Source organism: Neodiprion lecontei, chromosome 3 (genome assembly GCF_021901455.1).
Source record: "Neodiprion lecontei isolate iyNeoLeco1 chromosome 3, iyNeoLeco1.1, whole genome shotgun sequence".
Classification (NCBI taxonomy): domain Eukaryota; kingdom Metazoa; phylum Arthropoda; class Insecta; order Hymenoptera; family Diprionidae; genus Neodiprion; species Neodiprion lecontei.
In genome coordinates this window covers 4156892-4226348 of record NC_060262.1, presented here as the reverse complement: position 1 = coordinate 4226348, position 69457 = coordinate 4156892, and the positions used below count along the sequence as shown (strand labels likewise).

Genomic DNA, 69457 nt, shown 5'->3' with positions numbered 1-69457 from the left:
ACGCGTGTTGCGCGATATAAGACAAAAAGAACTCCGTTAGGGTAACCAATTTTATCAATCAGTCACCGGTCAACGGCTTTTAGCATCAAGCATTACTTTTCGATAATTACCGCAGGAATCGTAAGAGATAGAAAAAATAAAACTTTTCGGTGAACAAACAAGGAAAACAAAACGAGGAAAATATCTTGATCGGTAGAATCTAGAGAACACGCACGCGACACAACGAATTTGATATCATGCTCGTTGTTAAAATTGCAGCTGAATTGAATCAACATTTGACTCAATTGTCGACTGTCTACACAAGGAAGGAACTTTTTAAACATATTATGTCACTGATGAATAAGAATTCTCAACCTTGTATGTAATCTATTATAGAATCTTGGTGATCGGTCAATTAAGAAAACGTATTTTTAGTTAACGTTCCGACCCGGATATGGGCCCTCCTCAGAACGATTTATTTTTCAACTGTCAAGAATAACAAAAAGATTTTTTATAAAATAAATAATAGTACTAGAAGTAATCAGACTTAAATATTGTAGATGTAATACTCTTAGAGCTATTATATATTGTTGATTAGTAAGAACCTTATGATTAATTGATTATTAGTTGGAAGTCATTAATTAAAAAGATTAAAGAACTATGTTTCTTCACAGTCAGTATGTCATTGTGTTAAAAGGTTATTAAAGAAGGTCTTTTTAGCAATTAAATTAATTCACAGGTGTCGAAAGAAGTGGAGGTAGGCTCTTTTATAATTAAGTTCCACATGTCTAACGAAATATTGTTGGTTGAACCAATTGAGTCAACAGGTGAATAACGACTGATGGGAGAAAACAATGTAATCCAGAGTGAAGGTGAACCTATCATAAACAATTATACAGAAAAACAATAAATATTTTGTAAGAAAAGTTATGTAGAAAGGACTGTATAATGGGGACAAAAAAATTTTTTGTATGTAGTTAAGGTAAAACGATATTTGTTGTGTGGGCGGAGATTACGAGGTTTTTAAATATTACTTAAATGTTCAACATCTTGTCTAAGACTAACGGAATTGGTGTGACCTACAATGTTGCACATTTCTAGTAATAGTCTTTTATAATAATTGTGCTCTTCACAAAGGATGTTTGTATTGTCGTAATTAAAAGTATGTTTTTTATCGATACTATGTTTCGTTAGAGCCGTGTGACGTTCTTCAATCTCATGTACGTTGCGTTGGTATTCCCTGATTCTAGTGTTAATGTGGCGGCCAGTTTGACCTATATAAACTTGGTTGCAATCATTGCAAGGTATTTTATAGACAACGTTGGATCGTTTGCCAATGGGGATCTTATCTTTTCCCGTATCAAAAACTAATTGTAAATCTTTTGAATTTTTTCCAACAAACTTGACATCATGTTTGGCAAATAGGCGGTTTAGTGACTCAAAGAGACCAGATACATATGGGATGGGGATATATGTAGTAGCGGGTCTATTGTTATCGTCTGCGGGGGCAGAGTCAATATTATTGTCAGGTAAGTTGTTGATGTAGGTGCGTCTCTTATTTATATGTTTATGTAATAGGCCATGAGGATAATCATTCCATCTCAGTATATCGTATATGAGCGACAGGTTTTTTTCCTGGAACTCTGTACTAGAAAGTTTGATGGCTCGGTCAACTAGGTTAATGATGGTGCCTATTTTGTAGGAAATTGGATGGTGAGAATTAAAATTCGGATATCTTTGAGACCAGGTTTTTTTGTAGAACCAATCTGTTTTGATATTATTGTTGTTGTGTATCAGCAATACATCTAAGAAATTGATGGCGTTATTTTCCTCTGTTTCGATAGTAAATTGTAATCGTGGATGATATCGGTTAAAAGTATTAAGAGTGTGATCTATTTTTTCGTTTGGAACGGCAGTAAGAATATCATCAACGTATCGAAAATAGAACGGTAAATCAAAATCAAGATCGTTAATGCAAGACGTTTCCAAGTCTTCCATGACAAGGTCTGACAAGATTGGGGAGAGATGAGATCCGATGGGCAACCCGAATTGTTGTGCATACGTATCGTTGTTAAATTTGAATATTGCAGAATCAGAACATATTTTTAAAGCTTTATCTAGTTCAATAAGGGGAATTGGGATCTTATTTTCAAGAGAAGCCCAACGGTTGTTTACTGCGCGCAATGCGAGATCTGTCGGAACGTTGGTAAAGAGTGATATTACATCTAACGATATTAAAGTATAGTTGTCTGGGATAATCAATGTTTTTATTGTGTCAACTAAGGAAAAGCTATCTTTAACTCTAGAGGTGGGAGGTGTGATATTAGTGGTGAGCCATGAATTAATTTTCTTGGCTAAGGCATCATAGGTCGGGCTATTGACAAATGAGACGATAATTCTTAATGGGACTTCCTCTTTGTGAATTTTAGGTAGCCCATGTGCGCGTGGAGGAACACTGTTGTAAGTAGAAATGCTTCTATGTAGGTTTTTGTTTATTAGTTTAGAGGTAAACCAATTGAACGTGAGTTTATTCACCCTAGTTTGTGGGGAGTCACACAGATCATATTTAGCAATTCTGTACGTGTTGGTGTCAGAAAGCTGCTGCCTCATTTTGTTGTTATCAGAGTCTCTATGCATAGCAACCGACGTATTGCCTTTGTCAGCTTTTAAAAACGTAATGTTGGGGTTGTTTTTTTTTTAAAAGTCATGGTGTCACAAATTTTTTTGTCAGTGACTGAATTATTGATGTTGTTTCTGGGGTACTTTGGGAAAACAAGAACTCGGTTAGTGAAATCGGATCTAACTTGATTTCTTGACTCGGTAGGAAAACTCGTAATTTTTTCTTCAAAATTGGAAACGAGGTTGAAGACCGGCAGATCGCGATTGTTGTATGGACGTCCGAATTTGTGACAAAGTTGTACTATTTCAGTAACATTTTCAGGAATAGGAGTGTCAGTTAGATTTATTAACCAATTATTTTTTCCAATTGAATACGAATCTTTGCGTTTGTTAGAAGATTTTTTTTTGAGCAAGTGAATTGGTGAATTTATTGATATTACGATTTTTGATAGCAATGAATTTATTGTTTAGCATCCGATGTTGGGATTCAAAGAATTTACTTCCTGAAGTACTCCCTAGTTTAAGCTTGATTTGTTCTCCTAGGTTAATCAATATCTTTTCAGAGTTGATAATATGTGTATGGACATCATTGATTTCTAAATTCAGTAGCGATATTTGGAAATAAGTTGTAAGTTGTTTAGCTTTGGTTTTTGTTCTTGACAGTTAAATAAATAAATCGTTCTGAGGAGGGCCCATATCCGGGTCGAAACGTTAACTAAAAATACGTTCACCTAATTGACCGATCAGCAAGATTCTATAATAGAAATACAAAGGGTCTTATAGTAAATCTGAGAATGTGAAAATTGGTGTTCCGCAAGGAACTATACTGGGTCCGCTATTATTCTTAATGTACATGAATGACATTTTTAGAGTTGTAGACAAAAAATACTTATCATCATACGCAGACGACACTGCTGTTCGGTGTTCAGGAGACAAATGGGACGAAGTGCAAAAGGACATGAATAACATGTTAAAGATAGTCAGCAACTGGTTAAATAATAACCAGTTGACACTAAATGTTGATAAAACTGTTTGTCTAACTTTTTCCTGTTATAGTGATCCTACTCCAAAGACTATAATTAGTATAAATAATAAAACAATTAAGGCAGTAAATAGCTGTAAGTATCTTGGTATTTACATTGACAGATGTTTGAAGTGGGATATACATATACAGGAGTTGATTAAAAAAGTCAGATACTTCCAATTTCTCGTGTATAAATTAAGTTATTTCATGGAAAAAAATGTTCTGAGAATTCTCTACCATACACTTTTCGAAAGTACAATTAACTATGGTATCATAGCGTGGGGTGGAGCATACAATAAATCAATTGAGCCACTTTTTAGCTTACAAAAAAGAATATTAAAGAAAATAAGAGTAGATGATAAAATAATACTGAACGTCAAACAACATTTCGTCTTGAGTAGTTTAACAAAATACTTTAATTTTTGTAAGCAAAAATACAATAACTACGACGGTAGATCCGGACTTAAGTTAATACAATGACCCAAAGTCACTAAAACTAAGTTCTGCAGCAGTCCTTTACATGCTGCAATTAAATTTTTCAATCTGTTACCAAACGATATAAAGAATTTACCTATATTGAACAAGTCGATTACATATAAATTGAAAAAATGGTTAATCGGCCACACTGAGCATCTATCAACGCTTTAGTAGAATATATCCGTCTTTCACTTTATTTGTAAAATTTAATACTCGAATTATTTAAAAATCTTATAAAACATGAACTAATGGCACTTCCATGCTTTTCGCTCAATTACATGTACAAACTGTACGATGTTTCTTAATTTTGAAATTAAATTTAAAATTGTTGAACTGGCATTGTTAGATTATATGCCTTTTCACTCTTCCCGAGCCTATGCGCAGGAAACTTTAGGTTACCTCAATAGGACTATAAATGTACTTATGTATATTACTTCTGTATATTATGTATATTTATATTTTCTTGGGAATAAATAAATAAATAAATAAATTTCGTGAAAAACTTCAAGTTAATTGGTATCTCTAGATTCATATCTCTAATGTTATCGGTAAATCGTCATAAATATATTTTAGACATCGCTCTTTGAAAGTCAGTTTTAATTTTCATATGATATTTGCCCTCGTTGAACCGCACGACTTGGGCCAAGGCATTATCACGATTTCAGCTTAAATACATATTTGTCAACTATCGCATGTCAATCGTACCGAGCAAAATTCATACACCAACATTTTTCGCTGGCAGCTATATTTTTATTTATTGATTGATTTTCTTCAATTCATACTATTTTTACTCGCACCGTCAAAATCACCGTAGCTTTTACGTTGACGAAAGAATTCAAAAACGGTTAGCGCTGGGAAAATTTTCTGTGATCATTACTCGGCCGGTAGATGAGTCTGTCTTTGAGAACGCGTGTTGCGCGATATAAGACAAAAAGAACTCCGTTAGGGTAACCAATTTTATCAATCAGTCATAGGTCAACGGCTTTCAGCATCAAGCATTACTTTTCGATAATTACCGCAGGAACCGTGAGAGATAGAAAAAATAAAACTTTTCAGTGAACAAACAAGGAAAACAAAACGAGGAAAACATCTTGATCGGTAGAATCTAGAGAACACGCACGCGACAGAACGAATTTGATATCATGCTCGTTGTTAAAATTACAGCTGAATTGACTCAACATTTGACTCAATTGTCGACTGTCCACACAAGGAAGGAACTTTTTGAACGTATCATGTCACTATTTGCACGCTCTTGTTTACAAGAATTTGAAAACCTATTTTTAACGGTTGGGGAAAATCCTATGGAGGATTACGACAGGAATTATTCTTGTACAAGTTTTTAGTTTACTTAAAAATGGTCAAAATTCTAGGAATTTTTTTATAATAGTCTTCGCTGCCCGATAACAATGATCAAAACCTTACAAAAATTGTATAAATTCCTTGAAAATCACCGAAACCCGGTGGAATATGAATTTATTTGAACAGCCTAGAATCGCATATACAAACAGTGTTTATGGATATCAAATCGCAAGTGGGAATTACCAATGTCTCGTGTTTTTTTTTTTTTTTTTCTCTTCACGAAGTTACGTAAAGTGCAGGAAATTTCTGTGACGTAAATTGGATGTGAAAATAAGGAATAAATTACCAACTATCTGCAGATTTGCGCTCTAAAAAGATTGCCCGTTTATCGTCAAGGTATGACCCCTGTCCCCTTGAGCGATGAAGTTTTTTCCCGTATGTGAGAAATTCCAAGAATGATCGTCGTCGCAGAGATGAGGAGCTGATAACTCGTACTTATATCAGAGCCACGGAACGAGCGAACATCTCAATATCCGAGGGATTTTGTCGTGGTACGATGTACAAATCTGCAGTGATTCTCGTTGCGCTGATTGGAACGGCATGCGCATTTCCACCCGCCGACATCCTGCGAAAATCGGTAGCCGAGGATAACGTCGATGAAAAGGCTCCGGAAATCCCGTCGCAAGGATCGGAAGTCGAAAATCAGAGGGAAGATGATGGCGTCCGGGAGTCCGACAAGAAATCGACCTCCGAATATCGTCTTTTTACCGCTACTATGAAGATTCCGGAATTCACGACGGTGACAGCAATACGATCCGATCAAAGTGCCGAGGTGAGACCAAATCTCGAATCAGAGTTGACAGCGTTTAGGATTCAAATTTGCCGATTAATTTTTAAGCAAAATTCTGAATCGTCGTGCTTTTGACGGGTCCGAAAATCGATAGTTTGAATTTCAAAATGGTCGAGACGATCGCGAATTATCAAGGTTTAGAATATACGGTTCAAATTGCCGATAATAACTTGAATATGGAATAATCTTCAACGATTACGGAAAAATTCGAGAATACTCCCAAAAATGAAAAATCTTCAGCATTTCGACCGTTCTAGAACTCGACCGTTTGCAATTTCTATTCAACCAAAAAGATAATCAATTCCAATTTGTATCCGCATGCACTGAACAAGAACTGAACTACAGTTTAGGAAATATGTAATTATTTCGTTCGCATGATGCAAAAGCTACGACAATTTTCAAAGAATTAACGGAAGCATGACGTTTAAAACGTGGAAAAATTTATTTCATTTTATCAATCTTGGAAAAAGGAAATGACAATTCAAATCGCGAGCTCGTTCCATACGATAAATATTTTTCTGGTGTAGTCGACGTTAAGTTAGGAAAATACATAATTGGACCAGAGAAATTTTATTCTTGAAACGTTATTTTTTATACTCTGAAAAAATAATGCATCTTCTCTGATAATTATTAAAATCCAGATCCGAATATTTGTTACTACGGTGTCTGAAGCATTTCCACAATAATCGCTCGTTTTAAATTTCCGATCCGATATTTCGACGAAAGTTTGAAACGAAATATGGAACCCCACAATAAGAGTATGGCGAATGTGAGATCAATACGCCTCGATAAGTAGATTCCACCACAATTGATAGAATTCATTATTTCGTTAGTCAATGATAAAGGTTTTGCTACAAACATTTTTTCACTCAGTTTAGACGTTCGTTTAGTGTCGGCGCGTTTTTATTTTCATTAAAATAACGTTGAAAATAAATGAGAAACTTTATAAAAGTTGCTAAATTTTTTGGAAACAGGAGAATGAAGAGCCAAAAACGTCATGCGCCGAGGGTGACGCGTCCTGCGATTCTCTTCATGAAAATAGACCACGTCAGAAAAGATGTATCGAATTGTTACAGTTGTTTTCGACACTAAGTAATGGGATGATCAACGTGGGAGATGTTGAAAATAACATTATAATTAATATCTCGAATCGCTCCAATCGACGGACAATATATCAGCGAAATGTCGTATACTTATAACGGCGAGTTCCACCCCTCCTGGCAAAAGTCACGTTGAGACCAACAATGATCCCTAGTATAAGGTTCAAAATTGTTTCTTATAACTGGTACCAAGAACTGAGATAGGAGACTGCTGAATTAGCATCAGTAGCGCTCAGACTGGAAATATCCCTCTCTTTAAGTTAAAACTATAATCAATAACTAGGATAAACCACTACCTTTAGAACCACCAAATTAAAATAGATTACTTATTGGAATGTATGAATGAATGTGTGAACATTGCATGCAAATAACTTTTGTTCATATTTTCAATGTGTCACCGACGAGATTGAGAGTCGTCGGAACACCGTCGAAGAGCGAGAAGTAACGCTGACCATGTGGATTTGGGCACCGGGAGGTCGCCCTCGCACCTCATTGGCTAATTACCGTTGTAACTTATTACAACTGCAGCTCCTTGGACCCTCGGGCCCAAGAAGCCGCGTCTTTCGTCTGTCAAGTCGCGAAGTGCGTGGACGTAAACCCGGATTAGCCCTCTCGAGCAATAGTAGCGTTCGGAAAATCTTAGTTGTGACCGGCCTAAAGTCTCGCGCTAATTCGTCAAATTTGAGCATTCAGTTATTCTGTTAGCTGCAAGAGACTCACTTTCTTCTGCGTTTTCATCTTTTCTGTGCTTTACTAAATCTCATCATTTCGCGAATAGACATTTTTATGCCATTCCATTTTCCATAATTAAATTGAGTTTTTAATAAATAAATCGTTGCAATCAATTTTAACATACGTCAAAATCAGAAAATTGACACTTTCAACTATAACTTCCGTTAACAAGATATCATTCCAAATCTAAAAAGAATAAGTGACCGACGTTCGGCATCGTTCGATTGATCAACTCTTCGAAACTTGAGGTGAGGCCCCTGGTCCAGAATTCTACCGAAGCAGACCGACACGATCCGACGGCTCTCAATCTCGTCGACCGATTCACCTAAAGCTAAGACAATCCGAGTGTTAATCTTCGAAATTGAACGAATTCTTGTTTCACCTTTTTAATCAAAATCTACTTCAGTAATTTTCGTTCAAAACCAAGTCTAGAATTGATGGGTAGCTTCACTACCCCCAATTCAATCGTACTTATTGTTTCCAACAATTAACAAATAAGACTTAACAATAGTATATATAATTGATTTAAGATAATCTAAAAAGAGAGATACAATGCAATAATCACGACCAGCTAGTCGACCATCGTTCAGAGTAGATGTTCCTGGTGCAAATAATAATATCCTTTAGAATAGAACAACACACGATTTTTATAAAATTGAACACTTTGTGAATTATTACTTTCGGCTCATATATCATTATCACCATTGATTGTTTACCAGATATTTCAATCACCAAATCGAAACAGAATATACTTCAACTTTTACCAGTTAAATCATATTAAACATTTATTTTGAACGACCTTCTTCCAATTTTTATTATTGTAAAATTGCCTCAACAATTTAAACAAACCTCACAGACCTGTACAGGACTATAGCAACACGATCCTACAAATTACCGGCTTATCGAAAGGTAGGTCTTCTCTTAGTTTTGATTATTATTCATTGTCGTTACGTGGGAGCTTGATTATTCAATTAATCATTAACTACCACCGCTCAGTACACCCTCACCCCCACGTAACAATAATATGCCGAATTTCGAAGGATTTAATATACCCGATTTAAGTCGTTTCGATTTCACAAATATTCCGTGTAGCGACAAAGAGAAAAAAGAGCAAGAATATAAGGCGCTGCAGGAAAAACATGATGCAGAGGTCAAGGTCTTCACGGAAAAACTAGATGGCTTGAAAAAAGAGTTAGAACAACAATCCAGAAAATCCAACGAGACGCTAAATGAAGTAAAGAAAAGCTGCGAGCAGACATTAAAGGATGACCAAGGGAGAGAAGAACGGCAACGTGAGACGCTGCAGGAGGCACATGATACAGAAGTCAAGATCTTGAAGGAAAAATTAGTCGATTTGAGAGAAGAGTTAGATCAGCGATCCGGGAATTTCCCAACAACGGTAGATTAAGGAAAGAAAATCTGTGAGACGCTGCAGACCGAACATGCCGCTGAAATTGAATTAATGAAGAAAATGATGATGAAGGAAAAGCGAGTTTCAATCGGCTTGGAGGAAAAATTCATAACGCAAACCACTGAATGTGATCAGAATCTGGAGACAGAGAAGGAGCGCTGGGACAACAGACTAATCGAACAAACGGAACGGTCGAAGAAAGAACTCGCAGAAATTACAGAACTACACGAGGATTGCGTTTCCGGTAAGGAGCTGGACGACAGGCTAATAAAGACACAACAATCATTGATACAGACTTTACTGACTGCATTCCACAATTGCTTATCAGATACAGTATAGATGTATGCACGTATTATATAAATGTTTAAAAATTTCAAATTCACGAGTAAATTAACGATGAGATAAATCCGAAAATAAAATTTGTCCATCGCGTATAAAGATGATAGAAACGACAGAAAAATCGTACAGGCTGGTCAATTTTACAGTACCTCGTATCACGCGAGATTTTCGAATATTTGCAGTATGGAAAAACTGACAAAAATAATATACACAATACGTTATTTACGCATATTTAAAGCATATATACAACATACCGTCAATATAAATTATAATATTGTAATTCTTGACTGAAATTGAAACTTGTATTTTCAATCATACTAAATGTACCGTAAACTTACTTATTTTTCTCTGAGTTTTTTCTCGTTGTTTAATTTTCGATCGGAACCTATTAGAAAATTTGAAAAATTGTTTCAATTTCGTGAAAAACTTCAAGTTAATTGGTATCTCTAGATTCATATCTCTAATGTTATCGGTAAATCGCCATAAATATATTTTAGACATCGCTCTTTGAAAGTCAGTTTTAATTTTCATATGATATTTGCCCTCGTTGAACCGCACGACTTGGGCCAAGGCATTATCACAATTTCAGCTTATACATATTTGTCAACTGTCGCATGTCAATCGTACCGACCAAAATTCCCAAAATTCATACATTGACATTTTTCGCTGGCAGCTACATTTTTATTTATTGATTGATTTTCTTCAATTCATACTATTTTTACTCGCACCGTCAAAATCACCGTAGCTTTTACGTTGACGAAGGAATTCAAAAACGGTTAGCGCTGGGAAAATTTTCTGTGATCAGTACTCGGCCGGTAGATGAGCCTGTCTTTGAGAACGCGTGTTGCGCGATATAAGACAAAAAGAACTCCGTTAGGGTAACCAATTTTATCAATCAGTCACCGGTCAACGGCTTTTAGCATCAAGCATTACTTTTCGATAATTACCGCAGGAATCGTAAGAGATAGAAAAAATAAAACTTTTCGGTGAACAAACAAGGAAAACAAAACGAGGAAAATATCTTGATCGGTAGAATCTAGAGAACACGCACGCGACACAACGAATTTGATATCATGCTCGTTGTTAAAATTGCAGCTGAATTGAATCAACATTTGACTCAATTGTCGACTGTCTACACAAGGAAGGAACTTTTTAAACATATTATGTCACTGATGAATAAGAATTCTCAACCTTGTATGTAATCTATTATAGAATCTTGGTGATCGGTCAATTAAGAAAACGTATTTTTAGTTAACGTTCCGACCCGGATATGGGCCCTCCTCAGAACGATTTATTTTTCAACTGTCAAGAATAACAAAAAGATTTTTTATAAAATAAATAATAGTACTAGAAGTAATCAGACTTAAATATTGTAGATGTAATACTCTTAGAGCTATTATATATTGTTGATTAGTAAGAACCTTATGATTAATTGATTATTAGTTGGAAGTCATTAATTAAAAAGATTAAAGAACTATGTTTCTTCACAGTCAGTATGTCATTGTGTTAAAAGGTTATTAAAGAAGGTCTTTTTAGCAATTAAATTAATTCACAGGTGTCGAAAGAAGTGGAGGTAGGCTCTTTTATAATTAAGTTCCACATGTCTAACGAAATATTGTTGGTTGAACCAATTGAGTCAACAGGTGAATAACGACTGATGGGAGAAAACAATGTAATCCAGAGTGAAGGTGAACCTATCATAAACAATTATACAGAAAAACAATAAATATTTTGTAAGAAAAGTTATGTAGAAAGGACTGTATAATGGGGACAAAAAAATTTTTTGTATGCAGTTGAGGTTAAACAATATTTGTTGTGTGGGCGGAGATTACGAGGTTTTTAAATATTACTTAAATGTTCAACATCTTGTCTAAGACTAACGGAATTGGTGTGACCTACAATGTTGCACATTTCTAGTAATAGTCTTTTATAATAATTGTGCTCTTCACAAAGGATGTTTGTATTGTCGTAATTAAAAGTGTGTTGTTTATCGATACTATGTTTCGTTAGAGCCGTGTGACGTTCTTCAATCTCATGTACGTTGCGTTGGTATTCCCTGATTCTAGTGTTAATGTGGCGGCCAGTTTGACCTATATAAACTTGGTTGCAATCATTGCAAGGTATTTTATAGACAACGTTGGATCGTTTGCCAATGGGGATCTTATCTTTTCCCGTATCAAAAACTAATTGTAAATCTTTTGAATTTTTTCCAACAAACTTGACATCATGTTTGGCGAATAAGCGGTCAAGTGACTCAAAGAGACCGTATACATATGGGATAGGGATATATGTAGTAGCGGGTCTATTGTTATCGTCTGCGGGGGCAGAGTCAATATTATTGTCAGGTATGTTGTTGATGTAGGTGCGTCTCTTATTAATTTGTTGGTGTAATAGGCCATGAGGGTAGTCATTCCATCTTAGTATATTGTATATGAGCGACAGGTTTTTTTCCTGGAACTCTGTACTAGCTAGTTTGATAGCTCGGTCAACTAGGTTGAAGATGGTGCCTCTTTTGAGGGACAAAGGATGGTGAGAATTAAAATTCAGGTATCTTCGTGACCAGGTTTTTCTGTGAAACCAATCTGTCTTGATATTATTATTGTTGTGTATCAACAATACTTCTAAGAAACTGATGGCGTTATTTTCTTCTGTTACGATAGTGAATTGTAATCTTGGATGGTACCGGTTGAAAATATTAAGAGTGTGATGTATTTTTTCGTTCGGAACGGCAGTAAGAATATCATCCACGTATCGAAAATAGAACGGTAAATCAAAACCAAGATCGTTAATGCGAGACGTTTCCAAGTCTTCCATGACCAGGTCTGACAGGATTGGGGAGAGAGGAGATCCCATAGGCAAACCAAACTGTTGTGCATAAGTATCGTTATTAAATTTAAATATTGCGGAGTCAAAACATATTTTTAAGGCTTCATCAAGTTCAATGAGGGGAATTGGGATCTTATTTTCCAAAGAAGCCCACCGGTTGTTTACTGCACGCAATGCGAGATCTGTAGGAACGTTGGTAAAGAGTGAAATTACATCTAGCGATATTAACGTATAATTGTCCGTATAATTAATAACGTATAATTTTCTCCCATCAGGCGTTATTCACCTGTTGACTCAATTGGTTCAACCAACAATATTTCGTTAGACATGTGGAACTTAATTATCAAAGAGCCTACCTCCACTTCTTTGACACCTGTGAATTAATTTTATTGCTAAAAAGACCTTCCTAAATAATCTTTTAACACAATGACATACTGACTGTGAAGAAACATAGTTCTTTAATCTTTTTGATTAATGACTTCCAACTATTAACTCCCACATATAAAATAACTTGAAGATTGACATTGTCTACCGTCACTCGAAAGAACACTGTCTCCACCAATTGTAATTGTGAATTCGACTACATCTTAGTCCACTTACTTAATTCAAAAGGTAAATAACACTTAAAGACATCCTTATTTCAATTAATCATAAGGTTCTTACTAATCAACAATATATAATAGCTCTAAGAGTATCACATCTACAATATTTAAGTCTGATTACTTCTAGTACTATTATTTATTTTATAAAAAATCTTTTTGTTATTTTTGACAGTTGAAAGATAAATCGTTCTGAGGAGGGCCCATATCCGGGTCGAAACGTTAACTAAAAATACGTTTTCTTAATTGACCGATCACCAAGATTCTATAATAGGTTACATACGAGGTCGAGAATTCTTATTCATCAGTGACATGATATGTTTAAAAAGTTCCTTCCTTGTGTAGACAGTCGACAATTGAGTCAAATGTTGAGTCAATTCAGCTGCAATTTTAACAACGAGCATGATATCAAATTCGTTCTGTCGCGTGCGTGTTCTCTAGATTCTACCGATCAAGATATTTTCCTCGTTTTGTTTTCCTTGTTTGTTCACTGAAAAGTTTTATTTTTTCTATCTCTTACGATTCCTGCGGTAATTATCGAAAAGTAATGCTTGATGCTAAAAGCCGTTGACCGATGACTGATTGATAAAATTGGTTACCCTAACGGAGTTCTTTTTGTCTTATATCGCGCAACACGCGTTCTCAAAGACAGGCTCATCTACCGGCCGAGTACTGATCACAGAAAATTTTCCCAGCGCTAACCGTTTTTGAATTCTTTCGTCAACGTAAAAGCTACGGTGATTTTGACGGTGCGAGTAAAAATAGTATGAATTGAAGAAAATCAATCAATAAATAAAAATATAGCTGCCAGCGAAAAATGTTGGTGTATGAATTTTGGGAATTTTGGTCGGTACGATTGACATGCGACAGTTGACAAATATGAATAAGCTGAAATTGTGATAATGCCTTGGCCCAAGTCGTGCGGTTCAACGAGGGCAAATATCATATGAAAATTAAAACTGACTTTCAAAGAGCGATGTCTAAAATATATTTATGACGATTTACCGATAACATTAGAGATATGAATCTAGAGATACCAATTAACTTGAAGTTTTTCACGAAATTTATTCATTTATTTATTTATTCCCAAGAAAATATAAATATACATAATATTTATTTATTTATTTATTCCCAAGAAAATATAAATATACATAATGTACACAAGTAATGTACAAAAGTACATTTATAGTCCTATAGAGGTAACTTAAAGTTTCCTGTGCATAGGCTCGGGAAGAGTGAAAAGGCATATAATCTAACAATGCCAGTTCAACAATTTTAAATTTAATTTCAATATTAAGAAACATCGTACAGTTTGTACATGTAATTGAGCGAAAAGCATGGAAGTGCCATTAGTTCATGTTTTATAAGATTTTTAAATAATTCGAGTATTAAATTTTACAAATAAAGTGAAAGACGGATATATTCTACTAAAGCGTTGATAGATGCTCAGGGTGGCCGATTAACCATTTTTTCAATTTATATGCAATCGACTTGGTCAATATAGGTAAATTCTTTATTTCGTTTGGTAACAGATTGAAAAATTCAATTGCAGTATGTAAAGGACTGCTGCAGAACTTAGTTTTAGTGACTTTGGGTCCTTGTATTAACTTGCGTCTGGATCTACCGTCGTAGTCATTGTATTTTTGCTTACAGATACTTACTGAATCGACGGAATTGGGAAAAGGTTTCATGATTTCGTTTTTTTTTTTTTCTATTTATTTTTCTTGAGACTGGAAGAATAGTTTCATGCCTTAAAGTCCAATTCGTTTTGCTCACGATGTCTGACAGACAATAATAATAAAAAAAAAAAAATAAATTAAAAAAAGATGGGGAATGGAACAGTCGTGTTATAAATCCCTGATGATCGAATTGCCATAGAACGCACTGTATGTATATTGTGTGTGTATATATATATATATATATATACACACACACATCAGAACGCGTTCAAAGTTTCAAGCGTAAATTACACCTAGATGTAGATTCGTGCAACTGTCGTAAAATGGAATTAGGTAAAACTTTTTTCTTCTTTTTTAATCCCTTGTTTTTCCTAGTTTTTTTTTTTTTTTTACCTCTCATTTCGTTTTCTTTTTTCTTTTGCTTTTGCTTTTACTCCGCATCTCTGACGCGGAAAAACGTTCGCCTCATAGACCATAGCGCATACCGTATAATGATAAAAGTTTTCGTCCTAATTAGCAAAGTACGGTAAACTCTGTCCGGCGAGCTGAAGAGCCGCGGAATCCACAAATGGCAAAATGCTTGGGCGGCTCTTTTTCCTTCGAATATTTCCCCAGAGACGATCACCTTCTCGAATAAAGCTGCATCCGACTGTTTCTATGTAACCGCTTTCCGTTAAACGTATTACGTGTACCTTCATACCTAAATTATAAATCTTATTCATACATCACGCATCTAACGAATTGGGATTCGGAGATATAATTTTCAGTTTATTGCTTATTGAGATGCAGGGAAAGAACGAAGACAAAAGAAGGTGGAAACAAAAGATGAATGAAAGAGTAATGGCTCGAAGGAATTCTTATCGTGATTCATGAATCCTATTTTGAAAAGGTTGATGAGACAAAGAAGAGGGATGAAACACTTTATTTGGTCGGTGTTTAATGATCCTCGTGTAATTCTTTTTTAACCATTTTTCGTAACTTAGAACAGTTTCGAAGTGCTAATTGCACCAATGTGGGAAAGTATTATTTTACAAAACAAAAATGTTTCAATTCTTTTTTATGACACGATCTCAAGTTTTTTACTCTTAACACAATGGGTACCTGATTAAAAAAAAAATCTTATATTTGTGGTTTATATTTACATTTTACGGCTGTCGATAATCTCGTAAATTCGGTGCTCCTGCTGGCGGCACACAAAAAAAAAATTTCCGGCAGCCTCACAGCTCATTGCCCGAATGACTGGGTGACTAACGTACCGATTGTCGGTTTAGCACAGGTGCTATGGTCACACCGAAATCAAGGCACAGAATTACCTTCAAATTGAAACATCTATTTCTAAGTTACCACGTTCATGTATGAATGTATTTTAGACAGTCCGAAACGTTTGTTAGTAGCTGAAAAATGCAAAATGTTTGCTTGTCGTTTGGATTGTGAAGTTTGAGATTCAATTTTACGCCTGAGAGTGCGAAGAATGGCAATCTGACGTACACAATTCGCGCATGCGCAGTCCAAACGCGGTGTCGGGCGGCTGGGGGGGGGTAACTGAAGCAAGCATGACGTCATTAACGCATGACGAGCGGCCAGCGAACGCGGTCGAACGTCGCGCGCAGTTTGATCGTGTTATCTTACGTGTAACACGCTCAGACAGTTGGAGTAGATCTAAAATTACCCAGTGAAACTTGTGCCGTGTGATTGTGAACTGAGGACATTAGTAAAATTGGAGAAATTTTGTTTATTTATTTTCTTTTCTTCCACGCTGTATAAACATACTGTCAATACCGGACATCGACGAATTGGCAAAAACTGTCTACGTTATAATATTACAAAATTTATATTACACAGTAAGTTATTTCTCGGATATTTGACAAGAAATGAAAGTAACGACCGATTAGTGATATTCAGGAAATCATTCCACGTCTCGAAGGGTTTGATGCGCGTATTTCTATTGTATCACAGGGATGCTAATTTTACGTCCGAATGATTGTAGTTTCTTTATTTGCTTGTCCTTCTTCTCCTTATCGGCAACGCAAATCTCGTGTAGTTCTGTAATTTCTGCGAGTTCTTTCTTCGACCGTTCCGTTTGTTCGGTTAGTCTGGTGTCCCAGCGCTCCTTCTCTGTCTCCAGATTCTGAACACATTCGGTGGTTTGCGTAATCATTTTTTCCACCAAGCCGATTGAAACTTGCTTTTCCTTCATCAACATTTCGTTCAATGATTCAATTTCAGCGGCATGTTCGGTCTGCAGCGTCTCACGTTCCCGGTCTTCTCTTTCCTTGTTTTCTTTCAATGTCTTCTCGCAGATTTTCTTTCCTTCCTCTACCGTTGTTGTGAAATTCCCGGATCGCTGATCTAACTCTTCTCTCAAATCGACTAATTTTTCCTTCAAGATCTTGACTTCTGTATTATGTGCCTCCTGCAGCGTCTCGCGCTCCCGTTCTTCTCTCCCTTGGTTATCCTTTAATGTCTTCTCGCAGCTTTTCTTTCCTTCCTCTACCGTTGTTGTGAAATTCCTGGATCGCTGATCTAACTCTTCTCTTAAATCGACTAATTGTTCCTTCAAGATCTTGACTTCTGTATTATGTGCCTCCTGCAGCGTCTCACGTTGCCGTTCTTCTCTCCCTTGGTTATCCTTTAATGTCTTGTCGCAGCTTTTCTTTACTTCATGTAGCGTCTCATTGGATTTTCTGGATTGTTGTTCTAACTCTTCTTTCAAGCCATCTAATTTTTCCGTGAAGACCTTGACCTCTGCATCATGTTTCTCTTGCAGCGCCTTATATTCTTGCTCTTTTTTTTCTTTGTTCTCCTTGATTGCAAGGTCCTTAAGCGCAAGATTTTTCTCCGCCTCCTGCAATTTTTTCGTCAACGCCTGAACCTCTTTTTGAAGCTTTTCTAGTGCTTCGTCGTTTGTTTTACCGACTTCACCGTGACCGGAGCATGAACCCGGTAGTCCATTGGTAGCTTCCCCTCCATTAATTATTATTCCCACCAGCCCATTTCCATCAAAAAAATCGTTTGGCATTTGAAAGTTGTGGAGACCAGGAACATCGACAGTTTTTATTTGAACATTCGCGAGATTTGATAAATCGATCTGCGAAAGGTTTGGTATCTGAATATCAGGGATATTTCCTATTTGAATCCCTGCCTCATCCGGCATCTCAAAAATTCTCACGTCGCTACCCGGAATATTTGTGAAATCGAAATCACTTAAATCCGGTATATTAAATCCTTTGAAATTCGGTATATTATCCATGTCTAAAACTTTCACGTTGTCCATCGAAAAATTTGGTATCTGATCCCACGGGAACATTTCGATAGTTCTTTTCTGACGTGGTTTATTTTCATCACGAGAATCGCAGGACGCGTCACCCTCGGCGCATGACGTTTTTGTCTCTTCATTCTCCTGTTTCCAAAAAATTTAGCAACTTTTATGAAGTTTCTCATTCATTTTCGACGTTATTTTAATGAAAATAAAAACGCGCCGACACTGAACGAACGTCTAAACTGAGAGAAAAAATGTCTGTAGCAAAACCTTTATCATTGACTAACGAAATAATGAATTCTATCAATTGTGGTGGAATCTACTTATCGAGGCGTATTGATCTCACATTCGCCATACTCTTATTGTGGGGTTCCATATTTCGTTTCAAACTTCCGTCGAAATATCGGATCGGAAATTTAAAACGAGCGATTATTGTGGAAATGCTTCAGACACCGTAGTAACAAATATTCGCATCTGGATTTTAATAATTATCAGAGAAGATGCATTACTTTTTCAGAGTATAAAAAATAACGTTTCAAGAATAAAATTTCTCTGGTCCAATTATCTATTTTCCTAACTTAATGTCGACTACACCAGAAAAATATTTATCGTATAGAATAATCTCGCGATTTGAATTGTCATTTCCTTTTTCCAAGATTGATAAAATGAAAGAAATTTTTCCACGTTTTAAACGTGATGCTTCCGTTAATTGTTTGAAAATTGTCGTAGCTTTTGCATCATGCGAACGAAATAATTACATTTGTCCTAAACTATAGTTCAGTTCTTGTTCAGTGCATGCGGATAAAAATTGGAATTGATTATCTTTTTGGTTGAATAGAAATTGCAAACTGTCGAGTTCTAGAACGGTCGAAATGCTGAAGATTTTTCATTTTTGGGAGTATTCTCGAATTTTTCCGTAATCGTTGAAGATTATTCCATATTCAAGTTATTATCGGCAATTTGAACCACATATTCGAAACCTTGATAATTCGCGATCGTCTCGACCATTTTGAAATTCATACTATCGATTTTCGGACTCGTCAAAAGCACGACGATTCGGAATTTTGCTTAAAAAATAATCCGCAAATTTGAATCCTAAACGCTGTCAACTCTGATTCGAGATTTGGTCTCACCTCGGCACTTTGATCGGATCGTATTGCTGTCACCGTCGTGAATTCCGGAATCGTCATAGTAGCGGTAAAAAGACGATGTTCGGAGGTCGATTTCTTGTCGGACTCCCGGACGCCATCATCTTCCCTCTGATTTTCGACTTCCGATACTTGCGACGGGATTTCCGGAGCCTTTTCATCGACGTTATCCTCGGCTACCGATTTTCGCAGGATGTTGGCGGGTGGAAATGCGCATGCCGTTCCAATCAGCGCAACGAGAATCACTGCAGATTTGTACATCGTACCACGACAAAATCCCTCGGATATTGAGACGTTCGCTCGTTCCGTGGCTCTAATATAAATTCGAGTTATCAGCTCCTTATCTCTGCGACGACGATTATTCTTGGAATTTCTTACATACGGGAAAAAACTTCATCGCTCAAGGGGACAGGGGTCATACTTTAACGATAAACGGGCAATCTTTTCAGAGCGCAAATCTGCAGATAGTTGGTAATTTATTCCTTATTTTTACATCCAATTTACGTCGCAGAAATTTCCTGCACTTTAAGTAACTTCGTGAAGAGAAAAAAAAAAAAAACAAATCACGAAACATTGGTAATTCCCACTTGCGATTTGATATCCATAAACACTGTTTGTGTATGCAATTCTAGGCTGTTCAAGTAAATTCATATTGCACTGGGTTTCGGTGATTTTCAAGGAATTTATACAATTTTTGTAAGGTTTCGATCATTGTTATCGGGTAGCGAAGACTATTATAAAAAAATTCCTAGAATTTTGACCATTTTTAAGTAAACTAAAAACTTGTACAAGAATAATTCGTGTCGTAATCCTCCATAGGATTTTCCCTAACCATTAAAAATAGGTTTTCAAATTCTTGTAAACAAGAGCGTGCAAATAGTGACATAATATGTTTAAAAAGTTCCTTCCTTGTGTAGACAGTCGACAATTGAGTGAAATGTTGAGTCAATTCAGCTGTAATTTTAACAACGAGCATGATATCAAATTCGTTCTGTCGCGTGCGTGTTCTCTAGATTCTACCGATCAAGATATTTTCCTCGTTTTGTTTTCCTTGTTTGTTCACTGAAAAGTTTTATTTTTTCTATCTCTTACGATTCCTGCGGTAATTATCGAAAAGTAATGCTTGATGCTAAAAGCCGTTGACCGATGACTGATTGATAAAATTGGTTACCCTAACGGAGTTCTTTTTGTCTTATATCGCGCAACACGCGTTCTCAAAGACAGGCTCATCTACCGGCCGAGTACTGATCACAGAAAATTTTCCCAGCGCTAACCGTTTTTGAATTCTTTCGTCAACGTAAAAGCTACGGTGATTTTGACGGTGCTAGTAAAAATAGTATGAATTGAAGAAAATCAATCAATAAATAAAAATATAGCTGCCAGCGAAAAATGTTGGTGTATGAATTTTGGGAATTTTGGTCGGTACGATTGACATGCAATAGTTGACAAATATAAGCTGAAATCGTGATAATGCCTTGGCCCAAGTCGTGCTGTTCAACGAGAGCAAATATCATATGAAAATTAAAACTGACTTTCAAAGAGCGATGTCTAAAATATATTTATGACGATTTACCGATAACATTAGAGATATGAATCTAGAGATACCAATTAACTTGAAGTTTTTCACGAAATTGAAACAATTTTCCAAATTTTCTAATAGGTACCGATAGAAAATTAAACAACGAGAAAAAACTCAGAGAAAAATAAGTAAGTTTACGGTACATTTATGCTAAGATTGAAAATACAAGTTTCAATTTCAGTTAAGAATTACAATATTATAATTTATATTGACGGTATGTCGTCTATATGCTTTAAATATGCGTAAATAACGTATTGTGTATTTTTTTTTTCAGTTTTTCCATACTGCAAATATTCGAAAATCTCGCGTGATACAAGGTACTGTAAAATTGATCAGCCTGTATGATTTTTCTGTCGTTTCTATCATCTTTATACGCGATGGAAAAATTTTATTTTCGGATTCATCTCATCGTTAATTTACTCGTGAATTTGAAATTTTTAAAAATTTATATAATACGTGCATACATTTATGCTATAGATATTATGCGATAATGCATCGCAGTCTCTAACGTCAGCTGCGTTGCCAGAGTCATTGTCACGTAGTTCGTATAGAAGCAAAATCGCATTTTGTTACGGACCGCAAACAACTTGACCGGAAGGGGAAGACATTATGGATCATTGTTACAAATGATCAAATTATCCTTGTTACAACTTTGCGCATACGCGGTGCAAACTGATTCAGAACTGATACAGAACTGACTCGAGCATTACGTCGGGGTTACGACGAGCCTTGCGGCCAAACGTCGCGTGCAGTTTGCACCTCGTTATCTTACGTGTGACACGCACAGACAGTTGGAGTAGATCTAAAATTACCCAGTGAAACTTGTGCAGTGGTGTTTGTGCCGTGGGATTGTGAACTGAGGACATCAGTAGAATTGGAGAAATTTTGTTTATTTATTTTCTTCTCTTCCACGCAGTATAAACATACTGTCGATACCGGACATCGACGAGTTGGCAAAAACTGTCTACGCTATAATATTACAAAATTTATATTACACAGTTAGTTATTTCTCGGATATTTGACAAGAAATGAAAGTAACGACCGATTAGTGATATTCAGGAAATCATTTCACGTCTCGAAGGGTTTGATACGCGTATTTTTAAGTTATCACAGGGATGCTAATTTTACGTCCGAATGATTGTAGTTCCTCTATTTGCTTGTCCTTCTTCTCCTTATCGGCAACGCAAATCTCGTGTAGTTCTGTAATTTCTGCGAGTTCTTTCTTCGACCGTTCCGTTTGTTCGGTTAGTCTGTTGTCCCAGCGCTCCTTCTCTGTCTCCAGATTCTGAACACATTCAGTGGCTTGCGTAATCATTTTTTCCTCCAAGCCGATTGAAACTTGCTTTTCCTTCATCAACATTTCCTTCATTGATTCAATTTCAGCGGCATGTTCGGTCTGCAGCGTCTCACGTTCCCGATCTTCTTTTTCTTTGTTTTCGTTCAATGTCTTCTCACAGATTTTCTTTCCTTCCTCTACCGTTGTTGTGAAATTCCCGGATCGCTGATCTAACTCTTCTCTCAAATCGACTAATTTTTCCCTCAAGATCTTGACTTCTGTATTATGTGCCTCCTGCAGCGTCTCGCGCTCCCGTTCTTCTCTCCCTTGGTTATCCTTTAATGTCTTCTCGCAGCCTGTCTTTACTTCACGAACCGTCTCAGTGAAATTTTTCGACTGCTGTTCCAACTTTTCTTTCAAATCATCTAACTCTTCCGTCAATTCCTTGACAGCTGCATCGTGTTTCTTCTGCAGCGTCTTACGTTCTTGCTCTTCTTTCTCTCTGTTTTTCTGTAGCGTATTCTGCCAGTTCACCTCTACGAGCTTCTTCTCCCTGTTAGATTTCTTTATTTTCTCTGCCAAGTCTTTTTCCGCCTTCTCTAATTTTTTCTTCATCACTTGGTACTCTCGTTGAACCTTTTTCAATTCTTCAACAGTCGAGTCTCTGGCACCCATCTGTTGACTGGGGATAAGATCCTCTAAAATGTCAATGGGAACGTTTACTTTTTCAAGCGATATTACTATCTGACCATCGCTTGTTATATCAACCTGCGGAACATTTGTTACTTGAATTTTGCCCTCATTTGAGCCGTCGTTAAGTGTTGTCGTACCCTCCAGAAAATTATCTCTATCCGACAAATTTATTATTTTCAGCTGGTCAATGGGAATATTTAGTATTTGACCCAACGGAAGCATTTCGGTATTTCTTTTTTCACGTCGTGCAGATTCACCGAGAAAATCACAATCCGTCGCAGTTTTGTCGCAGAGCTTTTTTGGCACTTTACTTTCCTGTTAAAAATAATAAAACCATGTTATCAATTACACATTACAACTGAGTACTGAACAACAAGCCGAGTTGTGATGTCAAACTTGTTTGCGAATTTATGCTGGACAATATTCAGGTCCGTATCCGAGTCATTGTTAAACGTAATGAATTGTTTTTTCGATATAAGCAAATTATGTTTTGATAGAAAAATTTCTCTTATACAATTATTCGTATTCCGAACCGAATATCTTTATACTCGACCGGGAAAAAACATTATTAGAATAATCTCTGGTTTAGAATTTTAATTTTCATTTTGGTGACTTGAAAAATGTGATAAATTTTTTCGACTTTAAAACACGGGACCTTCGTTAACTGTTTGAAGATTGTTGCAACTTTTGCCTTGTGCGGACGAAGTCATTACATTTATCCAATTACCTAAACTATAGTTCAGTTCTTGTTCAGTGCGTGCGGATAAAAATTGGCATTGATTATCTTTTTGGTTGAATAGAAATTGCAAACGGTCGAATTCTAGAACGGTCGAAATGCTGAAGATTTTTCATTTTTGGGAGTATTCTCGAATTTTTTCGTAATCGTTGAAGATTATTCCATATTCAAGTTATTATCTTGTTAATTCGCGATCGTCTCGACCATTTTGAAATTCACACTATCGATTTTCGGACTCGTCAAAAGCACGACGATTCAGAATTTTGCTTAAAAAATGATCCGCAAATTTGAATCCTAAACGCTGTCAACTCTGATTCGAGATTTGGTCTCACCTCGGCACTTTGATCGGATCGTATTGCTGTCACCGTCGTGAATTCCGGAATCTTCATAGTAGCGGTAAAAAGACGATATTCGGAGGTCGATTTCTTGTCGGACTCCCGGACGCCATCATCTTCCCTCTGATTTTCGACTTCCGATCCTTGCGACGGGATTTCCGGAGCCTTTTCATCGACGTTATCCTCGGCTACCGATTTTCGCAGGATATTGGCGGGTGGAAATGCGCATGCCGTTCCAATCAGCGCAACGAGAATCACTGCAGATTTGTACATCGTACCACGACAAAATCCCTCGGATATTGAGACGTTCGCTCGTTCCGTGGCTCTAGCATAAATACGAGTTATCAGCTCCTTATCTCTGTGACGACGATTATTCTTCCAACTTCTCTTATGTATGAAAGAATTTCATTCGACAAACGAATGAAATTAATCGTTTAAGAACTCCATATTCTGCTTGTTGGCAATTCCATGTGTAGTTTTACACCCAGCTTAGGATCAAAGAAACATTCTGTGTAATACGTAAATTCGAGAAAATAAGTATTGCTGAAACATCGGAAATTCCAGATTAGGATTTAATCTGCGAAAGCACAATTTTTCACTGTTTATCTTATATATTCACTGACTCGAATTCAGTTACGATAAAATCGAGATTTCACCGGGTTTCGGCAATTTTTACACATTTCACACAATTTTCATATGGTTTCGAACAATTTTAATGGGGTTCGAATATTCTTGTGGAGAAATCCGTAGGGCTTTGACCATTTGTAAGTAAACGTAAAACTTTTTCAAGGAGAATTTCTGTGGGAATTTCATCAAATTTTTCCGCGTCGTGTACAAAAGGTTCCCCCAATTTATTCCAATTTAAAGGGTCTAAAACAGGCTATCGTGAAGACTTTTCCTTTTCGAGTAAAAAAATTATTCAAGAATATTTTTATCACCATATTCAAGAACAGTAATCGAAGCTTATTTAATTAAGGAATCCACAACGAATAACGAAGATAACAGATAAAGAAAATCAACACACAATATTGGACGCTGAACTTACATCTCAGCGAGTTGAAAAATTCGTGTCAGCAATAATAATAATATCGAATTTGTTTGATGAAGGGTTCTTCACGTTTTGGAAATAAAAGAAAATTTCCCCGTGTAGTATTTCACATTTATTTTTTTCTGTATTTGAATTATTATTCGTTCGATTCGTGATTCTTGTGTTCATTGCCGAAAATCAGACAAAACTCACTACACGAAGTACGGGAAATTAATTTGTATCTGTATTTTATAAGGTTATCGTTGCGAAAATTTTAGTAGCATAATAAGTCTGGGTGACTAAGCGATAGTCATGCGATATTTGTTAATTCCACAATCTGAAATTACGGTACCGAGTCGGGTCAAGTCTTGGGATCAAACGATGAAAACGATAAAATAAAATTGGACAACTGTTGTTGCCAAAGTCGAAAGCGACATCAAAAGAACGAAGTAGAAAGTACTGTTTTAAATTTGGATTGGTAAAATCAAATCTTACTTCATTTCCATATTTTTTATTTATTTATTCATTTTTTTTTTTATAAAATTGGAACATTTTTCCAAATTAACAACCAAGATGACAGGAAAATAGACGTAAAATAATAAATATAGAACCATAATTAATTCTACGATGAATTTAAAATTCAAAAGTAAAAGTACGACAAGTTTCAGATTCGTAAATTGATTTTTAGAGGGCTAGAATTTTTCCCTTTAAATTCGATATTTTTTAGACGTATGATTTATGTATATTTAAATAATCAACACGTCCGGTGGAGTTTCCGAGTTATCTGCTGACTCTTAAAAAAGCCAAACCGACCATCTAGAGGCTGGTTATTTTTTTTTTTTTTTCACATTCTCATTCAATTACATATAATATAATTTGTATTTACAATATATCATTTATACATTAAATACATAATTTATCATTTATATCGTTATTGTCAGTTTTACATTACATATCTTCATAATGCTATTGTGATGATATGCTTCGCATCAGATTTATGTGTAATAAATAAATATTATGTATAATTATATAATACTGTAAACATGCGCAGATCTCGTGTAAAGCAGCTCGTATTGTAAAATTGACTCGTTTGTGTGTTTGTTCTTTTTTTTTGCCTTTGTTTTTTTTTTTTTTTTTACATATATAAATTAATCATACAAGAAATTTATCTCGGGGAATTTTTATCGTCAGTTAATACGTAAATTTTAAATCTCTCTATTTATATACATGTATATATCACACACACACACACACACATATATATATATATATATGTATATACATTTATATAGCCTGTACAATCAGACACAGAGGCGCGCAATTTTGAATTGACCTATCGGCGTTTATTTTTATGCTCGAACTTCTCATACGGTTCTGTGAAAAATGATTTGTATAGGCATTGTAACGGTCTGAGGAATATTTGAAATGACTTATGCGATATGGCATAATTTTTTGATAATTTTTATACGTAAAGTTTGTTTAGTTTTTATTGATATTTTCTCACTGCGTAATTAGCGCTGCTTCGGCGATAAAGTTTACATTTACAAGAATTTATTCCATTTCAATCACTCGAACTCGATCATAAATTTAAAAATAAAATTCTCTGGTGAAAAATAATTTTTTTTTTTTTTGGTGGTAAATATTTCGCGATTTCCTTATTCCGCAAACGTTTTCATCCTTCCGTGATAGAAATTTTGAAAAGATAAATTTTATCAAGACGAAATTTTTTCTTCTCATTCGGTATATAATCGATCGGTCGATAATTATCGCCAAGGTTCCGTCTCGTCGTACATTCTCTCAATATTGTCTCTCAGCATTTTCTCTTGCTCTGTAGAAAAATAATATAAATTATACAATGAAAGCTAGGATTTAAATTTGACAATTTTGTCTTGTTCGTTTTTTTACCTCGCTGCCCCGTCTCAAAACATACCTGATGATAAATTGGCGATGGCGCATTGTTTTCTCAAAAACTCGAGGCACAGATTTCGGGATAATCCAAACGCATGCATATTGCATGTAAAAGTGCTGAAAAATTAAACAATGTGATAATGAGAGAACAATTTTTTTTCACGTTTTTTTAATCTCAGTATTATTAAGTGTAAAACAGACTTGATATTTGAATAGCCAGGAAAAATTTGTATTGGCAAACGCACCGGGAAAAAAGATCAGTTTGAATACAAATAACGAGTTGGAAAATTTTTGTCTTGAAACAAAAGAAAGGTAAAGGGTTGGAATAAATTTTGACGGAATCGAATAAAATTTTCTCCCCAATATCCAATAAATTATTCAATGGGTTCATATAGTGATGAATTTCTTTTGTTCCAGAAACTTGCTTGTAGATTTTTTTTTACGAGTGTATATCGCACACTGAATATCTTTACTTTAAAAAATATTTCCCACAATTCCAACAATGTTTGAAATTTTTTTACTACAATTTTCTAGTAAACGTAACAAATTACACATTTTACAGTGTGGTAATAGTACATTACGTAACAAATGCGCACGAGTGTTGTTGAAATACGATGTTGATAGCGAGATAACGTTTCGCACATGTATTAAACATACTGAATTTTCCTAAACTCGTGCGCAAAATTCGATTTTGCGCACCCAAACGAGTACGCAAAATAGTACATTTTCGTACTAGTGCGGGAATCGAATAAAAATATTTTTCTTTGCCATGAAACTAGGGATTTTTATCAAATTTTTCTATTTTGCGTACTCATTTGGGTGTGTAAAACTGAATTTTGCGCACGGAATTAGAGAAATTATCGTCCCAGCTTACCCCAACTGCCCGAAGACGATATTCGCCTGAAACCTTCTGTCATCGGCTGCGATCGCCTCCCCAGCAAGGCTCTTGTTTCTCGGAGGAACCGGACGAGTCGCTCTTTCGCATTGAACCGCGTCAAAAAATGCCGCTGTCCAGAAACGCATCGACGTCCATATCGGCTGGACTCGAAGGTGAGTGTAAAGATATTCTCGATACGGTTCTAAACCCGGTACTTCGACTGCCCCATTAAATGAGATAAATCGGTCAATGATCCAGCGATTTTCGCCACTTAAAACAATTTCAAATTGTTCCAGTAGGTTTTAAACGGTTTCAAATGATCTCGAAACACGATTTTTCGGTGATTTTGATCTTAATTAAATATAATAACAATTATATGCAACTGAGGCGGTATATTTTCACAGAATTGTTCTTGAAGTAGCAGGATTTTATAAAAATTTTCAGAACCGTCGACTTGAAATAAAAATTATTTCTTTTCGGTAAATTTTCATTCGAACCAAATTTCAAAGTTTCCAAATTTTCCAAAAATCGGTAACTTATTATCAACCGTTTACGTTACACGCATAATATTACTTCCGATTACAATTCGACGACAAAATAAAAGTGAAGTCGTTCTTAAAGACAATGGATAATAATTTTCGTCAAGTAATGAAAATATTTCATACGTTCGAACAGACCTTCGTGATAAAATGTGAAACACATGTTCATCAAACTCTTTGCCGGGGCAAAATCGTCGGCCTCGTGACACTCGAATAATGCGACAGCAAAATGCTGAGCCAGTGAGTAAAACGAACCCTCAGTCACGCAGGCTCGCGCTCTTCGCGCGTTCACCACTCTTGAAAACCAAACTCGTCCCGTTTCCGTCTGGAAAGAAAGGACGAAAATTGGTAAAAATCGTAAACCAATGTTCCTAGATTCAAAATAACCTTTTATTTCCAATATATCGGTTCCAAATCCTACAATAATGCATGAAGTCAAAAAAAAAAAAGAAAAAAGAAAAGAAAAAAAAAACACGAGTCAATATCATTTTCTTTGAATCGAATGAAAATAAGTTACAATACATTATTCATTTCAGAGAAATGATTTTGATTTCATTGAAATAAATATTCTTAATCGCGAACATGAAAGTTTCATTTTATGAATAAAAAAAAAAATTAATAAATAAACGTTAATTCATTCTGTAAATGGACATTCAATTTTTCTTCTTTCGTAGAATCAGATTTATTTATGATATATTGTAAGCTTGAAAGCGTCGTGAATTTGGGTAAAAAATATTCCAAATACGTACCAAAACCATTTGGCCAAACTTCGCTTTTTGTTCCTGATCAACGCTGTCTGGTGTTTCGAAAAGCAGCGGAACAAAGCTCTTCATAAAATCGGCTGCTGCTTCTTCGGATTGACTGTCAGCCGACAAACTCGATGCCCATGATTGACAGGAGCCGGAAGATCCTGTCGAGAAAAATTGATATAGAATGAAAGTGAAAGAATAATATCTGCGAAGAATTCCCAAATTTTTTCATCCACCGCATCTTGTTTACTTTAATTCTTGTGATTAATTGTTTCTTTTTAAATCCTCCGATATCTGAGAAACTTGTTTTTTGGCTTTGATTTTTTCGCACACTTGAAAGGAAAACGTCGCGAGACGAAGTTTCTGTACTTTCTCCATTTCTCTTAACAGCTTGTTTTCGCGGGATTTATTTTTACTATACACCTTAAAGGAAATTTCGAAAAAGATTTCTGCATCAGGGAAAATGGCGCTTGCCTGATCTCTGCCAGGTGCGACGGCCATCCATGTTCGAATCTAAACTCGTACTTGGTCCATAACCGTCTTGATCACTGTTGGATCCGCTGCTGCACGGTAGATCTAGAAAAAGATGATTTCGTTTACTCTTCGATAAAAAATATTCATCGCCACTAAACGTAGACACAATTTTTTTCACACCAGCTATTTTAGTTTTGTACGACAAATCCGTGGGCTTGTAAAACAAATAATAATGAAAAACAAAAACAATTGAAAATAATTATTCTAGTTGTGTTCTTTTTTCTGTGCAACTATCAATTATGTACAGTACAACACTATACTGGAAAAATCTCTTGATACTTGAAAATCAACCGCGCATGCGCCAAACAATTAAATCTCATTGGTCGGCGAAATCTTTCCGCAGCGATATTCTTGTCCGCGATGCAGGCCGGCCAACCTGCGCAAAATGTCTACGTTTGAATATTCAAAGAGCACAAGCGTGGAATTTCGACCGTTCTTTGAAGAATCGACTTTCCGACCCGATAACAAATGCTTTCCAAACCTTTCCGGGTCGCTGCCGCAATTATTTGAGATTCTAACAGTTTGACAGCTGAAAACTCGGGATGGCCAGCCTGCGCAAACAGCCGATGAAACTCGCGCATGCGCGGTTCATTTTCATGTTTCAACAGATTATTCCGGTATACGCAATTATGCGATTATATTAACTAATGGTACCGTCAGGTCTAACAATATATTATAGCTAGGTACACGGACAGCAATTACCTGCTAATGATTAATCAGGAAAATTAGTGCTAATGTTAACAAAACGCTATCCGTTTCAGCTAACTGTGTAAAACTGGAATTAACTAGCGATACCTACCGTTCATATTTTTCTTTTTTTTTTCTTTTTAGGTTGTCAATTCGCACAAATTATTTAAACAGATTAACAGAGCCACTAAATTATTATAAAAAAGTGTTCAAATTTCAATCGCGTAGGTTAGAATAACTGTTGATTGTACTTTTGAACTACGAATAATTTTTAGCCTCGATTCGATCGTTTTCCTTTTACATGTTATAAGAAAATAAACACTTTTGAACAGTGGAGAAGCTGAAGTAAAAAAAAAAAAGTACAAATTAAATAACCTTGGCACAAAATTTGAGGTTTGTTGTTAACACTTTTTTTCTTTTAAGAATAACACGGTATTAAGCATTTTTTTTTTCTTTAACAAAATGTCATGATTCATCGTACAAGTAACTTGTGAATAACGAGTTATGAATTTTTTCAAATCGCACGAAGACTGCTCTGGAGGCATAAAACAATAAATATATTATCGTACATATCAATATGTTGACGAATGTTAATTTGTGTTGTGTCTACTCATCGTCAGAGAAACAAACGACAGTCTACTTTTAACAATACATTCTAGCTCGTTATTGTACTTGTATAGGTATCATCTAACTAACAATAAGGATCACACTTGAACAAATGCAACGTTGCGTAATATTGCAAAAACAAACATATGAACGTGTATTCGAACGTTTGTCGCATTAGGTGTACAACAGTATATAATTATTGCAATATATTTCGCAATACTTCACGACTGTGAAAAGCTTCTACGTGAAAACTGAATGAACAAACAGTGATACATCGAAAAAAAAATACCGTATCCTTCTTCTTCGTTACCTAATTTGAAAATTTCCCGGATCGTTGTTCCTGCTTTGGCAAAAATATTAACAACACAATGTAATATGCAAAGTAGAATTTTACGTATCTAATTAAAACAAAAAGGCAATCAAAAATTCATATGTCACTGGTCTCGTTGATTTTTCTCCAGATGAGATTTGATCGGTTTCCAAGTTTTTTTTTTTTTTTTTTTCTAAATCTCTTTTCTCGGTACTGAAATTTCGCTCCAACCGGAACGAGCTCTTTAATCTCACGGCTGTTGGAAATCCATGTATCTTTGATAAAAATCTCACCCATTTTGTAGTGAAATTTCTCGTAAGGATCCACGCCAGTCGCTTTGATATCCTTTTCCTGCAAAGGTCCCACGCTTTCCGGCGAGCTTTCATCGTTCTCCCGCGGCTCGTTATCATCCTCGCGCTTTTTCGCCACCTCGACGATCCTCGCGCCCGATGAATTCCTCGACGATGTGATCTCCTCGTACGTCATCCCCGGAGGATAACGCTTCAATGACCTCGAGGAGGTGGCGCTGCCTTGTCGTTCCAGCTTGTGTCGCGCCATCGCTTCATAATCCTCGTAGGACATTCCGGATCCAAACCTGCGACAAGGATCATCGAAACGTGCCCTAAATTATGCGTTGTACTTAACGGTTATTTGAAGCAATTTTTATTTTGTAACAAACAGTGAACACTGGCTAAGAACTGTTTAAATAATTTGTAAATTATTCACCATAGTCGAATAGAAAATTTCTCAATTTGGGTAAATATTGTTCGAATAAATTAGCGACGATTTCTGGGATTCAAACACCTCAAACTACATTGTTTGAACGGTCCTTAACCAATATTTATTTAAAAATTGAAAATTGAATCGCAAAATTACCGTTCCATTGATTTTACTAAATTCATTAAATTCCAGTTGTACGTCTTATTCGAACAAAGGAAATCATTATTCGAATAAAAGAAATTGAGAAAACCAAGTAAATGCACTATCAACGTGTACGAAAGTAATTTCTTCTTTCAGTGTTACGATTGAACAAAAGTGCGAATGACAAGACAGCAAATTCGTTTTTCCTATCCGACTAAAATTCGAATACCTCGGGAGCCGCAGCTTCCGCCTCCGGATCTCGTCGGCTTCCTGTTTCACAGCTGGTGAAGGTCCTTGGTGCGGTGGCGATGACGGCGAGGATGGCGTCGTCGTCAATTCGCTATCCTCGAGGCTGCTGCTCAGCGCTGATCCTAACCTGCTACCCAGACCTTGAAGATACTCGCCGCCACCTCCGAGGGCAGATCGCATTGACCTCAAGGCGCCCCGGGTTCGACCCATCAAAGAACCGCCGGCGTTGGTTGCAGGAAGTGCGGCAGCAACGTCGACCATCTTCAACGACAGCCAGAAATCGGGTCGAATCCTGTGTGTTTTTTTTTTTTTTTTTTAAATTCAATGTCAGGACATTACGTATTTGAATAGTCGTCGGAAAAATAATTAACCTGTATTTGTTCTTTTTCCAATTGCGCAAAAATTGAAGATGACAATTAAAAAAGGCTGTAAGTGACATTTTTCCTTATATAAAACTTTGCCTTGGTACGAAAATACTTTTCTTCTTTATCAAAAATTACACTTGCAATTTTTTTTTTCATTTATTTCATGTCCTCTATTCAATTATTGACTGTACGACGTGTTGAAAGAACAACAGATTTATCACGCGATACAGTTCGAAATTTACAGCAAAACACTGGAATTCAATTGCCTTGTAACATTGATCGCGATTGTTATTTTTAACAGAAACGAAAAGATACGCGATATATATTTCGAATTAATGTACGAAATTCTATGCTTTTGTCAATATTCAGAACGGCGATTTGGGATGAAAATTGATTGCAAATGGTAAAAATGCCGCGTGGAAATGATCAGTGATTTATTGAAGATAAATGATCGGGAAAAACGCTCTCTTACCTGTATATGATTTCAGATTATTTACCCGTCGAAAAGTCTTTCCATTCGAGATGAAACTAGAGTGGAAAAAAATAAAAAAAAATTTGAAAAAATGAGCAAAAAAACTAGAAAACTTTGCTCGTCGGTGTAGGGAAAAAAATTAATTTATAAAGTCACAATTTTCTCCGGTAATTTTTCTTCCTCATTAATTGTTATTTTTAATTCCGCCGACTACCGTGAGCCGATTGACGTCAATATAAGTGCGAAGTGAAAAGTAATCTTAGATAACGAAATTGAATCGCATCAAATATGCAACTGGGCCACCACATGTCGCTTATTTTCCACCATTCGCGCCCACGCGTCTTGCCTTTGTAATGTATTCTCGTGATAAGAATGTTCAGCTGATGCACGAGGCGACTAACAAATTGGATACGCAATAAGCAACATGTTAGAATTACGCTTTAAATCGATCTCAAATTCCATTTAGACCGAAGACTTGAGAAATTTTATAATTTTTTACGTATTTTGAGCAGATTTCATGTCGTTGAAAAAAAATTTTGTTAAATTTTGTTCTTCATCTTCTCTGAGGATACTCTTGAAAATTAATTTTGTCAGAAACACGTGAGAGAAAAATGGGCTCAAAATTGTCGAATATTCAGAATTGATTTCTTCTCTCTCTCTTTTTTTTTCTTTTCATTCTTTTCGTTAGAATAATGTATGCGATCCTGAAAAAAAAATGTCGGAATGAAATTGGATTTGAGCTTTAAAAGGAGTGCTGCATTAACCGCATTGTCTTGAGTGGAAAATACAGCGTACAACATGAATTTAATATCAATGTTAGCATCGTAGGTACATTCTGAGAATGTTGAACGAAGTTGAACTGCGGTTTTGGTTACGATGTCAAATCTTGGTTATCTGTAACCGATGTAAATAATCTACCAGTCACTTCCTCTGTTATGCGGTCAGAGCGTGCGACATATGTTTACATGTGATATAACGTAATACATATTGTAAGTAAAAACTGATATGGTCATAATGAATTTCTCTCAGAACTCGTTCGTCGTATTCAAGCTGTTATAAAATAATGTATAAAAACGTAAAAATCTACGAGAAAGTCACGACGTTGCGTTATATGCGGGTAAAATATATCGACCGATTCTTATTCAGGTGAGAGACGCATATAGAAATTGTGTAAAATTTTGAAAAAAAAAAAAAAAAATTATATGAAAAAACAATGAAAGTTTTGAATTGACAGATTTTTTTTCTCCGTGTTATCCGTTAAATCTGTGCAAACAATTTATAAAACGTGCCGCGATTTTCTGCCCAAGCAATTGTTTGCACATTTCAGCTTTTATTATCCGGACGAATCGAATGGTGAAAAATCAATGAAATCAATAAAATATATTTTACACCGTTAATTATCATTGCTGTACTCACTCTGTTTATTAAAAACGTGATTTCACCCACTAATCGGGAATCGATTAAGCGACCGAGTGATGGACTTGCCCTTTTCGTTTTAACAGTGTCGAGTATCACCGAGTTCTGCACATGTGTGCATAGAGATGGTGTATCTCGATTTACTTACGCTTCCACTGACACTGAACTTATAGAACAGCAGCTGCATGCAACCGCATTTTCCCCGCCTGCCCGTAGGCAGCCACTGACAGCCACCGCCAAATTCTGCAACGCGGAATAACCGCCTCCGCATCGCCCGAATCGCGCATGCGTTATTTCGCGATCAATATCAAGGCGTTCGACCCAGTAATTGGCAACGAACCTACGCACAATTTGACGTCACGTGCGTTTTTATCGGTTGAGGAAATTTCCAACGGTTAGCTGAAAATTGTCAGTTTAGAAGAGACGTGTAACTTGATGTTTTTTTTCGATCTTTTTTTATTTATTTATTTTTTTTTACTCACCATACGTGGACGGTTTCTGACGTAGAAATTTCTGCATTTTTCTATCGCGCGTAAAGAATCATTTTGTTTTTGAATTATACTTCGACAGTATGAATATTCCACCGTGTTACTTTTTGGAAAAATCGGATCTTTTACGGGTACGTTCAACGGACCGATATTACAGGTATGTATTACACGTCTGCCGATAAACTCGCGAATTTTGTAGTGAAAAAGAAAGGGAACTTTCATTCCGGTAAAATACTTGATCACAACTGACGGTTAGTCCATGTTCTATGATGTCGCCTTTGGCAACTGACGTATTGATTGTCGGTGTAACCAAATTGACGAGTTTCGTATTCGTGTTGCATTATGCAAGATATACAGCTGTAATGATTGAAAACAGGAATACCGATTTGTATTTCCATCGTTTAGGTGCCCAGTGATTTGGTGAAGTTTTAACGCGACAATCAGCGGCTGATTACACAAAATGTACGACGTCGATTAAATTGCCGGATTCAAATTTGCGCCTTACGAAATAAACGACTGTTACCCGCCACGCATGACGTCACATGACAATGACGAGCGCACAGGAAGTCGAGCATTTGAACGTCCCGTCGTTTCAATCATGGTTTACAATTTATTCGGAGGGCCATCGGACCATAGAACGAGAATCCATGAGAACAGAATCACAGTTTAAGATATGAGAAAAAAAAATTAAATTAAATCTTACTTTTATTTCAATTAAACACATTTTTCATGGGATGTAATTCCATGACAATTATAAACTCGCCAAATCAATCAAAGAATTATAAAAGCCTTGCACAATCCGTGAAACATCTGTTTTACATATTTTTTTGTGTGCAACTGTTTTCACAGAAATGCGGATCAGCGTGCTAATCGTTGCGAGGTATCTGTTTCCTCTTGTTGCCAAAATGGAATTCAGACTCAGGATAAGTGGAAAATTTCTGGATCTTACAGTTTTCAAAGTTCTTTATGTTGAGGGCAGTTTTCGAATCGCATTTGTTGATTTTCGGATAGTTGGTACGACAAAAACTTCTGTATTATTATGATAAAACGAGTAAATTCAAATTGTGAAAAGTGTTGAGCGCGTTGTCAACAGCCTCAAAAATATACTGTTGAAAATTCGATTTTTTTATTTCATTTTATGCTAACGGTGTAACCGAAGCTGAGTATCTTCAGCTACAAGGTTTTAAACAGCTTGAATGTTTTTACAGAATTGCATACAAGAATTTTAGATCAAAAGCCAAGGAACGCAGTTTTCGAAACTTGCATTTTATTCGGTATTAGCGGTATTTTGGACAACTCATGTCTGAAAAATTACTGACGCCTTTTGCGTGATTCGATTCAACCAGCTATTATTTGAGTTGAAAAATTTGAAAATCATCGCATGATTCATCAGATTTTAGAGAAGCAATTTCTATATGCACGTAATTAACCTGCGTCAACACGCGTCACAAGTATATTGACGTCAGCACCACACCAACGATGTCATGGTGTTATATCATCCGCCATCGCCCAACATTTTCCCGCAGAGAACGATTTGCACGTAATCGTTATATTGGGTAAATAGAATCAGACGGAAAATCGCAGCGTTTATTATCATTTATGTATGATTGGAAACGTTTCGAATTGCCTGCAAAGGCAGATGGAAGAAGATTGCCAAAAATCAACCGTAAGAACAACCGCGATGCTCATGTTTTTCGTCAGAGCCAACTTTCTAGGGCGTGTACCAATTACATTAATCGCATCTGTGTCATCACGTTAACAACCGGAACCGGAACTCGGAATTCCGAAATTTTCTAAGAACTAACACAGTTGAAATTTCATCTGAATTACTTAATATCACTTGACCAATCTGAGAAATGAAGACAACAGAATTTTCTTAATAACTCGTGGATCTCATGACTTTTTTCTCGATTACAGATATGCATCGGAGAATTCTTTATTACTTCTGATTTTTAATAAAAATCTCTGAGAATTAACATATTTTGATAAAAAAAAATTAGTCGTATTCTGCAAATTGATCATTGCGCACACGAATCGGTAAAACATTGTTCCGGTATTATGTAAACTGAAATTGGATAGAAGATGATTTATTTATGAAAAATTATATTTAAAATATTTTTTCAAGTGACCCTGATCAACCGTGCCCTCTGTATTCTATCCAAGATATTTTTTTAATTTCTATGATACATTTCTCATCAGTCTCCAGTATTTCTTTTACCATGTTTCTGTAAAATTCTGCAAAATTTAACATTCTTGTTTATATATATATATATATATATTAAAACAGGATTTCTTCTTTCCTTGCGTGAAAAAATAAAAGGAAAAAAAAAACAAATAAACAAGCAATGATTAAGTTTTTTTGGATAAAATGATTATCAAAATTTCGGTAGCTAAATACAAAGTGTATGACTGAGTATGAATATGATTTGTGAAAAATCTGATTTTGTCTTCAGGTACAAATATGCGGATAAACATAATTCGAAGAAATACGAAAGAAAATTTTGCAGCAGAATACGAGTAAGGAATTGCAGAGGAATTAAAAAATGACTCGGAATATTTTTAAAAAAATATCGAAATAGAGAGAAAAAATTCGAATGCATTATATGTGAGAGAGGTTTTAATTGAATTAAAAAATCAAGGAATTTTCACCAATCGAAACGTAATAAAAATGCGTTCAATAAAAATTCTACGTATATATGTGTACAAAGAATTATCCGCAGAATTTTTGGGTCACAGTGGGGAAAGAAATTCACAATTCTTCGACGGTATTTTAACTCACGATTGTCGCAAATGAATGGGGGAAAAAAAGACGATCGAATTTGTTGAAAATTTTTAAATTTCTTTTTACAGTCTTACTGAAAATCGATACTCGAGTCCCTCGGCTCCTTGTGTGATTTGGTAAGAGGAATAGAACGCTGCAGTAGTGCGACGTACGCATCGGCGGCAAACGGCGATCGACGCCGGCACCGGCGGCACCGCCGGTAGCGGCCCGATGGTACAAAAACAGGACCCAATTCGTGGTAGAACCCACTTGTGGATCGGATCCTGACATCGCCGCATTCGTTGAACGATAAGTTTTAAATTTACGGTCCGTAATATCGGGAAGATATTTAAAGTTCTAGCGGCGCATAGTGCTAATAACAAAAAAAAAAAAAATTTACCAGTATCTCCCGAGCTGAAAATTTATACACATTTGAAGAAAGATTTGAACTCATTTTTTAGAGGCAAATCAGCCCGGTGAGTAGCTGCAGGAAACGATGAAAATATTAAAAGTATACATCTTCTTTTTTTATTCCGTCTTTGGTATACAGTTTTTGCAATTCACTTTCGTATTTTTGCAAATCTGCGAGCAAAATTCGTTGCAATAGAAACAAGTAATGAACCGATAGCTATTTTTGCTCGCTAAACGTAATCGGGAATTTGAAATTATAGGTTTAGTTAAAAAAATTGACAACGTATTGTGGAATTATTGGCCGTAATATTTTTTTCCCTTCGTTTTAAATCTAAGCTCGATCAGTGCCGTAAAGAAATCGTTGATAATTCTGGAACGAAATGACGAGCAGTTAAAGGGAAAGATATGATTTTCAAATGGATCGTATTTGCATGCATCTTAACGACGAACTGAGTAATTGCACGTTAAAATTCACGACCTACTTTGGTGAGTATGTACATAGGTAAGTATGTACTACTCGCATATATCTTCCAAACTCAAATCACCACCGCAATCCTGATTTCATTTTACATACATCTTAAATTGGTATTGAAAAATCTGTATTTTCCAATGACATCCGTCAAAAGCATGAAACCTTGGACGGTCTAATGAATTTTTCGTCAAATTATCAAGGATAAAACGATAATTCGTAGTTTTGACATTTGCGATTTGGATTGAAACTGGAAAAAAAATCATTCAAGATAAATTGTGCAAATACTTTTTATTTTGCTGTTAATCTGTAAACGTATGAATTCATGATTTGATTTAGAGTACAGTATAAGTTTAACGGTTGTGACTTTTCCTCATTTTTTACCGTACAAAAGATATAGAATAATTAATCTTCCTAAAACGTCAATAATTTTGCAATCAGACGATATCGCATACGAAATTTATCCATTTATCATTTTTCGCAGCTTCTATAATCCGATTATTCCGTTATCTAGATTCTAAGCATAAGTGAAATTTTACGCACGTCTAATTTTCTATTTCAATAGACATAATAATTGGCAATTGAGAGCATATATAATCATCTGCTGAAGTGAGTACAAAGAAAAAATGTGAAATGTGATAACATGAGTAAAATTTATCGAGGAAGCGATCGATTTATCTTTAGGGAAATACCGATTGCGATAAATTCTACAGTACCAAAATTAAGCGTACAACAACCAACTGAATTTCACGGGCAAAATAAAGGTCGTTGTTTTGGCGAATTAGTGTATACGGTAAAAAATAAATCAAAATTCAGGACAGGCATCGCAAACGAATTACATTAACGCAATTTTTTACCTTTACGTTTTTTTTTGTTTTTTTTTTGTTTTTCGTTTTTCTCTATTACAATTTCAGGGGAAAATGCGCTCCGATGTTGTAATAATTATAGCAACGGTGGGGCTGCTATTCACAGAAGGTACAAGATGCTCGCGCAGCTACAATCATTACGTCAAGCATCGTACCAAGCCGAGAGAAATCCGTGGCTTCAAGCCCGAGTATTTGTCGACTGCAATCGGTTTCGGAAAGCGGGACAGTCCCTTCGGACTCGTTAAGCCTCAGAACCAGCAGAACCTCATTCTCGCGTTACTGCAAAAGACGTCTCAAAGGTGGGAACATTTTTTTTTTTTTTTTTGTCACCAGAAAAAGGTGCTGATCCTTTTTTTCTCAGTAGTGTGAACGGGGCAATTCTGTTTCAGATTGGAGAAAAGCGGGAGGATCTCATGTAAACAGAGAAATACCTACAGACAAGCGATGTGCGAATAATGCGAAATTGAGACATGCCGATTTTTATCGCGATCGCACCATGATAGGTTAATGTATATTGGAAAAATAAATTGTGCTCTCTTCTTTTCCTTTCCAACTTTCACTCTCTTTATGCAGCATCGGAATTGTGGCGCTGCAACGCTTCTGCAGTAACTTCAATTATTCTGTTCGTAAAAGTAGTTGCTGTATGATTATTATATTATCTATATATATCTATATAATTGTTATCAAATGCAAAATAAAAGCGAGCTAATACAGCGTGATGATTTAAATTTTAACACTACCCACAATGCTGTGTAAGTAAGTATAAATTTTTCACACCCTAAGAGTTGAATGGAGAAGTTGACGGGCCCATAATCACTGCGTTTTAAGTGCAACATATATAAGTATTTGTTCGACAAAAGAAAAAATATAGAAATAAATGAATCAAGTAGAGCGAAATATTTGAATCCAAAGAATCCTGCGAAAATTAAAAATTCCCGAAACGCTATGCCCAGTATATTTTGCGACAGCAAGGAAAATGCCCGAAATTAAAGCCACAGAAATGTGCTCCCAACTACACGCAACCCGTTGAACATTTTGCGCTCTTTCTGGTTCGATGATTTTCCGATAGACGACGCCACCGTCAGATGAAAGACGGACTCTAGAATAATCTAGAAACCCGCGGAATCAGTCAGTGAAACATACTCGACGGATTCACATCGCTGTTGAGTATTTGTATGTACATATATCTGTTTACCGTTGTAACTGATTTGTATCATATTCTGGTTTCGTTGGATTTACTAGAACTGCGAATGAATCGAATCAGATCGACTAATTTCTAGAATTTTAATTAACGTCTCGAGCAATGTCAGGGATCAATCTTCGCAGCGATTAACGAACGTTGAAATTTTATAAGGAAAAAAGATAAACCGCTCGGTGTTTTTTGTGGAGAGGATGATTGTAATAATAATCTGAGTAAAAATCTTTTTTATTTGTATATTCAGTACAGTGCCAACTTAGATTTGTTGAAGTGATTCGGTTATTTACCTCATCTGTTGACTCGAGAAACGTGAATTATTTCCACTTTGCAACATTGCGATACTCTAACAAAACTTATAATTGAAGTAAAAATTATCAGTCGGTGTTAGTAAAGAAAAAGCAAACTTTGGAAGACTTGGTGTTTTGTAATAGGTACTTTTATTGCGTAAACTTTCAAATATTTGCTCTATAGTAGAGCACATTTTAATTTCTTTTACATTCTGCACATTTGTGCACATATCGGTTTTAATTTCAGATTCGTATTTGTGTACTCACAATTAATTCACGAGTACGATAACGTAAGGCGCGAAATGAGATAAGCGTGTGATGTCAATCCTGTTTCCTCTCTTTCTTCTCATTTACTGCTGTATATCTTTTACTACCGGTGGTATTACAATTAACGATCGAAGCTGCACTTTATTACCAGGAACTTGCCTGAATTCAATCCCTACGACCATTCCATTCGCACTTGTGGCAGAGGTCTGAAAGGGTGTGGAAATCGAAAAAAAATTATATAAACTGACCCGAAAGGCGTACCCTAATTGTTATAGCGAGTGAATTCCTAACGACTGCATGATTCGTCGTCTGCAAAAAGTTAATGCGCACGCGCTGCAATCCGAGGGCAACTGTTTGCCAGGGCGACCAACCGTCATAAATGTAACCTCAAACATTTTGACAGCTGGTCGCCCTGGCAAGCAGTTGCACTCGGATTGTAGCGCGTGCGTATTAATTTTTTGTAGACAAGGTATCATGCACTCGTTAAGAATTCACTTTGTATAATATTCCGACTGGACTCACCATCCACGGACAAACACATTCGACATTGTAAAGTTCATCCACGCAATTCCTTTTATTGTCCAATATTTTCCCGGTAGGACACAAGTGGTAAAACGTCCCAACGAATTCCGATTTATTTAAGGTTACGCTAAAGTTGCCTTCCGTAATACATTCTATAAATAAGAAAATCACGTTCAAGAAACGCCCGCGGTATAAATTGTTGGTATCGGCATACGTCCGAGATAGTTTGAGAACCATCGAAACAAGTGATGAACGGCAATGCTGCTATTGGGAGATTAGCTCCGATGTCTCAGGGGTTCTCAAGGTATTTAAAACGCATTTCCCGCCGTTTTTCTCGCACTTTCAAGGATACTTTTACAAATATATCTTACGTATCGTCCGTTACAACTGGTCGCACTCACCGATGCATAGTCGCGTGCTATATTACGGAATAATAATAATAATTCCTTACTAATCACAATTATATTTGTAACCGGAGGGGGGAAGTAATGTTGGCGATAAATGCGGGGCAGATCATGGACGAAAAGGGTAATGGTCATTCCTCTTAAAAAATATAATTAGTGTAGATTTCCTCGAATTTATACGTGATACGTTTTTCTCTTTGGGTATGCGAACAACTTGGACTTTGAACGATACGTTAGTTTTTGACATTTCATGAATTCAAATTCATTTATTTTATAATTCAATTTGATACACGCTCGTTAATATCGATTCACATTCAATTTTAGCTGTCTAAAAATGTATTGACACATCGACTTGCAGATTTATTTTCTGTGGACATATTTTTATTAAAGGTATATACCAATAATATTCGTCTACTTAATTAATCATTCGGAATTTTTTTTACCGATTCGTAATGAAAACATATGAAAATGGTGTCCATGTGTGACTCAAGAGAGTAAGTTGCGTTCATATGTATACGCGAAAATTTTATCACAAAATTCGGATACGTTCCAGAGGTTGATGAAAGCGGGCTATCTTTTGAGAAGTTTGAATGTATGTACATTTATTCTGTACATCGTTATACAATAGTTATATCAGGGAGAGGCGGATTATTGATATACAATTACAACTGCATAGTTACAATTTGATCTGAAAATGAAAATTCAGCTTTATTTGAATAGAACAATATGTAAAGAAGAGTCAATATGATACAAACCAAAATAGTAGGCACATTCGTATCTTTTTCTTTCATATTTTTCGTTACATTTAGTTTTTTCTAGTACTGTTTTTTTTTTTTCTTATTCTTGTTTTTAAATAACCTGACAGTGCAAACAATACGTATAATACAATAGAACTAGATTACATTAGTCTTAAATGCATAAAATATGAGTGTTTATCGAGTGAATTTTCTTAAACTCGTTAGTTTCTCTTTGTGCCGCATTCAAATTGGAAATATTTTCTTTCAATGTGTAACTGAAATTCGTGATTGCGTCAACGTAATATCACTTATTATGCGAATTAAATACTGTATGCGCACATTATAGATAGTAAACGGTAGCATTCAATTTTCGTAGAAATCTGTAACTAAAACTTCAATAAAGTTAATCGTTTAAATTGATCACTAATCTTCAGTAACTCATCTCACAATTAGACAACTTGTATTTGAGTGAGAAAAAAATTTTTGTAATGTAGATACAAATAAAAAACACCGATCCGTTTGTAATGGCAGCATAATAGAAAATATTTAAAGCGAAACATTGGTTCAGTTCAGATTCTTGGTGATACAAAATGAAGTGAAGTTAATCTATATTTTGGTCACTTTTTCGGAAATATTTCCATCACACTTAATTTCCCTATACTTTTCACTCTTAAAAAATTTTAACCAACTTCAAATTTAATTTGAAGACATATTGTAATTAGCCATAATATAAAACAAATCCAATCGTTGATCCAAATATTTAATATAAAAAAGAACCCCTAATGCGATCAAATATACTGTCAGTTTCAGAGGTAACTCAATTCGTAAAAAAAGGAAAGGTATTAAGGATTGTTCGGAATCTTTGTGCTTAATCTCCTCGATTCTCGTCTCTTCCTAAACTGAGGATAAAAAATCAAGTTGTTAAAACGGAATTAAAAAAATGAGTCTCGAATTTCAGAAGGAAGCAATTTTCCTTGGAATAAATCTGTGAATCTCACACTTAGCAATCAGAACTGCTACATTATTCAGGTAGAAGACGACGATCCTATGTCAAATTGATTATTTTGTGCTGAATTCTATTATAAAAGTTGGAGAGCAATTCGTGACTCAAACGTAACGTACTTACTATGTAAAGCGATACGAATTAAAGTTGTAGATATAATCATTCTTCCTTCGACCGAAATCACATATTAAAGTTTTTCAAGATATGGGTAGAGAATACTTTTTACAAACCACATGAAGGCGTTTTGACGATACTTAAAACAATAGATAATTGTTTTAAATAGTGTCTCCTGATACACAAATCCGGTGTTATCACATTTTCTTTTATTCCTTAATCAATTCACCGTAGTAAGCAGTTAAGGCTATCAGCTGTTTGTCAAGAAAATTTTGTTCCATTTCTACGGCGCCTCCTGGACCGGCTAACATTGCAAGCTGGCAAGACGAAACACACCGCATAAGAAACTGACTGACAATTGACGGGTGATTTATTGAACGATTCTTACCTGCATGGTGTCAACATTCTTAGGCAAAAAATAAGCTACATGCTCAGTTATGCTTTTTGATGTATTGTACAATGCCGTTCCGCCAAGTGGTGCCAATATTTTTTCAATGTCGAATGTTTCATTCATTAAATATTTCGGACCTCCCCATGGAGGACTAAGAAACACGACGTCGGCAAACAGCTTTGGAGCAAGTTGCAAATAATCACCAACGATAAACTCTATTCTTTTCTCGACGCCGTAAATTTTCGCGTTGTGACGAGCAAGCTGTATCTTCACTGGATCGATGTCTATCGCGATTACTGAAATATACTTAAAATCAGCTTTGCATATCCCATATCGGCAGTTGTTAATTTTGATAAAAGTATCGAACACCGAGTGTCTCCGTACCTCTTTCACAAGTTAAGGCAAATTGGATAGCATTTCCTCCTGCTCCGCAGAAAGCATCTATGATCGTGTCACACCTGCATCTTTCGGCTATATGTTGAGCGATTTTTTCCGGCGTGACGGAAAACCAGCTTTCTGCAACAAACGGAAATGTTCAAATTAATTGCTAATACAACCGCAGTTTTTTGCTTCAGAAAATTACTCACCACTATCCAGTTTGATACCCTGATCAAATTTGGTGAACAAACGATATCGTTTAACCCAATACTTCATCAATGTTCTGTCACCGGCAACTTCGGGAGGAAGACAAATGTTACGTTTGTTCTGCTTTCGTTTTTTCTTTTTTTGTATCCTTTTAGCAATATCGTCGTCGGTAAATTTCCCCTCAAAAACATCGTCCTGAAATTTGGCGTCCACATCCATGGAAACATTCTTACTCAGATTTTTATCTTCGTTGTAATCTTTAGTTGGTGCAGCATCTTCAACATTATCAGTCTCTTTGATTGAATCATAGCCCTCGTGATTTGATTGTTGAATTTCACCAGCATTCGCCAAATTATTGACATCATATTCCTTGACAAGTTCCGCATATTCGACTGTTTCACTATTGGGCAAAATTTTCTCACAACTCTGCGTGGTGTTTTGGTCGAGTGTGCCTACAATTTGGTCGTCTATACCGATTTTTGAATCGATAGAGCTTGTGCTTGGTTTATTGAACAGGAGACGTTTAACAGGCAATTTCGATGCAAACTTTTGATCGCACTCTTCGTCCGAACTTGAGGTAAACAGCGTTGTGTAAGACCCTCTGTCATTTGTCTTCAAGACCGGTTCTGCGGTGGTCTTTGTTGGAAGGTATGCCAAATTTTGCAATGTCTGCGAAATATCATTGAGAATCAGCTGTTTGTAATAATACAAAATGAAAAAAAAGAATAAGAAAATCATTCAGCACGTGCCAATTGCTTTGCAAAGAATGAACTTACCTTGTCCAAAGTATTTGTAACCTCCTCCCCATTGTCATCAAAATATGTGTGCTTGTTGACTGGCCTAGATCTATTGAATTTAATTTTGAGCTGTCTGTTCTGTAATCTAATGTTGCGCTTCCTGTACACAACTTCACCCTGTAATTTTGTCTGTCGTTGATCGTTATTGAACGTGTAGCCCATCAGGGAGAAGGCTTTTTTAACCGTCTCTAAGCCCTCGCTGTATTCGTCGTTATCGGCTTCGTGACTGAAACATTAGCAGAGAATGCTAAAATGAAAAAAATCGTTCTTGCTTCACCTCTTCCACATAATTATCTACTTGTTGATAACATTTGGACGCACCATCTTTTTAACGTCGTTGGTTTTTCGTCATTTGGCCGGTCTCCATCGCTCGCGCTTGACAAACCTCTCAGAATGTCGGCAGGTGGCGTACTCTGAAGCGTAGTTGAAGAAACATCACTATTGACCAGTGTGCTCTGACTGTGATCACTGCCTTTGGTTGTAGAATTATCCTGTGCGTCGCCATCATTGGCAGGTTGAGTCTCATCGCAATGCATGGTTAAATTTTGCATAAGCGTTCCAACGGATTCCATGATCATTTTCTTCTTTCTGGAATTTACTCTATTCTCTATCGCATTTGGATACAACTTCTCATTAATATCCTTTGATTCTTTGGCCTGAATGAATTCCTCCTGTCTTTGCGCGTCACAGTTCTGCTTCTCTTCTCTTTCGTTTCCCAAATCTTCGATTTCGCTGCTATTCACGTAACGTTTACCGACATTGGTTGTGTCTACTGATCGATCTTTTCCCTCCGGGTGAACATTGATCTCGATGTGCAACGCCAATTGCTGGTCGTACCTTTCGACGAACAGTTTGCACTGCTGCCAGTACTGTTCCTGAAAATGCTCCTTCCACAACTGCTGCCAATACCTGTCGGTATCTTCCATTCCGGGCTCGTTTTCAATTTCTGAGCTACCGCTTGTGATGTTACTTTCTATCGAGCTGGTAGTTGAACTGAACAAGCTGGAAGATTGAATGGAATTTGAATCACAGCTGGAGCTGGTTATGGTCATTTTAGTCACGTCGGTCATCGAGTCCGTCGTTGCATTTGTGTTGGCGATTGATTCGCTGATGGAACTGCATCGAGACGTCGTTATCAGTCGTTCGTCTTCCATGTTAGACGGTTGGTTGTAACTTTCCTCCATGCTGAACGGACTCAGAGGATTCCAGCCTTCTTCTATGTCAGGAGATAACTCGCGGTTTATCAGTTTCTTTCTGTTCTCATCGGCTTCGTTGTGGTTTATGCTTATTTTGTTTGTATCTTGAAATGGAAAATTGGTGCTATCATCTGCTACACATTTGACATCCATTATGCTTGGGTCGTTTATGGTTTTACTGAATATTCCTTCAAAGTTGGAACGGTTTATTTCACAATTTTTGTGAGCCTGATTTGGAAAACACGTATTTTGCTCTGGGAAGGCTTCTGAGGCGGTTTTTTGCTTCTGTCCATTGGCGCAATTGCCCTTTATCGGCAGCTGGTTTTGCTGCATGTAATCCGGATTTATGTAATCAGCATATTTCTCTATCCAAGATGCCCAAATTATCTGCTCCCCATTTTCCGCCCAGAATCTTCCCCACAATGCCTCTACTTCGCTTCTATAATTTGAGCTATCACGTTTTATCACAGTTAAGGCAGCCGCTTGACTGCATGAATTGATTATTTTGGAACACTTGCTTTGTGGATCGGAGCTAACATCCGTTTTTGATATTGGACAATCATTGCTCAGTCTAGCGGTCTGACATTTATCGAGATCGGACCCATCCTCCATTTTTAACGATTGGCTATCCCTCATCTCTGAATGGCAGTAGAGATTGGTATTTGATGATGAAACTTGGCACCCATTGTGCATATCAGATTGCAAAGCCCCCAAACTCATGTTTTCATCATCACTTTCCCTGTACATTCTGAAGATTCTACTCTTGCGCTCCATTCTCTCGTATGCATTCTCATCCTCTTTGACGTCGTCCGCATCTCCGCTGCTGAAGGTTTTACCATAATTTGCGAATAGGTTTTGAATACTTTTAGCTTCGTGATAATCGTGATATTCCGATAAATCCGCGCCCGAATCAGACTGATGCAAACCAAACTTCTGGGGGAAAGACGATGCCGGTGGTCGGTGAGACGAGTCGCGAACAGAATCATGTTCGTCTGTTGAGTAATTATTGTCCGTGTGCGAAGCACTGCAATAACAACTCAATGGTTCTTCCTATTTAACAAAAAATTATTTATATTTTTTACTCTGGTCATGATTCCAAGTTGGTGTTTGCGTGTTGCGAATAACATATTTCCTTGACTATAGATTATTTATTGAAATTTGGAGATTTTATGATTATGTAATCATTTCTCATCCTGATTGAATATATAGAAGTTCAGTAGTTTTTTCAAGAAATTCTTGATCAATTACAGAATAACAAAACTCAAAATTGATTGTATTTCTTCTAGGGGAATGTAAAAAAAATTTTTTTTTTTATACCTAATTCAAAGATATAAAATATATCAATGTCAAACATGATCATTGACTGAGTAGAAATTTATCAGGCCAACATCAATGGTTTTAATCAAAATAACAATTCTAAAATTGGTCAGATTGTTCTGAATATCCTTTACGTTCAATGGTAATCACATACAGTAAAGCTGCTAAATTTATTTCCTCACCCATGATTCTTATACAAGGTATTCGTCGTATTTATCTTCAAAATTTTATAAAAACAAAGCTGGTCTTGTTACCAAAATCTCTTACATTACAGTTGTTTAATATTATGTGAATAATTTTAGGACTTGTGTTTAAAAAAATACTGTCACACCTTTTTCATATGCAGAATAATCCCATTAATATCATTGAAGGATCAATATAAGAATTACATTATACATAACTGGAACGAAACTGTAGATCTGCTCAGAGCAGACTTACGATCGTAACAAAACCAGTCATTCATGTAACTTTTCTGAAGCGAAAGCTGACTGGAAGTGACGAAAGTTACTTGCTGATAACGGTGCAATAAGAAACGTCATTACGAACAAAAGATATGGATCGTAAAAGTCAATTACGACTCAACAATGTGATATGAGATACGAAAGATAATATTGTATGCTTACGTCATGTTTGCCTATCGATTGACTATCGGCCAAGTTTCGTTTCTGGTTGTCCAACATTTCGCCAACACGATCCCCCTCGACATCTTCATCTTCGCTAGCATCTTCCGTGGTGAATACCGTAAAATGCTCCGGATTCCTTCTCAAAAAATTAACAATACAAGTCATGCTCAATTTAATGATTGCAATGAAAAGTAACATGAGGTAAGGTAAGGTGAGGTTAGGCTAATTTAGGGGAGTTAGGTTCAGGGGTGAGGTTAGGTTAGGTCAGCTGTCAATGTGCCAATCAATAATGGTGAGAGAATATATACTCGTTTTTTTTTTCTATAATGCACATAGCACGTACAGATCAGTAGAGAAAAATGAAAATAATATAATCTAGATGCTATAATCCGGACTCGTCACATTGTCGTTAATAGATATTGGCTGATTTTTATTTATTTACTTTATGAAGACTCGGCTGCACAAACAATAGATGTAAGCATCAGGGTCAGAAAACTGATTTTGCTCAGCGATGTAAACCTCGGCTAGAGGCTCCCAGACATGATCACACATGATTATAAAATACTTTTCTATAGCTTTATTCAGCCGTACGTTAATATACTGTCACAAAACACACATATTTTCTATATGAATAATAATCTAGCTTTAATTTTCCATCTCAAAATCCAAACCAAATCATTCGGTTTCACACCACCGCCGATAACCTCGGCACGAGCTGTCCGTGTGACCCACTCTGCACGGTGAACACACACGGCGAAAGAAGGCCTGTGCAACTGGTTAGGAAAAGCTTCTTAAACAGACCGCTGACCCGGAGGTGCGGTAACGGCGCTAGCGTCGTCGGCATTTTTAACCGTAGGGTATAAAAATACCTAGAACGATATTACTTTTTCCAAGAAGTACTGGCTTTTTCCTTCTTCTTTTTTTCCAATGCATCCGATGCTCCGTTTTCTAATGGTTATGTTCTTGTTTTCATTCCTGTGCATGAATTAGTTTTCAAAGTACTTTGTTACCGGCAGAGTTCAGTCGATTTGTTTATCGATCTTTTTCGAATGCGGCAGCATTTTCATTTCTTATTTTGTCATGACGTTTGACGGATGATCTGTTACGTAGAAATATATTTCCTACGATCTTAAAGGAAAACATTAACTTGGTATAAGTGCACAGAGCCCAATTTTTCAATCAAATCGTGCGGTTCGAAGTATCCCAAGATTAGCGATCCGTTCGATGTTTCAGCGCCACCTAGACGCGTCATCGGAAAAGTTCGAGTAGCCCGACCAAGTTAATATTTGAGTCGTAATGCCGCGTGACAGATTCTGTTCCACGTTGTCGGTTCCCGAATGAAGTGTTGACCTTCCACGTAGCTGATTTTGTTGTGGGGACGCGGTACCGGAACGTGAGATTGTATTCAGTTACCATTCCGGAACACCGGAGAGTAGTTATATCTCGAAATTGTGGCTATTCGAATTACGTGTCGAGGGTGAAAAAATCTAATAAAATACATTCAAAATGAAAAATTTCTTTTTATTGATACTGTTGGCATTTCCAGCCACACTTCTCACAGTTAATAACGGTAATAATTATACTTCTCTCTTGTCCAACTTCTCAGTTTTTGCTTTCACTAATTTACTTCACACTCCCATATTTCGTATTTCCTTTCTCGTTTGCATGAACGAAACATTTTTAATCACGTCCGAAAGTCAACCGTATGTAAATTGATAACCATCAGTCAACTTGGAGCTCCCTAAAGTTTCAATTAGTCGTATATTATTTCTCCCCGCAATACGGAGCAGTTTTCTGTTCACCGTTGAATTTGCCACATTTCATCACATAACCAGTTGCCAATTTTCATACCAATATAGAATTTGAGGTTCCTGGTCTTCGAACCGTCCAGTTGCAACTCAAAAAATTTTCTTTTCAATTTTAACATGTCAAATGCTTTTGCTTATCAACGAATGCAGCTAATCACTTCAAATCCATATGTTACAACGTTTATGCAATATTCAGTTTCGCTATGACAAAAGTCAACCTATAACTCTACCACTATCGTTTTGAACTGTAACGTGTGTCTAAAGTTATCAACTAATCAGTCTTGCAAATAAAAATGCTGATGCCATCCTCAGTGACCCACCTTGTGACCTACTAACCATTTCTCAATTTTCTTATTCAAATTTTAAACATTCTTGACAAAAGAATGCCACATTTATTGTTAGAAATTGATTACAATTTGCCGTCAGAGTTATTTTATTTTTTCATCCTAATTCTTAATTAAAAAAAAAAAAGTTATAAGGCATTAAAAAATTTTTAAGCACAGAGCTACCAAATTCAGTAAAATTTGGGAACATTGATGGATATGAATTTCAAAATCTCAAACATTTCAGGACTGTTATTTGTGAATGGTGAGGAAGATGAGATCGATGGCGACGCGATTGACATTGAAGCAGACGATGGAACCGTTATTACTGATGATGAGATGGAGGGAGAAACAACAAAGGCATCAGCTGATGCTGAAACTGTAATCCTTTTCACAAAACCAGTTGTCTCTTCTCCTGCGTCGATGGGTAAGTTGATCGAGAATACATTGTTCGACGATTTGTACAATAAAGTAAAACTGTTTGGTACAGATGTCAAAAAGTTTCCTATAAAATTTTCCACTCAATCGTGATTATTAGTACTATTATTATTATTATTTTTACTATTATTATTATTATTATTATTATGATTATTCTTACTGTAATGTTTGTTCTGCTTTTTCCATATTCCAGAACTACCAGCCGGTGTTTTGGTTGAATTCCTTGTTGGTTTCACAAACAAGGGTGAAGTTGATTTCACCATAGACACTGTCGATGCATCTTTCCGTTATCCAATGGACTTTAACTTCTACATCCAAAATTTTTCCACAATTACATATAACAAAGTAGTAAAGCCAAACCATGAAGCTACTGTAGCTTACTCTTTCATACCGTCTGAAGTATTTGCTGGCAGACCGTTTGGGCTCAACATTAATCTCAATTACAGAGATGCTGTAAGTATATAACGGATACAACTAGTTTGATAAACACGAAGTAAAAACTTGACTACACTTTTTGTTTTTATTGTATTTTGATGGCTAAAAGTGATTCTTTCAATTTTCAGAACGGAATAGGCTTCACTGATGCAGTCTACAATGAAACGATACAAATTATCGAATTGGATGAAGGACTTGATGGTGAAACTATGTTCCTCTATGTCTTCCTGGCAGCTTGTGTCATATTGACACTCGTTGGCGGCCAACAGTTATTGTCTTCCTTTGGACGTAAATCGCGATTCTCTTCCGGTCGTAAAGCACCTGTTGAAATGGGCACATCTAACCCCAACAACGTTGACTATGACTGGCTACCTAAAGACACTCTCAACAGGCTAAGTAAGTATTTAAAATACTGAAAATCAGATGCTCACTTGATTTTCGGGGATTATTGAAAAATATTAACTTTTTAATTGAGTATTAAGGTTGACTGCTTTGTTGAATTTCTAATGTTATCTCATGCTCATTCGATAATTTTTTGTATCAGGTAAATCTCCAAGAACTCCAAAACAGAGTCCGAGACAGAGAAAGGCGAAGCGGTCCGCGGGGTCTGATGACTGATTTATATTTACGTAATTTATATACCAGATATGATTTTCAAATTGCTGGAGTAAAATTGTGGATTTTCTACAATTTGAAAAAGAAGAAATTTTGTAACAATAGTGTGTCAGAACTCGAGAAAATTTATTTATGTTTGAACTATTGTTTTTTTTCTCTCGTTTTTTTTTCGCAATAAAAAACGATTTTTTAATCTAGAGCATATCGACGCTTGAATTTTGAAGCGAGGAAAAAAGAACTAGTTTCATTGTAAATTTTTGAAAGAAAAAAAAGCAATTATTAGGTTATTTGATGTTTATTTATGAAAATCGATTTCACCACCGGTATAAAAACCGAATCGGACAGATTCAGTGAAAACCACATCTTGATTTTCATACGTTAACGAACAAATAAAAAACTTGGCGCGTCGTAGATATTAAACTGCTGCATGTTATTATCAGATAAATTTAGCGGGCAGTTATGATATTGACCATTACGAATAAAATAGAAAGTTACCGTTACGCGAGTAATTACATTTCAATTGCGAATTATTAATTATTCATCTACTTAGCTACAAAAAAGCTGTTAAATTATCTCCAATAGAGTATCATAACAGTCCGCATCACCACGAATCGTTACAAGATGAACGGAATTGCAGTAAATGATAAGTAAGATGTGAAAATATAATAATTTTTTGATAAATTCGTTAAATTATTTCTTTCCCCCGCATAGAAACGTAAATTTTAGTCTACCGCAATGGTCGTATTTCATATTTATAGAAACAAAACTATGTATAAGTAGAAAGCGAATGGACGGATAAACTGACATTTCAATGTTAAGAAACGTTTAAAGTTCGTTGTAATTACGATCTACTAGTGCTAAATAAGTTTTTGCACCATGCAATCATAATTTATAGATAACGATGGTGATTTTCTTAGGTATAGATGCTTAGTGTTTAAGAACATTGAAGTGTATGTGAGCATAGGATTATAACAATAAATTGTGTGTATTGATACGAATTGCTTACTGAAGAAAATTCAGGAATCATTCATTCACAATGACGGATACTTATTTCATTTTGACTGTCTGTTGTACCGTGTATACAATCATATAATTAATACAACATTAACAACGGTTACATATGTAATTATATTCAAGTAATATGCATTTTGTCAAATACTTCACGCACCCTTTTTTGTCATATCTTCTAAACACATTGCGTCTCATCTGACATGCACCGGTAAACAAAAGTTGTGGATTCGATGGATTAATTTCTTAAATTGTATGCCATCGCAAGATGGCCGCCTTCGACACACTTGCGATTTTATTTCGGATGTACGTTTATTTCCAAGAATCTCCAGTTACCAAACGTTATTTCATGTGAAAAAAAATAAAGGCAAGAACAGCTCAAGCACGGTTCTACCTTCGTCCGTGTCCTAAAATATGAAAGTTCAGCTTGCGAAATTCACTCGGGTGCGTGAATCATTGGGTGTCTGAAGTTTGCGCTTGGCGCGTAAATTTCAATAATAAATTTTGAGAAATGGAAAAATCTGATTCAATTGCTCAATATTGGTGTAAATAATACCTATGCTTCACTAATAACTGTTTTATAACGTACCATTGGAATATTAAAATGAAACTTCATTTTCAGTTAGGCATATTTCTTCTCTGAATCTAATCACGATAATGTGTAATCTTATGAGATTCTCTAACGCCGAAAAACGAATACACATCTATTGAACACGTGTTTATCATACCTCGCACGTGAAATACAGTCAATAGAATATACGAATTATCCAAATGTAATATCAGTCCGTTATCGGCTGAATTGTATCTCATTTCTGCTCAAGTGCTGCCAGAAGTATGAGATAAGCGGTATTAATTATACATACCCGAAGATAACGCTTAGTTAGTAGCGTCTCTTTCAGTCCCGCTTAGTCCGTCCAACGATGGTACTTTGTTCGCTTTTACTAGCAGCTCTGCTGTTCGCGGTATTCAAATATCTCAAACTAGAAAATGTTGAACCGATTTTTGGAGTGTACAAGCAACCCGGAAAATGGTATTACCTCAAGTACCTTGCGTTTTGGTGCATTTTAAATTCTCGGAGGGTAAGTTAACGTACCGTCGATGCTATCGGTAGTTAAAGTATTGTATTATAATATATATACATACCACTCATTCAGGGTGGCGACAGACCGGAAAACCCGGTAAGCCCGGAAATGGTCAGAAAATTTCTTTTTTTGTTGGGAAAAGTCAAGGAAAGATCAGGTAATTTTATTTGAGCAAAATTGTTGCCACCCTGACATTCAATTTGATTCAATTTTCCTTTACTTTTATCTTTACTTCGATACATGTATAGTCAGTGAATCATGAGATTTTCTGATTTTTAACTATATTTATTACCAATTAAATCGCAGGTGTTCGGAAAACTTGGCTCAAGACTCCGGCAAAGCGGTTATGGCATGAAATCACGTTCAACCCCAGAAGAAATGGACAAGGCTCAACAACTGTCCTCACATACAGAGGTATACGAACAGCTGCCTTCTGTTTCCACAACTAATACTATAAAAATAATTAATTGCAACAATTAAGACAGTCAAAGAATTATTTGCTCATATCCTTAGGCATTTGACGCGGTCTTCTTTATGGCAACAAACAAAGAGGGATATTACTTAGTTGGGGGCTCAGAGCGTCGACACGATGGCATTGTCAATGGATTATTTTACCTTGTGGTGAGTAGTATATGTGTGGTTTTGTAATTGATGTAAAATATTTTTCTCAAGTACATCATATTTTCCATTGCTGTGGAGAATAAAAAATAGTAATAGTCCGTGTAAGGAAATAAAATTTCTACGGACAAGCATCAGCTTTTCAATGATAAATTTAATTTTCGGCCATAGTGTTGGTTTTGTAATCTTTCTGTCATCCTTAGTTTCTGAAACTTTTATTTCAGGTTCCAGGAAAGGGTCTTCTCTGTAGTAAAAGAATTCCCAGTACTCAACTGCACGGTGCAAAGCCAAATGAATTCGGCGCCGAGGGTATTCGTTTTACCCCAATCGTACCGATGAAACATTGGCGTATCGAGTACAACGGTTCCATGTGGTAATTGCATTTTTGTGCCGACCAATAATATCTTGTAATTATTATATCTCAGCTTCACATTTCGAATCACGTGAATCGAATTCCTTTTTAAAATACAAAAAAAAAAAACGTTTTAGTAAGTAAACGAACCTAAGTTTTAGATTAACCTGTAATAAAAAAAAAAATCATTTATGAAATTTTAGGTTCCAAAATGAACCGGGCAAATCCAGCAACGTAGAAATTCAAGCTGACTGGCGCAGTGATCTTCCGTTTTTTGATTTCGATACTGATTTGGCGATAGCTCCAACATGCAGGGCGATTGCGCGTGAAGACTGGAGTAAGGAATACTTCGACAGCCTCAAGGCGTGAGTCTGTTAAAACTTCAAATAACGAATCCTAACCGGTGAACTAGTAGACCAGTAACAAAATTAAGGCACGATACAATCTATAATACAATTTTCTTACTGATATTAATTTTTCCAGAGCACACCAGACGCACTATGAGCAGATGGGAAGTTTGAAAGCTAATATCAATATTGAAGGAAAGGTGTACGAATTCGAAGGTCAAGCCTTCAGGGATCATAGTTACGGTAAAGTGTTCATAAACCATCTTTGTTTTCTCCTGCAATTAATCGGGGATCTTATTCAATTGATCCACATTAATTTCGATCCGAATCGATTAATTTTCCGTAGGATTCAAGAGAGATTGGACCCTGATGCATCGGTACATATTTCACATGCTCTTTCTGGAAGATGGGACCATGGCATCGATTGGCGTGATTTGCCAACCCTGCACCTGTTCCACGTGAGTAATTTTTAAAGTGAATAATACGTCCCCGGCTAGAATTTAACGATGTTTAATGATTTTCAACGGTTATTCCCCGAAGGTTGGAGGCTGGTTACGTATACGAACCTGACGGATCTCTGCACCCGTTGGAATGGTGTGACCTGAAGTTATATCAGCACGGCGAGAACGGAACTGCGCCGAAGGATCATGCATTCACCTTTAAAGCGGGTTAGTGCCGAATACTGCGAACTTGGAACAGTCGATATACAACATTGGTATGTTGCAAAATTGCAGGTGAAAAGGTGTACAACGTTCAAGTGAACGTTGAGTACGAATCGATACACTTTGTCGGTAAAAACTGGGAGGCAAGGATGGTCGAACGATTCGTTCGTTATCGCGTCAACGGCACCGTCGACGGAAGGGGCATCTCGGAATTCCATTATCGCAACAAAAATGGTCGAACTACAGACTAACCGTTCATCGACAAACACACAGGGTCTTTCAGGCTTGGCAGAATACGTGGATGACATCCTTGGAAACAACTGTGAATAGTTATGAGTGAGGTTGCAGAATAGTGCTGAACTCGTTAACTTGATTAACGCTCGAGTTTATTTGGACACGATTGTCAATAGAGTATAAAGTTTTCATGAACTCCATTGTGATTTTTCCAGCTAACATTTGCAATGACAATTAACTTGACACTGTTTTCTATAAATAAGTTTATTATTCACAGTAATAAATGTTAAATTTTTTATAGCTATTTTGATATTGGTACAAATTTGGTTAACGATAAAATAATTTGACAAAGATACTTACTATGACCTGAAAGAATTTTTTTTTTTTTTTTTTTTTTTTTTTTTTCAACAAAGAAAATTTTACATACATATATTATACATACATGTTTCTTGTTGTCTTCTCTTTTAAGCTATCGCTTGTGCCGAGGAATTGACATCCCTTGTCTTATATTATTCAATATCCTTTATCGCATCATCCAATAAACAAGCTGAGACCTGTTATTCAGAAGTGGAGTAATAAGTACCCCTCAAATTTTCCCGAGTCCAATCGTCAAACTGCTGAACGATTTCAGGTGTCATTTCGGTTATCCACTGTTTGGTCGTTCCGCGCCTTATGAACTCTCCTTTTTTTTCGGACGGATTTAACTTCTGCATAACGGCTGTGACTTCCTCGTTGTTCACAGCTGGGTTCACTTTCATGCTATCGAAACTCAGGTGCTGGATCAAAGCCGACTCCTGATCGGTGGTCAAGTTCTTACCAAGAAATTTTGCGGTTCTTTTTATTACCGACGGCAAGTCCTGGGTAAAAGAGACATTGAGAATTACTCATACTATGCGATGCAAGCTGGACGTGGAAGGCATGGACAGTATTAAAGGCATAATTGATTCTTGTCCACGGTAAGATAAGGCTCACAAAAACAGTGAATTCACCCTTTTCATGTCCTCATACTTTAGGAATAGGAAGTTGTCGTTGATTCTCTGCTTCCAGAAACCAAGCACGTGTTTCCAGAAAGGTGCGTACATAACTAAAATCGAGTTTGAAGTTAAAGGTTATCCGATTTGAAGAAACGTGGGAAGTAATTATTTGCAAACCTGCGTCTTTAATAAGGAGATCACACCAATCCTCGAAGCTCCCTTTAAACCCTTCGGATACTTTGGCGTGATGAAAATAAGAAATGCACGTGTCCTTGGGATTTCGGGAAACGTATACAATCTTGGCATTTTTTTCTCCTCTCTTAAGCTGCCGAGGAAGTAAACTGAACGGAAGGTGTGTCTTTATGAATCTGGGACTGGGCAATTTTTGACAATATCCGATACTGTCGATCACGTGTTCTGGCACCTTAATGTCAGAGATTGGACCATGATCCAATGGTTTCGGACCGCCAATCACAGCAGATATCCTGTTTGGAGGGAGGAAACAAATTTATTTTTATGTGTTGCAGTCAGACCGAATGTTATAGATTGATGTTATTGATTTAACTGTGATAAATGTACACTGAGAAAAATTTCATTTGTTATAGTGTCTAGAACATTTCAGTAAAACTGGTATCGTTAAAAAAACTGCTTGAATATTGTTGGTATTACGAAAAACGAGGTACGCGTAACCATTTTGCGCTATCGTCGATCCTTGTTGGTAATCGCAACGCAAAATCAGTTTCTTCGGTTTACTCTACTTTTTTAGTTAAACAAGGCTTCAACGTCACTTATTGTTGCACAAGCATTAAATTTTCGCAACGGTTACAAGAAAATATAGTAACAGTGATTGTAATGAGAAAGAATAGTAACGGATAGTAAACTTTCTGGTAACGGCTAGAAAACTAATTTTCATTTTCTACCTAGGATTACATTTTTCGATTGTGGTAAAAAATGAAAATAGTTAAGGACTGAGCGGTAACCGGAACTAAAAATTTCTCTCAGTGTATCGAACTGACTCAAAATCAAAATTAAATTCAAGAGAAGAGCTTAGAATCGGCGAAACGGGTCAGTTCTAATTATCAAATTGATGATTTTTCATTGTTTCCAACTTACTCCAAGTATGGAAATCTGTCATTGAGAAGAACTTTGGCTCTCTCAAAGTTCGAGTCGTTAGCTATGCACCAAACCATTTCCTGCGTCCAAGTAGTACCTGAAAGAACACACACGGCACTGATCGAGTGCTGTCACATAGTCGTAGGCGTTACACTTCGATATAGTTATCTCAGTGTAGATAGCTCTTAATTAGGTACCGCCAAGCTAAAGCAATGTCGTTGCAACAATTTTAAAGAAATGACAACCATCCCGGCTAGTTGATAGATTTTGCGTCCTCACCCGTCCGTGGAAAGCTGCAGACCCAAATATCGTCATCGCGAACTTCAAAGTTGTCTATGGTATTGACGAATTTTCTGAATTGCCCCGGTAAAGTAATTCCATCCAGTTTTATGTAACCTTGATGATCCGGTCTGGTTAGGTGTTTCTTAACGAGATTTGCTACTTCATCGTCGAACAATGTGATTTCGTGTTGCATCTTTATTATATAATGCTAACAACACTATAGTCAGAATCGATTCACTGTATAAATCGGCAAAAAACTAGTGAAGCAAACCTGTACGTACTCGTAGAGACGAGTGGCCCAGTCGATCGTTTTATCGATAACTAGATTGCAGCACTTTGTACTGCTGTTCTTATCTGTCAGATGCTAGTCAAATGTGACCAAATAAGAAATTAACATTGAGGCATTTGAGGTCTCGATTAAGGGAGGCTTTGTCCTTGAAATTTTCAAAAAATCGATTTTTTTTTTATTACGTATTCTTAATCTACATGTAAGTGGAAATAAATCTGTCGAAGCGTTTCCCGGATTTCGAACGTTTACGATATTTTAAACGCGTTTGAAGTCGACACGGTCAGCGCGCTCTGACCGTCTCAGCAGAGGCAGGTGACCAACGCAGCAAAAAAGGCCCGGATTGAGCAACGGGAGATGTTAGCGGCTCAACATGAGCAGCTAGAAGAAGAGGAGGGATGCCTCTATGGACCAGGCATTGCCGATTACCGGTAAATATAAACACATTTGTGTGAACACATTACAAAACTTTGAATGCGTTTTTCTCGCAAACACGTTTTTAAAAATCGCTGACATTCTCCTGACCGCTGTAAATAACATATCGACCTGAAATTTGAAGAGCATACTCAGAAAATATGTCTTCACGGAATGACGGATCGTTTTTTCGGTAGATAGATTTTTGCATTTATTATTTATCTTTTTATGCGAAAAATAACGCGAAAATTAGATTTTTTTTTTTTAATTGCCGCCATTTTCCGAAATTTGTACTAAACGAAAAACGCATCCGTCATTCCATGACCAGAGGGTCACACATTGATAATATGCTTGGAATTTGTGTTTCAGATCAACAAAGAGGGGGCAGTGATGTCAGCCGTTTACCTCCAGCGTTTTGAGGACGTGTTTTCACGGAGCTGCAAGGGCCACCATTTTGGTTTATTTTTTCAAAAAAAATTTTTTTAACGTGTTGTATATCATGAATAAAAGCAACAAAAAAAACCGCACTCAAAAAGCTTTACTCATTTCCTTTAAAAAAAATGAAATGTAAACACCTGAAATATGGCACTCCATGGACAAAGTATCCCTTGATAAATCTTATCAATATTATGACACCAGATTTATGGATGCAATCATTGGAGAAAAAGAAGCTAAAGAAAATACAAGATTACTGCTCTTTTATGAGTCTTTCAAGTGAGGGTGAGAGAAAAAAAAATGCCTGAAATTTCCTTCGCATTTTCTCAGATAGTGACTCGACGAAGTTCCAGTTATCCGTTTTGCATTCACAAGCGTCGGATTGATCTGAACGAAGTCGACTAGAAGGTTGAAGATTTTCAGTCCAGAAATTGCAAACAATGTAAGGCTAACTTCTTTGCTTCTTGATGGCCGAATTTTGTTCGTGATTGAATGATAGCCAAAGTCTTTGCTTGATGCATGGAATCGATGTGATTTTGCGGGGAAGATTAGATGTACGCAGTCTAGAGTCAATGAGAGTAATGTATCGGTGGATCCGATCTGATAGCCAAGAAACAGATGAGTTTCAAAGTATTTTCTCAGCTGTTAATCTGCATATCTTTTTTACATTCCTGGAAGTCCAATTACTCCTCAACGTATCGGGCAAAAAAATGCAAACGCGAGGATCTTTTCGGCTATGTAAGTCGAGAGGAAAAGAGCAGGCCGCTTTGTAATTTGTCAGATGAAAATGACAAGATCTTCGGAGGAAAAAATAAATATATTATTTTGCGCACTGCAGTTGAACGTTGAAAACACACGGTATGGTTAGTAAATTTTCTGTTGTTGAAGACACGCTATTTGCGCTGCGTTTTCTAAGTTCCTGGGGGTCCAGTTAGTCAGGGGAGGGTCATTCGAATCAAATCTGAGACCTGAAATTTTCGGCCCAAAAAATGAAGAAAAAGTAAGGCTCACCCCTTTGCATTTTTGTCGAAAATTTTCGCGATTTTGAAAAGTGCTGGAATCAATTAATTGTAGCACTGATCAGACGTAATTTTGCGAGAGAAATCGATGGGGCGCAGTCCCAATACGCTGCGATCAACGCATCAAAAGTTACAGCCAAAAAACCAGAACCTGAATTTTCGACATTTTTCAGCGGGTGCTTTTTCGCTCGCCATTTCTCTCCTGTTGGTCCTACGCTCTTTTCGCTGCGATTTCTGAGTTCCTGAGGGTCCAATTGGTCGGATAAGGATCGTTCAAATCGAATCTGAAACCAAAAGTTTTTTGCCAAAAAAAAAAGTAAGGCTAACCCCTTTCCATTTTTGGCGAAAATTTTCGCGATTTTGAAAAGTGCTGGAACCAATTAATTGTAGCACTGATCGGATGTAATTTTGCGAGAGAAATCGATTGGGCGCAGTCCCAATACGCTGCGATCAACGCATCAAAAGTTACAGCCAAAAAACCAGAACCTGAATTTTCGACATTTTTCAGCGGGTGCTTTTTCGCTCGCCATTTCTCTCCTGTTGGTCCTACGCTCTTTTCGCTGCGATTTCTGAGTTCCTGAGGGTCCAATTGGTCGGATAAGGATCGTTCAAATCGAATCTGAAACCAAAAGTTTTTTGCCAAAAAAAAAAGTAAGGCTAACCCCTTTCCATTTTTGGCGAAAATTTTCGCGATTTTGGAAAGTGCTGGAATCAATTAATTGTAGCACTGATCGGATGTAATTTTGCGAGAGAAATCGATTGGGCGCAGTCCCAATACGCTGCGATCAACGCATCAAAAGTTACAGCCAAAAAACCAGAACCTGAATTTTCTACAGTTTTCAGCAGGTGCTTTTTCGCTCGCCATTTCTCTCCTGTTGGTCCTACGCTCTTTTCGCTGCGATTTCTGAGTTCCCGATGGTCCAATTGGTCGGATAAGGATCGTTTCAATCGAATCTGAGACCAAAAGTTTTTTGCCAAAAAAAAAGTAAGGCTAACCCCTTTCCATTTTTGGCGAAAATTTTCGCGATTTTGAAAAGTGCTGGAATCAATTATTTGTAGCACTGATCAGACGTAATTTTGCGAGAGAAATCGATTGTGCGCAGTCCCAATACGCTGCGATCAACGCATCAAAAGTTACAGCCAAAAAACCAGAACCTGAATTTTCGACATTTTTCAGCAGGTGCTTTTTCGCTCGCCATTTCTCTCCTGTTGGTCCTACGCTCTTTTCGCTGCGATTTCTGAATTCCTGAGGGTCCAATCGGTCGGATAAGGATCGTTTAAATTGAATCTGAGACCAAAAGTTTTTTGCCAAAAAAAAAAGTAAGGCTAACCCCTTTCCATTTATGGCGAAAATTTTCGCGATTTTGAAAAGTGCTGAAATCAATTAATTGTAGCACTGATCGGACGTAATTTTGCGAGAGAAATCGATTGGGCGCAGTCCCAATACGCTGCGATCAACGCATCAAAAGTTACAGCCAAAAAACCTGAACCTGAATTTTCGACATTTTTCAGCAGGTGCTTTTTCGCTCGCCATTTCTCTCCTGTTGGTCCTACGCTCTTTTCGCTGCGATTTCTGAGTTCCTGAGGGTCCAATTGGTCGGATAGGGATCGTTTAAATCGAATCTGAGACCAAAAGTTTTTTGCCAAAAAAAAAAGTAAGGCTAACCCCTTTCCATTTTTGGCGAAAATTTTCGCGATTTTGAAAAAAGCTGGAATCAATCAATTGTAGCGCTGATCGGACGTAATGTTGCGAGAGAAATCGATTGAGCGCAGTCTCAATACGCTGCGATCAACGCATCAAAAGTTACAGCCAAAAAACCAGAACCTGAGTTTTCGACATTTTTCAGCCCGTGCTTTTTCGGTCGCCATTTCTCTCCTGTTGGTCCTACGCTCTTTTCGCTGCGATTCCTGAGTTCCTGAGGGTCCAATTGGTCGGATAAGGATCGTTTGAATCGAATCTGAGACCAAAAGTTTTTTGCCCAAAAAAAAAGTAAGGCTAACCCCTTTCCATTTTTGGCGAAAATTTTCGCGATTTTGAAAAGTGCTGAAATCAATTAATTGTAGCACTGATCGGACGTAATTTTGCGAGAGAAATCGATTGGGCGCAGTCCCAATACGCTGCGATCAACGCATCAAAAGTTACAGCCAAAAAACCAGAACCTGAATTTTCGACATTTTTCAGCAGGTGCTTTTTCGCTCGCCATGTCTCTCCTGTTAATCCTACGCTCTTTTCGCTGCGATTTCTGAGTTCCTGAAGGTCCAATTGGTCGGATAAGGATTGTTTAAATCGAATCTGAGACCAAAAGTTTTGAGCCAAAAAAAAAAGTAAGGCTAACCCCTTTCCATTTTCGGCGAAAATTTTCGCGATTTTGAAAAGTGCTGGAATCAATCAATTGTAGCACTGATCGGACGTAATTTTGCGAGAGAAATCGATTGGGCGCAGTCCCAATACGCTGCGATCAACGCATCAAAAGTTACAGCCAAAAAACCAGAACCTGAGTTTTCGACATTTTTCAGCCCGTGCTTTTTCGCTCGCCATTTCTCTCCTGTTGGTCCTACGCTCTTTTCGCTGCGATTTCTGAGTTCCTGAAGGTCCAATCGGTCGGATAAGGATCGTTTAAATCGAATCTGAGACCAAAAGTTTTTTGCCAACAAAAAAAGTAAGGCTAACCCCTTTCCATTTTTGGCGAAAATTTTCGCGATTTCGAAAAGTGCTGGAATCAATTAATTGTAGCACTGATCGGACGTAATTTTGCGAGAGAAATCGATTGGGCGCAGTCCCAATACGCTGGGATCAACGCATCAAAAGTTACAGCCAAAAAACCAGAACCTGAGTTTTCGACATTTTTCAGCCCGTGCTTTTTCGCTCGCCATTTCTCTCCTGTTGGTCCCACGCTCTTTTCGCTGCGATTCCTGAGTTCCTGAGGGTCCAATTGGTCGGATAAGGATCGTTCAAATCGAATCTGAGACCAAAAGTTTTTTGCCCAAAAAAAAAGTAAGGCTAACCCCTTTCCATTTTTGGCGAAAATTTTCGCGATTTTGAAAAGTGCTGGAATCAATTAATTGTAGCACCCATCGGACGTGATTTTGCGAGAGAAATCGATTGGGCGCAGTCCCAATACGCTGCAATCAACGCATCAAAAGTTACAGCCAAAAAACCAGAACCTGAATTTTCGACATTTTTCAGCAGGTGCTTTTTCGCTCGCCATTTCTCTCCTGTTGGTCCTACGCTCTTTTCGCTGCGATTTCTGAGTTCCTGAGGGTCCAATTGGTCGGATAAGGATCGTTTAAATCGAATCTGAGACCAAAAGTTTTTTGCCAACAAAAAAAGTAAGGCTAACCCCTTTCCATTTTTGGCGAAAATTTTCGCGATTTCGAAAAGTGCTGGAATCAATTAATTGTAGCACTGATCGGACGTAATTTTGCGAGAGAAATCGATTGGGCGCAGTCCCAATACGCTGCGATCAACGCATCAAAAGTTACAGCCAAAAAACCAGAACCTGAATTTTCGACATTTTTCAGCAGGTGCTTTTTCGCTCGCCATTTCTCTCCTGTTGGTCCTACGCTCTTTTCGCTGCGATTTCTGAGTTCCTGAGGGTCCAATCGGTCGGATAAGGATCGTTTAAATCGAATCTGAGACCAAAAGTTTTTTGCCAACAAAAAAAGTAAGGCTAACCCCTTTCCATTTTTGGCGAAAATTTTCGCGATTTCGAAAAGTGCTGGAATCAATTAATTGTAGCACTGATCGGACGTAATTTTGCGAGAGAAATCGATTGGGCGCAGTCCCAATACGCTGCGATCAACGCATCAAAAGTTACAGCCAAAAAACCAGAACCTGAGTTTTCGACATTTTTCAGCCCGTGCTTTTTCGCTCGCCATTTCTCTCCTGTTGGTCCCACGCTCTTTTCGCTGCGATTCCTGAGTTCCTGAGGGTCCAATTGGTCGGATAAGGATCGTTCAAATCGAATCTGAGACCAAAAGTTTTTTGCCCAAAAAAAAAGTAAGGCTAACCCCTTTCCATTTTTGGCGAAAATTTTCGCGATTTTGAAAAGTGCTGGAATCAATTAATTGTAGCACCCATCGGACGTGATTTTGCGAGAGAAATCGATTGGGCGCAGTCCCAAGACGCTGCGATCAACGCATCAAAAGTTACAGCCAAAAAACCAGAACCTGCATTTTCGACATTTTTCAGCAGGTGCTTTTTCGCTCGCCATTTCTCTCCTGTTGGTCCTACGCTCTTTTCGCTGCGATTTCTGAGTTCCTGAGGGTCCAATTGGTCGGATAAGGATCGTTTAAATCGAATCTGAAACCAAAAGTTTTTTGCCGAAAAAAAAAGTAAGGCTAACCCCTTTCCATTTTTGGCGAAAATTTTCGCGATTTTGAAAAGTGCTGGAATCAATTGATTGTAGCACTGATCGGACGTAATTTTGCGAGAGAAATCGATTGGGCGCAGTCCTAATACGCTGCGATCAACGCATCAAAAGTTACAGCCAAAAAACCAGAACCTGAGTTTTCGACATTTTACAGCCCGTGCTTTTTCGCTCGCCATTTCTCTCCTGTTGGTCCTACGCTCTTTTCGCTGCGATTCCTGAGTTCCTGAGGGTCCAATTGGTCGGATAAGGATCGTTCAAATCGAATCTGAGACCAAAAGTTTTCTGCCCAAAAAAAAAGTAAGGCTAACCCCTTTCCATTTTTGGCGAAAATTTTCGCGATTTTGAAAAGTGCTGGAATCAATTAATTGTAGCACTGATCGGACGTAATTTTGCGAGAGAAATCGATTGGGCGCGGTCCCAATACGCTGCGATCAACGCATCAAAAGTTACAGCCAAAAAACCAGAACCTGAATTTTCGACATTTTTCAGCAGGTGCTTTTTCGCTCGCCATTTCTCTCCTGTTGGTCCTACGCTCTTTTCGCTGCGATTTCTGAGTTCCTGAGGGTCCAATTGGTCGAATAAGGATCGTTTAAATCGAATCTGAGACCAAAAGTTTTTCGCCAAAAAAAAAAGTAAGGCTAACCCCTTTCCATTTTTGGCGAAAATTTTCGCGATTTTGAAAAGTGCTGGAATCAATTAATTGTAGCACTGATCGGAGGTAATTTCGCGAGAGAAATCGATTGGGCGCAGTCCCAATACGCTGCGATCAACGCATCGAAAGTTACAGCCAAAAAACCAGAACCTGAATTTTCGACATTTTTCAGCAGGTGCTTTTTCGCTCGCCATTTCTCTCCTGTTGGTCCTACGCTCTTTTCGCTGCGATTTCTGAGTTCCTGAGGGTCCAATTGGTCGGATAAGGATCGTTTAAATCGAATCTGAAACCAAAAGTTTTTTGCCGAAAAAAAAAGTAAGGCTAACCCCTTTCCATTTTTGGCGAAAATTTTCGCGATTCTGAAAAGTGCTGGAATCAATTAATTGTAGCACGCATCGGACGTGATTTTGCGAGAGAAATCGATTGGGCGCAGTCCCAATACGCTGCGATCAACGCATCAAAAGTTACAGCCAAAAAACCAGAACCTGAATTTTCGACATTTTTCAGCAGGTGCTTTTTCGCTCGCCATTTCTCTTCTGTTGGTCCTACGCTCTTTTCGCTGCGATTTCTGAGTTCCTGAGGGTCCAATTGGTCGGATAAGGATCGTTTAAATCGAATCTGAGACCAAAAGTTTTTTGCCAAAAAAAAAAGTAAGGCTAACCCCTTTCCATTTTTGGCGAAAATATTCGCGATTTTGAAAAGTGCTGGAATCAATTAATTGTAGCGCTGATCGGACGTAATTTTACGAGAGAAATCGATTGGGCGCAGTCCCAATACGCTGCGATCAACGCATCAAAAGTTACAGCCAAAAAACCAGAACCTGCATTTTCGACATTTTGCAGCAGGTGCTTTTTCGCTCGCCATTTCTCTCCTGTTGGTCCTACGCTCTTTTCGCTGCGATTTCTGAGTTCCTGAGGGTCCAATCGGTCGGATAAGGATCGTTTAAATCGAATCTGAGACCAAAAGTTTTTTGCCAACAAAAAAAGTAAGGCTAACCCCTTTCCATTTTTGGCGAAGATTTTCGCGATTTCGAAAAGTGCTGGAATCAATTAATTGTAGCACCGATCGGACGTAATTTTGCGAGAGAAATCGATTGGGCGCAGTCCCAATACGCTGCGATCAACGCATCAAAAGTTACAGCCAAAAAACCAGAACCTGAGTTTTCGACATTTTTCAGCCCGTGCTTTTTCGCTCGCCATTTCTCTCCTGTTGGTCCCACGCTCTTTTCGCTGCGATTCCTGAGTTCCTGAGGGTCCAATTGGTCGGATAAGGATCGTTCAAATCGAATCTGAGACCAAAAGTTTTTTGCCCAAAAAAAAAGTAAGGCTAACCCCTTTCCATTTTTGGCGAAAATATTCGCGATTTTGAAAAGTGCTGGAATCAATTAATTGTAGCGCTGATCGGACGTAAGTTTACGAGAGAAATCGATTGGGCGCAGTCCCAATACGCTGCGATCAACGCATCAAAAGTTACAGCCAAAAAACCAGAACCTGCATTTTCGACATTTTTCAGCAGGTGCTTTTTCGCTCGCCATTTCTCTCCTGTTGGTCCTACGCTCTTTTCGCTGCGATTTCTGAGTTCCTGAGGGTCCAATCGGTCGGATAAGGGTCGTTCAAATCGAATCTGAGACCTAAAGTTTTTTGCCAAAAAAAAAAGTAAGGCTAACCCCTTTCCATTTTTGGCGAAAATTTTCGCGATTTTGAAAAGTGCTGGAATCAATTGATTGTAGCACTGATCGGACGTAATTTTGCGAGAGAAATCGATTGGGCGCAGTCCTAATACGCTGCGATCAACGCATCAAAAGTTACAGCCAAAAAACCAGAACCTGAGTTTTCGACATTTTACAGCCCGTGCTTTTTCGCTCGCCATTTCTCTCCTGTTGGTCCTACGCTCTTTTCGCTGCGATTCCTGAGTTCCTGAGGGTCCAATTGGTCGGATAAGGATCGTTCAAATCGAATCTGAGACCAAAAGTTTTTTGCCAACAAAAAAAGTAAGGCTAACCCCTTTCCATTTTTGGCGAAAATTTTCGCGATTTTGAAAAGTGCTGGAATCAATTAATTGTAGCACTGATCGGACGTAATTTTGCGAGAGAAATCGATTGGGCGCAGTCCCAATACGCTGCGATCAACGCATCAAAAGTTACAGCCAAAAAACCAGAACCTGAATTTTCGACATTTTTCAGCAGGTGCTTTTTCGCTTGCCATTTCTCTCCTGTTGGTCCTACGCTCTTTTCGCTGCGATTTCTGAGTTCCTGAGGGTCCAATTGGTCGAATAAGGATCGTTTAAATCGAATCTGAGACCAAAAGTTTTTCGCCAAAAAAAAAAGTAAGGCTAACCCCTTTCCATTTTTGGCGAAAATTTTCGCGATTTTGAAAAGTGCTGGAATCAATTAATTGTAGCACTGATCGGAGGTAATTTCGCGAGAAAAATCGATTGGGCGCAGTCCCAATACGCTGCGATCAACGCATCAAAAGTTACAGCCAAAAAACCAGAACCTGAATTTTCGACATTTTTCAGCAGGTGCTTTTTCGCTCGCCATTTCTCTCCTGTTGGTCCTACGCTCTTTTCGCTGCGATTTCTGAGTTCCTGAGGGTCCAATTGGTCGGATAAGGATCGTTTATATCGAATCTGAAACCAAAAGTTTTTTGCCGAAAAAAAAAGTAAGGCTAACCCCTTTCCATTTTTGGCGAAAATTTTCGCGATTTTGAAAGGTGCTGGAACCAATTAATTGTAGCACTGATCGGACGTAATTTTGCGAGAGAAATCGATTGGGCGCAGTCCCAATACGCTGCGATCAACGCATCAAAAGTTACAGCCAAAAAACCAGAACCTGAATTTTCGACATTTTTCAGCAGGTGCTTTTTCGCTCGCCATTTCTCTCCTGTTGGTCCTACGCTCTTTTCGCTGCGATTTCTGAGTTCCTGAGGGTCCAATTGGTCGGATAAGGATCGTTTAAATCGAATCTGAGACCAAAAGTTTTTTGCCAAAAAA

General features: G+C 37.1%; 9 protein-coding genes and 1 long non-coding RNA gene across 12 annotated transcripts; 5 read left to right on the top strand and 5 right to left on the bottom strand.

Annotated features, from left to right (window-relative positions):
• Window positions 1-5916: 5916 nt before the first annotated feature.
• Window positions 5917-7503, top strand: LOC124293375. Its single transcript, XM_046734120.1, has 2 exons — window positions 5917-6230; window positions 7223-7503. Exons 1-2 carry the CDS (start codon window positions 5955-5957, stop codon window positions 7445-7447), a joined length of 501 nt encoding a protein of 166 aa, XP_046590076.1. The 5' UTR covers window positions 5917-5954; the 3' UTR covers window positions 7448-7503.
• A 9148-nt stretch (window positions 7504-16651) lies between these two features.
• Window positions 16652-19633, bottom strand: LOC107219338 (M protein, serotype 6). Its single transcript, XM_015657538.2, has 2 exons — window positions 19327-19633; window positions 16652-18334 (listed from the first exon to the last, which is right to left on the bottom strand). Exons 1-2 carry the CDS (start codon window positions 19600-19602, stop codon window positions 16877-16879), a joined length of 1734 nt encoding a protein of 577 aa, XP_015513024.2. The 5' UTR covers window positions 19603-19633; the 3' UTR covers window positions 16652-16876.
• A 2161-nt stretch (window positions 19634-21794) lies between these two features.
• Window positions 21795-24278, bottom strand: LOC107219329 (myb-like protein X). The gene is made up of 2 exons (XM_015657528.2): window positions 23958-24278; window positions 21795-23204 (listed from the first exon to the last, which is right to left on the bottom strand). Exons 1-2 carry the CDS (start codon window positions 24231-24233, stop codon window positions 22020-22022), a joined length of 1461 nt encoding a protein of 486 aa, XP_015513014.2. The 5' UTR covers window positions 24234-24278; the 3' UTR covers window positions 21795-22019.
• A 1204-nt stretch (window positions 24279-25482) lies between these two features.
• Window positions 25483-34815, bottom strand: LOC107219347 (uncharacterized protein KIAA0513). Its single transcript, XM_046734115.1, has 10 exons — window positions 34709-34815; window positions 32288-32599; window positions 31491-31792; window positions 31198-31230; window positions 29535-29636; window positions 29061-29221; window positions 28438-28636; window positions 27770-27992; window positions 26918-27012; window positions 25483-26815 (listed from the first exon to the last, which is right to left on the bottom strand). Exons 2-10 carry the CDS (start codon window positions 32566-32568, stop codon window positions 26751-26753), a joined length of 1461 nt encoding a protein of 486 aa, XP_046590071.1. The 5' UTR covers window positions 32569-32599; window positions 34709-34815; the 3' UTR covers window positions 25483-26750.
• A 3917-nt stretch (window positions 34816-38732) lies between these two features.
• Window positions 38733-40269, top strand: LOC107219304. The gene is made up of 3 exons (XM_015657501.2): window positions 38733-39482; window positions 39604-39854; window positions 39945-40269. The coding sequence occupies exons 1-3, from the start codon at window positions 39333-39335 to the stop codon at window positions 40009-40011; spliced, it is 468 nt and encodes a 155-aa protein (XP_015512987.2). The 5' UTR covers window positions 38733-39332; the 3' UTR covers window positions 40012-40269.
• Window positions 40270-42909: 2640 nt separating this feature from the next.
• Window positions 42910-49745, bottom strand: LOC107219314 (trimethylguanosine synthase). 3 transcript variants are annotated; one of them, XM_015657511.2, is made up of 8 exons: window positions 49439-49745; window positions 48997-49135; window positions 46182-48106; window positions 45840-46086; window positions 45066-45732; window positions 44863-44994; window positions 44476-44774; window positions 42910-44404 (listed from the first exon to the last, which is right to left on the bottom strand). In XM_015657511.2, exons 1-8 carry the CDS (start codon window positions 49546-49548, stop codon window positions 44297-44299), a joined length of 3627 nt encoding a protein of 1208 aa, XP_015512997.2. In that variant the 5' UTR covers window positions 49549-49745; the 3' UTR covers window positions 42910-44296. The 3 variants fall into 3 exon arrangements, with proteins under 3 accessions (XP_015512997.2, XP_015513005.2, XP_046590064.1); XM_015657519.2 differs by having other exon boundaries at window positions 48997-49132; XM_046734108.1 differs by lacking the exon at window positions 42910-44404 and having other exon boundaries at window positions 44532-44784.
• A 573-nt stretch (window positions 49746-50318) lies between these two features.
• On the top strand, window positions 50319-53613 carry LOC107219287 (translocon-associated protein subunit alpha). The gene is made up of 5 exons (XM_015657477.2): window positions 50319-50566; window positions 51375-51554; window positions 51759-52018; window positions 52129-52396; window positions 52545-53613. The coding sequence occupies exons 1-5, from the start codon at window positions 50503-50505 to the stop codon at window positions 52616-52618; spliced, it is 846 nt and encodes a 281-aa protein (XP_015512963.1). The 5' UTR covers window positions 50319-50502; the 3' UTR covers window positions 52619-53613.
• A 905-nt stretch (window positions 53614-54518) lies between these two features.
• LOC107219278 lies at window positions 54519-57279 on the top strand. Its single transcript, XM_015657465.2, has 9 exons — window positions 54519-54702; window positions 55012-55119; window positions 55219-55326; window positions 55548-55696; window positions 55879-56040; window positions 56159-56265; window positions 56369-56480; window positions 56563-56690; window positions 56757-57279. The coding sequence occupies exons 1-9, from the start codon at window positions 54544-54546 to the stop codon at window positions 56933-56935; spliced, it is 1212 nt and encodes a 403-aa protein (XP_015512951.2). The 5' UTR covers window positions 54519-54543; the 3' UTR covers window positions 56936-57279.
• A 40-nt stretch (window positions 57280-57319) lies between these two features.
• LOC107219297 (luciferin sulfotransferase-like) lies at window positions 57320-59590 on the bottom strand. The gene is made up of 5 exons (XM_015657490.2): window positions 59285-59590; window positions 59006-59102; window positions 58070-58377; window positions 57908-58002; window positions 57320-57775 (listed from the first exon to the last, which is right to left on the bottom strand). The coding sequence occupies exons 1-5, from the start codon at window positions 59478-59480 to the stop codon at window positions 57476-57478; spliced, it is 996 nt and encodes a 331-aa protein (XP_015512976.2). The 5' UTR covers window positions 59481-59590; the 3' UTR covers window positions 57320-57475.
• On the top strand, window positions 59224-60437 carry LOC124293691. The gene is made up of 3 exons (XR_006903567.1): window positions 59224-59343; window positions 59848-60004; window positions 60357-60437. It is a non-coding gene; the product is annotated as an uncharacterized LOC124293691 (long non-coding RNA).
• Window positions 60438-69457: the final 9020 nt, after the last annotated feature.

Coding starts and splice junctions, on each gene's coding strand:
- LOC124293375 (XM_046734120.1), top strand. CDS start 5,955: ATGTACAAATCTGCAGTGATTCTCGTTGCGCTGATTGGAACGGCATGC. Junction 6,231..7,222: donor GATCCGATCAAAGTGCCGAG/GTGAGACCAAAT, acceptor TTTTGGAAACAG/GAGAATGAAGAGCCAAAAAC.
- LOC107219338 (XM_015657538.2), bottom strand. CDS start 19,602: ATGTACAAATCTGCAGTGATTCTCGTTGCGCTGATTGGAACGGCATGC. Junction 18,335..19,326: donor GATCCGATCAAAGTGCCGAG/GTGAGACCAAAT, acceptor TTTTGGAAACAG/GAGAATGAAGAGACAAAAAC.
- LOC107219329 (XM_015657528.2), bottom strand. CDS start 24,233: ATGTACAAATCTGCAGTGATTCTCGTTGCGCTGATTGGAACGGCATGC. Junction 23,205..23,957: donor GATCCGATCAAAGTGCCGAG/GTGAGACCAAAT, acceptor TATTTTTAACAG/GAAAGTAAAGTGCCAAAAAA.
- LOC107219347 (XM_046734115.1), bottom strand. CDS start 32,568: ATGGTCGACGTTGCTGCCGCACTTCCTGCAACCAACGCCGGCGGTTCT. Junction 29,637..31,197: donor CCGGGAAATTTTCAAATTAG/GTAACGAAGAAG, acceptor ATCTTTTTCTAG/ATCTACCGTGCAGCAGCGGA. Junction 27,013..27,769: donor ATCGTCTTCGGGCAGTTGGG/GTAAGCTGGGAC, acceptor TTAATTTTTCAG/CACTTTTACATGCAATATGC.
- LOC107219304 (XM_015657501.2), top strand. CDS start 39,333: ATGAGTAAAATTTATCGAGGAAGCGATCGATTTATCTTTAGGGAAATA. Junction 39,483..39,603: donor TTGGCGAATTAGTGTATACG/GTAAAAAATAAA, acceptor TTACAATTTCAG/GGGAAAATGCGCTCCGATGT. Junction 39,855..39,944: donor CTGCAAAAGACGTCTCAAAG/GTGGGAACATTT, acceptor ATTCTGTTTCAG/ATTGGAGAAAAGCGGGAGGA.
- LOC107219314 (XM_015657511.2), bottom strand. CDS start 49,548: ATGTGTGATCATGTCTGGGAGCCTCTAGCCGAGGTTTACATCGCTGAG. Junction 49,136..49,438: donor TGCAGCCGAGTCTTCATAAA/GTAAATAAATAA, acceptor TAATTTTTTGAG/AAGGAATCCGGAGCATTTTA. Junction 45,733..45,839: donor TTACAAATACTTTGGACAAG/GTAAGTTCATTC, acceptor GATATTTCGCAG/ACATTGCAAAATTTGGCATA.
- LOC107219287 (XM_015657477.2), top strand. CDS start 50,503: ATGAAAAATTTCTTTTTATTGATACTGTTGGCATTTCCAGCCACACTT. Junction 51,555..51,758: donor CTCTTCTCCTGCGTCGATGG/GTAAGTTGATCG, acceptor TCCATATTCCAG/AACTACCAGCCGGTGTTTTG. Junction 52,019..52,128: donor ATCTCAATTACAGAGATGCT/GTAAGTATATAA, acceptor TTCAATTTTCAG/AACGGAATAGGCTTCACTGA.
- LOC107219278 (XM_015657465.2), top strand. CDS start 54,544: ATGGTACTTTGTTCGCTTTTACTAGCAGCTCTGCTGTTCGCGGTATTC. Junction 55,120..55,218: donor AACTGTCCTCACATACAGAG/GTATACGAACAG, acceptor TCATATCCTTAG/GCATTTGACGCGGTCTTCTT. Junction 56,481..56,562: donor CAACCCTGCACCTGTTCCAC/GTGAGTAATTTT, acceptor TATTCCCCGAAG/GTTGGAGGCTGGTTACGTAT.
- LOC107219297 (XM_015657490.2), bottom strand. CDS start 59,480: ATGCAACACGAAATCACATTGTTCGACGATGAAGTAGCAAATCTCGTT. Junction 58,378..59,005: donor GACAGATTTCCATACTTGGA/GTAAGTTGGAAA, acceptor CCCTCCAAACAG/GATATCTGCTGTGATTGGCG. Junction 58,003..58,069: donor TCTCCTTATTAAAGACGCAG/GTTTGCAAATAA, acceptor ACTCGATTTTAG/TTATGTACGCACCTTTCTGG.